A 72,089-nucleotide genomic window follows, 5' to 3' on the forward strand; every position below is an offset into this window, starting at 1 on the left:
TTGTTTTAAAAGAACTTTGAAGGTTTCCCCTAGTGAGGAAAATAATGGTCCAAAATTGCCCACACATACTCAGGGAGACTTAGTTTAACGGGTAACCTTCCTCAGTGGCAAAAACTCAAAACTACAAATGAGTTCAACATTTTCCATAATATTTTGCATAAATTATAAAAGATGGACCTGTTCACAATGGAATTCTGTAAATCATATAGATTGGGGGGGCATGAAAAATAGGATTTTTGTACTCACCGTAAAATCCATTTCTCTGAGTTCATGGACGGACACACAGCAGCCTTTGACCTTAGGGTCTTGACTCTTGTGATATAACCCTAAGGTCAAAGGCTGCTGTGTCCGTCCATGAACGGAAGAGAAACAAGTGTGATCTTAAAGCGGAGGTTCACCGGTAAAATGCTGTTTTTACCCTTAGATGGATGCTCATTTAGTCTAGGGCAGTGGTTCTCAACCTGGGGGTCGGGACCCCCTTGGGGGTCAAATGATGATTTGCCAGGGGTCACCAAATCCTGGGCTGTTCTTGAAGCCCGCACCACTCTCCCAGCCGTTTTGCGTTCTCCACTACAATTCTCAGACCAGCAGATGTCCTTGATCAAGAGCACCTAAGTTGGCAGATCAGAACTCCCCCCAGCACTGCCACTCATCCCATTCCCCCAACCAAGGAGTAAGAGAAGGAATAAAAATAGAGAATACATGGAAGAAAGAGGAAAAGAGGCAAAGGAAGAAAGAAAAAGGGAAATAAAGAATTAGAGAAAGAACAAAAAAGACAGCTAGAGAGTGGGATGGGGGGAAAAAAAAAAAGAAATTAGGATAGAGAGAGAAAAAAATGGTAAAAAAAACAGAACAAAGAGAAAGAGTGGCACATCCTAAAATGTACCATATCAGGTTTTAATACTGTACGAGTGGAGGGGACTCAGGGAACGCTAAATTTCTGTGGGTTAGGGGCGCAAATTGCTTGTCTTGCCTTAGGTGCTGACAACCCACGCTACGAATATAATTTTACTGTTAGGGGTCCCCACAACTTGGGAAATTTTATCAAGGGGTCATGGCACTAGAAAGGTTGAGAACCACTGGTCTAGGGGAATCGGCTTGTTGTTTTTAAAATCCGAGCATTACTTACCGTTGTAGAGGGCGATCTTCTCCGCCACTTCCGGGTATGGGCTGCGGGACTGGACGTTCCTTCTTGATTGACAGTCTTCCGAAAGGCTTCCGACGGTCGCATCCATCGCGTCACGATTTTCCGAAAGTAGCCGAACGTCGGGGGGGAAGGCGCAGTATAGAGCCGCACCGACGTTCGGCTACTCGTGATGCGACCGTTGGAAGCCTGTCGGAAGACTGTCAATCAAGAAGGAACGCCCAGTCCCGAAGACCCATACCCCGAAGTGGCGGAGAAGATCGCCCTCTACAACGGTAAGTAATGCTCGGATTTTAAAACAACTAGCCGATTCCCCTAGACCAGTGTTTCTCAATTCCAGTCCTCAGGCCCCCCCAACAGGTCAGGTTTTCAGGATTTCAATTATTTTGCACAGGTGATTTGATCAGTTTCACTGCCTTGGTAATCACCACAGTCTTCATCTGAGGGAAATCCTGAAAACCTGACCTGTTGGGGGGGCCCGAGGACTGGAATTGAGAAACACTGCCCTAGACTAAATGAGCATCCATCTAAGGGTAAAAACAGCATTTATGGGTGAACTCCTGCTTTAATTTGTTCGCTGTACAGGCTAGAAATTGAAAGCAAAATGTATAAATTCCTTGCTATAGACAACATCACATCTCAATATCTGTTACTTAAAAACTAACGTGGCAAGCTTGACCCGACTCAGCCTGTAGCTCTGTGTTTGCAAAGATATAGTTAAGGCAGCCAATCACATATGATCAATAAAAGGAAGCCATTTTCTTGGACTCAATTGGTAAGCATATGGGAATTGGAAACATCCCAAGTCATGGCATGATGCTTCTTTTGGTCTTATTATGGAAATTACCGTTCAGGTAATCTAGACATTTTACCCATAGACTGCACAGAACAATGCAAGATTTTCTCCAGATTCATCATAACTTTTAGGGTGCTTGCCAGCAGAGAACCACATTTTAGCATTGCAGGCATCAATAGTGCGGTAAATACGAAGAACGGTTTATAAATTAAATTTTTTGTCACGTGAAAGCTAAAATAAACCAAGATTGTTTTTTGTCCAACCCCCAATTACACACATTTTCATGCAGCGAAAAGGAGTTTAATATTCTTTTAAAGAATTATGCAAAGGACTATTTCACACCGTGGCCCAGCCATCATACTACATATTTATACATATATATATTTTTCTGTATAATCTTTTTCTCATAATAACCTCTGAGCCATCATGAATGATCCATGGGCTCAGTTACATTGGCTATTTCTGCATCTTGGCTGTCCATCTCTTCCGGATCTGTTGAGGCCGACGATTTAATTTTAGGCCTCACAGCTGATGTTGATAAGGAACCTTCCTTATTACTGTTTGACGCTACACGACTTGTGTCCACAGTCACAACTGAAGGATCGCTCACAGGCGTTGAAGAAAGACATTCTTTTTTTTGAGCGATATCGGATGACACGGTCAATGGCTCTGCATTTTGATCCCGTAAGTGCTTATCCATTGAAGCTTGGATGGAAGAAACCATTTCTTGCAATTTCTTCCGCTGAGCCTCTATTATGCTGGGATCAAGTTGCCTGCTATCTCTCATTGTAACGACACCAGGAGCTACTCGGATCAGTTCGCTGTCACTAGCTGTTGAAGTAAAAGAAGGATCGTATATTGGAGTACTGTTAAAGCTTGCTGTAGTGCTAGGCTTAGATGGAGCTCTTGTTCTCTGACCATGTTCTGGACTACCCGAGGCGGTTCCTAGTGAGTGCCCTTTGCCTTGAAAAGCTGTTACATTGTGATGCTGCTCAGACTTCTTCTTTACCACACCACCGCTGCCAAGCTTCATCAAGCCATGTGAGGGACTAGATTCTCTGCTTCTAGAAGACGCTTCGGAACGTACTTGGTTCAGTGCTTCTTTGACCAAATCTTCAACTTCAGGACCAATAGGGAAATGCCCTGCTGCATCCACACAAAGTTCCAACCTATCTTCAGCAGCGTTGTAGACAAACGTTTTATTAGGCAAGTAGGGAAATGTGCAATGCTTTCCATCCACCACTCCTAAAAAGAAAAGAAAAATAATTACAAAAGAATATAAAGAATATAAAGTGCATGCTTGCAGAAAAGAGATGAAGTATCACATTTGATTTATCTGTAGAATTACATTTTTAGTATATCTTCTACTTTTATATTTTGAAATGGTGGATGGTCAGGTAAGTTTCCTTTGATTTCATGCAGAACTACACTTATACACTAGTAGGTAGACTTTTTATTGCAGAAGAAACATGCAATGTCTCTTCTACACCTAACTGCTCACAGCAATCCCGAAATATCAACTGAGCTGTGCGTTAACAGCTTAGCTTACAGCGGCCTGATCCCTGTGTGCCAGAATGACTAGATTCCCTGCATGAGTGACATCGTCCCATGCCAGCCAATAAAGATGTCGGCACAGGACGGTTGAAAAGGCGAGTATTGATCCTTTTCATTCCAATTTAATTGCGTTGTAGGCTTCAATTATGTAGAAAATGCCCCAACATTGGCGTCAGTGGGAGGAGCAGTGCCCCATCAATGGCGTCAGTGGGAGGAGCAGTGCCCCATCAATGGCGTCAGTGGGAGGAGCAGTGCCCCATCAATGGCGTCAGTGGGAGGAGCAGTGACCCAATAGCCACATAAAGGCAAGAAAAGGGCTGCATCTGGCCCCCAGGCCGCAATTTGGAGACCACTGGTTTGGATGCCGGAATATTTTTTAGATTATCCTCAATTGTCTAAATCTTCCTCTACAGAAGGTGTGATATCAGATGGGCGAATATGTAGCCAGCAACACATCTCAATCAGCAGAATCACACAGGTAAGGGGGCTATTTACTCTGATGAAATTGCTTCCTCACTAGCCCATGAAGCTGCTGAATTTCACTCGCTAGCGAGAAAAGGACATCTTACTTCTCCAGCAAGCTAGGGAGTAAACACCCTAGGACAATCTGTTATTGATCTTGTCACTGGCAAGATGTCATCAGCAACATGAATGTACATCTGACCACAGCAGGGGAGGTCTGACCCAAAGCCTTATGTATGTAAACAGTACACAATGGACTTTCAGTAGGAATATAATTTGTTACAGCCATCTTCTACCATTTTTCAGGATATAAACTAATTACATTACCACTCAAATTATCTATAGCACATGCTCTATATCCATGACAGCTTTAGTATAATCTAATAGAACGCATGGTCTATCACCTTATGACTGTAGACTCCTGTAGAAAAAAAAAAACCATTGTTCCATTTTCCTATTATTACACAAATTTTTCCTGTTTAGAATAATTTAGGAGGAGGACCAGATACAGGCTTATTTCAGGTAACTGGATGTGTGCTTAAAGCTAGCATCAACATTTGTTAACAAGCAAACCACAAATGCTACAGCTTTAAAATAATAATTTCTCCAAGCTTCACAGATAACAGTTACACAATTGTGTACTTTAATATAAGCTGCAGAGTCTAAAGTGCTCCTGTCACCGTGGAACAGCCAATACCGTTTTTAACCATAGCTGGATGCTTGGTCCTGCAAAAATTAGTTAAACTTCTGGCGTCTAATTTCTATGCATACATAACCAAGAATGAGATCATAGGCCAAACATTTATTTCTGGTGGCCATTACTAGAAAGAGTATAAACACCCATTAATTGGACTTTGTTTTTATATGCCATTTTCGTATGAGTTTTTTCCCTCACTACAGTGTGCACATATGATGAGGTTTATTAAAATGTTTTGATTCTTATCAGAATTCTTCTCACACTTCAGCGCTACACATTTTTATTGCGTTTTGAGCTACAGGGTGGGCCATTTATATGGATACACCTTAATAAAATGGCAATGGTTGGTGATATTAACTTCCTGTTTGTGGCACATTAGTATATGTGAGGGGGGAAACTTTTCAAGATGGGTGGTGATCATGGCGGCCATTTTGAAGTCGGTCATTTTGAATCCAACTTTTGTTTTTTCAATAGGAAGAGGGTCATGTGACACATCAAACTTATTTGGAATTTTACAAGAAAAACAATGGTGTGCTTGGTTTTAACGTTACTTTATTCTTTCATTATTTCCAAGTTTCTCTTTGTTTACAGCCATTGACATGTCGCCGAGGTTAACACGTGCAGAGCGGATAGAAATTGTGTTGATGTCTGGTGAACGCAGTAACCGGGTCATTGCAGCAGATTTCAATGCAAGACAGCCTACGAGACCACCCATCTCCCATGCTACAGTTAGCAAACTGCTTGCTAAGTTTCATCAAACTGGTTCAGTGTTGGATTTGCCAAAATGTGGACGCATGAAATCTGTCACTAATGAAGAAACATCAGTGGCTGTCCTAGATTCATTCAGCAAAATCCCACAGTGTAGCACTCGCCACATGTCACTGGAGAGCACATTGAACACATTTTATAAGTGGTCAAAAACTTGTAAATAACTCATGAAATAATAAAGTTACGTTAAAACCAAGCACACCATTGTTTTTCTTGTGAAATTCCGAACTCCAGCCTGTCCCCCCCCCCCCCCCCCTCAAACACTACATCCTGGACTCATAGATCTGAAAAGTTCCAAGTCAAAGCAAAAAAAAAAAGGGGGGAGGTCAACAACTGTCCCTGCCCAGTAATATGATCCTGCACATCTTCAGCAACAAGAGCTCCAAGTGAGAATTTTGTAGACAGTTTGGCTACCCTGCATCAAAGTAGTGCAAGGCTACTGAGAGGATCTCCAGTTTTTAAAGCAGTAGTAAACCACGTCACTTTAAGAAAAAAAAGAAAAAAGAAGAAGAAAGCACACCTGTAAGACAACCGCATAACGTGCTAGCATGCATCGCATACTAGCACATTATGAAATACTTACCTTAGAACGAAGTCCCCCCAGTGGCGCACTGTTACAGCTGACAGGGCATCCATCTTTCTTCCGGGTCCGCAGGATCTGGCTTTACGAGTTTCTGGAGCCACAGTGATGTCACTCCTACACAATAGGCCAGACCTTTAGAGCATATGCGTCAGTGACATCACCAGCTGCATCCAGGTTGAATATCTCTTAAACAGAGCACAGGTTAAGCCATTTTATAAGCTTACCTGTAGGTGAAAAAAAACAAACAAACAAAAAAAAAACAGTTTCCATGGCCAAGCTCGACAGGGCAAAAAAGACTGAGGAAGGCCACATATTTATTGTCCACTGGGTCTATGAAGGCTGGCACCTCACCTTGAAATGTAAGGGATTTGTTGAGGCTGGAATCATCCAGATCCAGACAAAATAATACTTTCCACATTTTGTAGTAAGCATTCTTCACTAGGTAATGGTGCACAAACCTCCTGGGAAGCATATACAGTTTGTCTAGCCGTGACCAGTCTGTGTTTAAAACATCTTGTACTAATTCAGTGAACTTGAAAAGGATGTAGTAGGTTACTTGAATTTGGGAAGAGAGATTCCCATACTGGTGACCTTAGGTTCAGCAGATGGGAACAGATCTAGTTTTAAAACAGTAGCGCCCTTTTTCCACCAGAACCTTAATGGGTTCTTTCAGCTTAGAAGAGACCAAGGATGACTGCCCATTCTCCCAGGAGGAGTTCTCAGATCAGTTCTTTGAAGATTCAGTTTCCACTTAGTTATCTTCTTCCTTGGATTCGCTGGGCAGTCAAGTATGTTAATCAAGGGCAACCCAGCATAACAGGTAAGGGAGGTTACATTTTTTTAAAATAAACACACAAGCGAAGATTGAAGTTCCCTAGCAGTTCTTGTTTGTTCAACCATTGTCCCCAAAAAAAGTTACTGCATGTATAATTTACCATGTCAGTGCTCATCTCCTCCTGATGATCTAGCTGCCTCTGGCTTCAAAGCTGAGCTACAGTTAAACCTATAGATACCCAATATAATAGATATACAGTGGGTAACCTGTTTTACTTAGCAGGATGCGTCATTTTGTTCGGTTAGTATTGTAATCCAAAGCAACCCTGCTAGACAGCAGTCTTGGTCCTTACAGAGGATTACCCTGCTGTTAAGCAATTCAGCAAGGTCCAAGATGCACCATAGCCTGTGATTGGACACGCACAATGATGTAATTATCACTGTGGTCTTCCCACCTTTGGCATGTTCCATTTTAAAATGAAAGCACCTTACAAAGCAAAAGAGCAGGGATATGCAATAAGCGGACCTCAAGGTGTGCAGGACTACAAGTCCCATGAGGCATAGCAAGACTGACAGCCACAAGCATGACGCCCAGAGGCAGAGGCATGATGGGACTTGTAGTTTTGCAACAGCTGGAGGTCCACTAATTGCATATCCCTGCAATAGAGAATGACTGGCTTGATGTGGACACGTATGACAGAGAGGTATATATGCTAGTTCTATGGAACACAATAAAAACACATATCTGAAGTAGTTTTGTTTTTTTAAATGCCTGAAGTGCAGTTTTAATAGTTTCTTACTTAAACACCTATGCAGCATGCGAGGGCAGAGCTCCCGGTCTGTACACTTGTTCCAGGTCAGCAGTAGCTCAGGAAGCACCGACCTCGAAGGCACAGGATGACAGCAAGGCAACCAGCACTTAAAGTCTGCAATTGGACTTTGTGGTTATTTTTCACAACATACGTTTCCTTTCAGTAAAGAAAGTATTTGCCATTAATAATGAGCAGAATCCAATCACATTATTAAACCTCAGTCAATGTCCCCCCCCCCCCCCCCAATCTCAATCTAAAATGAGTAACGTAGCACACTGTAAGAAATAGCATCACTGTACCCATGTTTTTCTTCATAATATTGTAAAAGACACCTCCCTGCTGGAACAGATGTGGAAGTCCTTTAGCATAAGACCAAACATCTTCCCCTGCAAGAGAAAAAGAAATACAAAAATTAGTAACAGCACCAATACAGACCTGTTCACTCACACGCAACATCTTCCCCTGCTCAGGTATATAGAAAGTATTCTCCGGAGAGAAAGAGATAGGTACCACTACCAATATGAACTGACATTAACAATGCAGTGTCTTTCGCCAGATGTCAGTTTATTCACTAGACATGTGCACTGCCGAAAAATGTCATCCCCCCCCCCCCCCCCCCGGGTCATTTGTTCTGATCGCAATACGTAAATCCGAAAATCCAAAAATAAGTAAGAAAATCCGAAAGAATAACTAATAATTAAATTATAGGTATTGGAATTTCCTTTCAAATTTGGCTGTTAGTGAACTTACTGAATACAAATGTAACCGAAGTTACAAATTATCAGAAATAATGAATGCCAGATCTCAACAAATGGAATGGAACAAATAATAAAAAAAGTTTATTATTATTATTATTGTTTATTATTAATTTGTTACGTTCCATTCTTTTCGATATGGCATGCGTTTTTTCAGATAATTCGCAACTTCGGATAAATTCGTATTTGTTACGTCCATTAATAGCCAAATTGGAAAGGAAATTCCAATACCTATAATTTAATAGTTAGTAATAATTAAGTTATTAGTTATTTTAGATTTTCGAATGTGGCAATATTCCAAAAAATAAAATTGTTAAATGGGTTTTTATTAATTCGGATAATTGCCAATTAACAAATTTGTCAAAATCCGTTCCGAAACAAATTGCACGTCTATTTACCCGTCTAATCAGGCCATTGTGCAAAACTAGGAACACAGAATATGCCCAAGAGCCGGTTCACACTGCGGCAGCACAACTTGCCGATCAACTCAGCAAGGCACACGACTTCAGAGACGACTTGCAAAATGACCTCTGTATTGAAGTCAATGCAAGTCGCCCTAAAGTCGTCCCAAAGTCGTACAGGAATGTTTTTCTAAATCTGAGCGACTCAAGTTGCTCCTATTAGAACGGTTCCATAGTACAGAACGGAGCGCGACTAAGTCGCCTGACGAGTCACCCCTGTGTGAACCGGCTCTTAGGTAAAAAAAAAAAAAAAAAAAAAAAAAAAAAAAAAACCACATACTGTATTTGAAATATTCTCAAAATATTTTTCTTTGATGACCTGATGCAGTATTTCAGCATGCAATTATCTAGACAGCTAGTTACCGTCCAAATCACATTGATTGCCCCCAGTAATAAAGAGGACATGTCACCAGCCCAGAGTACCCGAGTACCAGTCAACCGTCCATCAGAGTGCCCATCTCCAGCCCAGAGTACGCGAGTACTCGTCTAAAGCCCATCAGAGTACCGGTCTCACCCCGCAAGCGGCCGAATAGTGCTGCAAAATTGGCAAAAATAGCGGCGCTTTACTGCCGACGCCGCCCCAGTGTGAAAGGGACCTTGACTATTTTCATAATCGATTAATCGGCCAGCCGATTAGTTGGGCTGCATGCAGAATGCATTATTTACATATCAGGAAATAAAGTGCAGCACACATACAGCTCAGTACACCGTCCATACGTGTCAGTAAGTGCCTGAGAATTTGTGAATGTAAATGTGTGAGGAGCAATGCCTCATGAGACATGTAGTCCTGGGCAGGAAGTGAGTGGTTCTTAAGGCAGGGCTCGACAAATCCCGGTCGCCCTGGCGACTAGAAATAGCATCCTGGCGAGTGGGGTCTTGGCTTGGAAGGTGGACATGGGCAAAAAAAATAAAAAATGTTTTGTTCCATAGGACCGGCTCTCCGAGGACTAGGCCGAAGCCGCGGCCTCGCCTAAAAAATCCTGGGATGTTTTAGGCGAGGCCGCGGCTTTGGCCTAGTACGCAGAGTGCCTTTTCCCCAGGATCGCGGCAGACTAGGCCGAAGCCTCGCCTAAAACATCCTGCCCGCAGCTAGCCGCGATCCTGGGAAAAGGTCGCGAGCGGCATCAGGCCGAATGCCGCTCGTGGGCCTTTTCCCAGGATCGCGGCGAGCTGCAGGCACGATGTTTTAGGCGAGGCTGCGGTGTAAATCTCACTGGCAGGGAACGGGTTAACACTAGGGGGGCGATCAAGGGGTGTGTTCCCTCAGTGTGTTCTAACTGTATGGGGATGGGATTGAATAGGAGAGGAGACATATCCCCCCCCTCCCCCAACATATCATCCTTTACAATTACTTTAAGGAGGAGCTGTCTAATCCACCTGGCAATGGTAGAATAGGAAACAGGGTGTCCTTGAAAAGACCTCTGGGCAGAGCAAAAAAGGAACTCTGACAAGTAGACTTTTACAGTCCTGACCACATCCAAATTAGGGCAAATTTCCTCATCAAATTTTGCGGTATGACAGAGTGAAGGAAGAACAACGTCTTCATTGGGGCACAAGAGCAGCGGCTCTCCCAGCTCTCTCCCTCCTTAAAAGCTACTGCTGCTGTCACAGCTAGCAAGCAAGCCTGCATGAATGCCCTATAGCAAGCAGATTTCTATGGGGGCCACTCCGCGAGGGGGCGAAGCACCAAAAGTGTTGGCGGGTACCCCAGAAATGTACCCGATTTGGATGTAAATACCCTCAAATTAAAGCTCAACGTCTGCAGTTAAAGCACATCTTGTTTGTTTCATTTAAAATCCATAGTGGTGTATAGAGCCAAAAAGATTAGAATTGTGTCGACGTCCCAATATTTATGGACCTGACTATGTCAAATGTGTACGATTGGGCTTGGAGACACTTTAAGACTCCCCATTTGTTTAACTCCAAACTGTTCCACATTATTGTTCAAATACAAAAAGACAACCAAAAAATGAGAACCGAAAGTATCACTGACAGACACAAAGATCAAAATAACAGTCAACAGGTTCAGCTTATCTGGCCTTGTAGCAGTTAGATGAGAGATGACGTTGGCCTTTACTCAATACCGCCTGCAACCATCATCTATGACAGACAGACCATTAAAGTGGATGTCACAATGTAGAGAATACGATTTCCTGTCATCTGTGCCCAGTCTTGCCACACAGAGTTAATCCAGCGCTGAGCAATCCTCTTTTTATTGTTCAGTGAAATAAAACAGACTTCCAGATAAAGACCAAAGTCCTTGCTTGAGTGACAGGTTATTTACATATCTCATGCACTAGCTTGCAGACAAGCACAGCTTCTTGTCTATGTATATTCTGATGGCTGTTTACACTGAACGGTGGATCACCCCATATTTTGAAAACATTTAATCAAAACACAGGAAAGACAGCCAATCCTGGGAGAGCTGGACGGGAGAGGAGGAGAGGGGAGGGGGATGTGAATTGTGCACTTTACAGAAGCTGTGCTTGTCTGCAAGCTAGTGCACGAGATACCCTGTTTCCCCAAAAATAAGACCTACTCTGAAAATAAGACCTAGCGTTATTTTCCAGGAGGGCTGCAATATAAGCCCTACCCTGAAAATAAGCCCTAGTTAAAAATGCTTGTAAAATCCTATAATCCACTCTATTATAGTAGTATTTAACCCTTTCACGCCGAGCGTACGCATATATGCGTCCTCGGCTTTCAGGGGTTATACCGGGATGATGCCTGCAGCCGCAGGCATCATCCCGGTACCGTTGTTTAGAGCGGGCGATCGGCTTTCCAAACATAACAACCGATGCGGCTAAAAGCCGCTCGGTTGTTATGCCGGAGGAGCGGGAGGGGACATCCCCGCCCTCCCGCCGCCTCTCGCCGCTCTGACCGGGCCTCCCGTCCCACCGGGAGACCCGATCCACGATCCGGCGCCTCCAGCGTCTCGGCGCGCTCTGAAACAAAGCCGTAAACGGCTTTGATTCAGTGTCCGCATTGAAACCACGGAAGCGGCGTCATGACGTCACTTCCGGGTTTCTCAGATGCCAATGGCGCCGGATTTAAAAAAATACACAGTATTCAGAATAGGGGTGTAACGGATCAAAAAACTCACGGATCGGATCGATCCTCGGATCAGGAGTCACGGATCGGATCATTTTCGGATCAGCGCAAAAAAAAAAAGTGTGTGTGTGTGTAATATATATATATATATATATATATATATATATATATATATATATATATATATATATATATATATATATATATATATATATATATATATATACATACATACACACACATACATTTCACGGGTGGATTAAAGAGGAAGCAGGTGAGGCTGTTTGGGACTTGTTAAAAGTACAATCTTGATGTTTTTACAGCTATATATAATTATATATATATGTATATATATATATATATATATATATATATATATATATATATATATTACATATATATATAATTATATATAGCTGTAAAAACATCAAGATTGTACTTTTAACAAGTCCCAAACAGCCTCACCTGCTTCCTCTTTAATCCACCCGTGAAATGTGCTCTACCCCCCCCCCCCCCTCCTCCTCTCACACTAGTGCTTCTCTGCTACTATTCCCTCTCCATGTCGGCTTGCCAGAGCCCAGTGCACAGCGTGACACGCCTCCCCGGGGAGGCGGGGAGGCGTGTCACGCTGGGCTCTGGCAAGCAGACTGGGTGGAGCAAGATCGCTCCGGAGCTAGGCCGAAGCCGGGGACTTTCCTAGGCCTAGGCTCCGGAGCGCTCCGCGGATCGCGGGGTGTGCCGATCCGAACGGGGTGGCCCGTTCGGATCACGGATCGGTGACGATCCGTTACACCCCTAATTCAGAATCGCCGTTTTCGCCGATCTGAATAATTTGAAGTGCAAAGGAGGGCTCGGGGGTCTTTTAGACCCCCGATCCCTCCATAAAGAGTACCTGTCACCACCTATTGCTGTCACAAGGGATGTTTACATTCCTTGTGACAGCAATAAAAGTGATCAAAATGTAAAAAAAAAAAAAAAAAAATGTAATATTAGAAAAAATAAATAAATAAATAAGAAAACAAAAAAAAAATTTTCTTCAAGCGCCCCCGCCCCCCCTCCCCGCGAGCTTGCGCAGCAAAGAAAGCGCATACGGAAGTCGCGCCCGCATATGAAAACGGTGTTCAAATAACACATGTGAGGTATCGCCGCGATCGTAAGAGCGAGAGCAATAATTATAGCACTAGGCCTACTCTGTAACTCTAACCTGGTAACCGTAAAAAAAGTTTAAAGCGTCGCCTATGGAGATTTTTAGTTACCGTAGTTTGTCGCCATTCCACGAGTGCGTGCAATTATAAAGCGTGTCATGCTTGGTATCTATTTACTCGGCATAACATCATCTTTCACATTATGCAAAAAAATTGGGCTAATTTTACTTTTTCATTTTTTTAAAATTCATGAAAGTAAATTTTTCCCAAAAAGTTGTGTTTAAAACACCGCCGCACAAATACCGTATGACATAAAATATTGCAACAATCGCCATTTTATTCTCTAGATTCTCTGCTAAAAATATATATATAATGTTTGGGGGTTCTAAGTAATTTTCTAGCCAAAAATATGGATTTTAACTTGTAAACACCAAATGTCATACATAGGCATAGGCATGAAAGGGATAATGTACAATGTGTGTGTTTCTGTAATATAATTGCGGGGGAAGAGAGCTCCGGCGGGTCACAGAAGCAGAGAGTGGCTCTATAACAAAGGTATTTGGCACAATTATATTACAGAAACACACACATTGTACATTATGTATTACTGTAATAGAGGGGATTATAGGATTTTACAAGCATTTTAACTCAGTTCACACTGGGAATTCCTGACAGGCAGGGAGGGAGAGGCAGAGAGAAGACATCACATTACATAGTAAGACCTACCCTGAAAAAAAGCCCTACTGTGTCTTTTGTTGGCATAATTAATATAAGACCCAGGCTTATTTTCGGGGAAACACGGTATGTAAATAACCCGTCCCTCAAGCAAGGACTTGGGTCTTTATCTGGAAGTCCGTTTTATTTCTCTGAACAATAAAAAAAGGATTGCTCAGTGCTGGATTAACTGTGTGGCAAGACTGGGCACAGATGATAGGAAATCTTATTCTCTACATTGCGACATCAAAAAAAAAAAAAAACACATTTTGGGTTTACATCCACTTTAAGTCAAATTGACTACTGAATAAAACCTAGGCTGCACGAAACACACATTCTGTCAATATCTTCATTCATCCCAAGTTTACAATGTCCGAGACTCGGGGTGAAAATATCTAGTGAGTGCTCGTGCGTTTGGAGTTCCAGCTATGGTTATCGCAGCATGATTCTGGGAAAAATGAGAATCACGATTCTTTTGCATAAAATGAAGATCACGATTCTCAAAAACGTATTTTAAGTTATTTTCAACACAAAACGGAGCGTATGTGTTTAAATACAGTATATGTAAATCTGACGGACTGTTTACATGTTAAATTTTAAAAGCCACAGCAAACCTGCTGACCTTACATGCATGCTAATGTGAAAGAACAGCTCGGATTTTCACATTTAACTAAATGAAAATCAGAGGTGTTCTGTCACATTAGCATGCATGTAAGGTTTGCTGTTGCTTTTAAAATTTAACAAGTAAACAGTCTGTCAGATTTACCCATATACTGTATTTAAGCACATAAGCTCCGTTTTGTGTTGAAAATAACTGAAATCTAAAACTCTGTTGGGTGTAACAAGATATTCGCTTGCCCCCTTTTCACTAACATTACTGTGCAGGAGTGTGGGGTGGAGCAAGACGGCGGCGACGAAACGTCACTTCCTAACGAGACAACCGCCGCCGAGTGTACCAAGATGGCCACTGCTCCGGAGCTAGGTCGAAGCCGGGGACTTTCCTATGGCCGCACCAGAGTAGCGGTACTGCTCGATCTGCGCCATTTGCGTTCCATGCTGGATCCAAAAATCGCGGGTCATCCAGCCTGGAGATCGCGGGGGGTGAATCGAGAACGTGATCTTTTCGCGATTAATCGTGCAGCTCTAATTTCCATACAGGAGCCCAGCAATAGATGTCCGCTGGCACCCACCGATTATCATTCTGTCAGAAGGTAAGGCAATAATCCTGTGTTCCTGCTAAGCAGGAATATGGATACATGTCTTCCCCTAGTCAGAGCGACTCCCCCAGTGAGTAAGCACAACCTAGGCACACAGTTAATGCTTTGATCGCCCCTGAAGTTAACCCCTTCCCTGTCAGTGACATTAGTACTGTGACTGTGCATATTTTTTTTAGCACTGATCACTGTATTAGTGTGACTGTTCCCCACAAAGTGTCAAATGGGTGTCTGCACAGTGGGCAGCACAGTGGTGTAGTGTTAGCACTTTCACGTAGCAGCAAAAGGGTCGCTGGTTCAAATCCAGCCCACGACACCATCTGCCTGGAGTTTGCATGTTCTCCCTGTGTCTGCGTGGGTTTCCTCCGGGTACTCCGGTTTCCTCCCACACTCCAAAGACATGCTGGTAGGTTAATTGGATCCTGTCCAAATTGGCCCAGTATATATGTATATATGACTGTGTCCCAAGTGTGTCGAGATCCTACAGAGTAAATGACCGCACCAGCCAGGAAGACACTGGCTGCAAAAAGCGCCAAGAGGTGATTCAGTTTGCATGTGTAGCGCTATACAAGTCACCCATTCATTCATTTGTCCACCACAATATCGCAAGTCTCTATATGTCACCATTCGCTGTCATTACTAGCAAAAAAAATAAAAATATTCCATAATTTGTAGACGCTATAACTTTTGCGCAAACCAACATACGCTTATTGGGATTTTTTTTTTTACCAAAAATACGTAGCAGAATACATATTGGCCAAAATTGATGAAGAAATGTAAAAAAAAATATTAAAATGTTTACTGGGTACGTTTTATAGACAAAAAAGGTAAAAAAAAAATAACGGTTTAATTTTTTTTTTTCAAAATTCACAACCCTTTTTTGTTTATAGGGCAAAAAATAAAATACCGCAGCAGAGACGATCAAATACCACCAAAAGAAAGCTCAATTTGCAAAAAAATAATAAAATGCTCTCATGATCCTCCTGTACCATGCCCTCCTGGCACGCCTTCCCGATCCCCTTTTTTCCTGCCAAATAAGCCTCCAAAGCTAAAAGTGAAACAACTGAAGTTCAATTACACAGCAATCTTATAAAGTCGGGCAGGTAATGTGGCACAATCATCAGAACTGAGCTTGTGTCTGAAATCAACTAAAAAATAAATACATAAAAATAAATAAAAAAAATGTTTTGGCTAGTTACTATTGTACGGAGATTAAAGTTTAAACAGTTGTAAAAAAATAAATAAAAATCATACAAAAGAAATATAAATCATATTGCAATCACAAATCCACAGATATGGGTATGCTAGTTTTTTGTTGTTTTTTTAATAAGAATAATAGAATATTGAAGTTATCTGGGCTTAAAGTGCATAGCCACAATTCTGCACCAAGAAAGCTAAACATTAACAAACCAACACTGTGTACAATGTGAAGAGTCAGCAGACACGTGCAAATATGCTGCACATCTTCTGTAACGTGCTGCCCTAAGAAACATAACATCTGCTAAATATACAAAAGCCAAGTACTGCAAGGATAAACACAAAGGACAGCCAGCATTTCTGCACTGTTCTCAGATTCGCTGACTCATAGCTAGAAGAGACCGACGATTCTCTCAGCAGCGGAAGGCCCGATCCAGATTACATACAGCCACACAACAGTGCAGGTGGGTACTGACCACACAGTATGAAAGCAATGTTACAAGAGCCAAATAAACATCACTATCATCAATAGAACCCTTGAACCACCATCTTTAACCACTTGCCTACTGAGCACTTATACCCCTTTCCTGCCCAGGCCAACTTTCAGCGGCATCACACTTTGAATGACAATTGCGCAGTCATGCAACACTGTACACAAACAACATTTTTATATTTTTCCCATACAAATAGAGCCTTCCTTTGGTGGTATTTAATCGCCACTTTTTTTGCTTAACAAATGAAAAAAGACTGAAATTATTTTTTTCATATTCTGTTATATGATTTTGCAAACAGGTAATTCTTCTCCTTCACTGATGTGTGCAGATGAGGCTGCTGATGTGCACTGATGAGGCAGCACTTGTGGGCACTAAGGATGAGCTCTGGCGTGTTCACATAGAACACGTGCAGAGCCCGCCAGGAAGTGAGCACGGCGCTGTGCTAATCACAGCCAGGGAGACATTGTCCTGATGCTCGGCTGCGGGGATCGTGAAATGTCTCCCTGGCTGTGATTAGCGCAGCGCCGTGCACACTTCCTGGCGGGCTCTGCACGTGTTCTATGCGAACACGCCAGAGCTCATCCTTAGTGGGCACTACTGATAAGTAACTTTGATGAGGTACCGATTAGGAGCACCAGTGGGAATTGATCGGCAAGGTTTGGACCAACGCCCCTGTAACAGAAGCCAGTTAACAGCTTTCTTTTCTCCTCACACTGTCAGTGCGAGAAAACAAACAAACAAAAAAAAAAAAAACAGATAGCTCATCATGTAAGTAAACAGAAGCCAGTTATTGGCTGACAGCTGATCACATGGTAAAGGGCCACTGTGACTGGCCCTTAACCGCAGTCTGATCAGCCAAGTCCAAAGGACTTGGCGATTACAGAGCATTGAACATTACAGAGCATGATTACAGGAGGACATCCATGGATGCCCTCCCCGCAAAGTAAGCCCGAGCTGTGGTAAAAAAAAAAAAAAAAAAAAAACTTTTTTTGTAACCTTAATGCATTCTCTGCATTAGCGCAAAAAATGACTTTCCTCCGTCTGCAGAATCGGAGGATTGCGGACACTGATGAGATCAGGTGTCGGCGGATGTTCATCTGCTGACACTCGCTATCTCATAGGGATTAATGTATGTCCCTTTTTCATCCGTAAACGGATTGATGAAAAAGCGGACATACGGTCCGCAGATGCGAAAGGGGCCTTAAAGGGAGGAGGTTTATTAGGTTTTCCCAAGCACAGGGAAATTTCGTTGGAACCATTTCTTATGTCCTCGTTGGCATTCCGCTGCCGGCACTGTTCCCTCCCCTCATATCCAGGTGCCTCATTAGCCAGTCCGGTGCTAAGGGAGCACTCATCGTTCACACGGGCTGTGTATGTTCATAGACACACACAGTGCTGGCAAGCCACACCCCTGCCCCCTCCTCACAGGAGTTTGACTGAAGGCAGCAAGAGCCTAAGACTTCTGTGAGACCAGGAAGTGAAAGGAACGGCACTGCAGCCAGGACTTCACTTGAATGGTGAGGGGAGTCTAGTAAGTGTTTAGGGATGGGGGTGGTTTGGGTCAGTAGTGAAGTTTTTTCCATCTGTCTGCAGAGCGGATCGGGTGCACACATACAGACAGTTCATGTTCATCCAATCCCCCCATAGAAGAGAGCGGAGCTCTGACAGGGCGGTCCCTGCACAGTGTGTGGGGACCGCCCTGTCTTCTGCAAGCTCAGCAGGGATCAACAGAGCGATCCCCGCTGAGCAAGCGGATACACATGTACAGATCCTTGCGGCCGATATATGATGCCGATTTGTTAGGCCGATTTAAAGAAAAAAAATTCCCCCTCATCTCATAAAATCTAACAGTTGGACCCCTTTCACACTGGGGTGTTTTTCAGGCGCTTTTGGGCTAAAAATAGCACCTGTAAAGTGCCTGCAAAATGGCTCCCCTCACACTGAGGCGGTGCGCTGGCAGGATGTTAAAAAAAAGTCTTGCAAGCAGCATCTTTGGAGCGTTGTTTACAGCACCTCCACCACTCCTGCCCATTGAAATGAATGGGCACTGCTGCCGAAGCGCCTCTGCAGCGGTGCTACACGGGCACATTTCACCTCTTCATCAGCCGCTAGCTGGGTTATAAGCGCCCCGCTAGCAGCCGAATAGCGCCTGGCCGCTCCAGTGTGAAAGCAGCGGAGTTCCGCCGGAAAAAAAATATTAAAAGTCAGCAGCTACAAATACTGCAGCTGCTGACTTTTAATATATGGTCACTTACCTGTCCTGGGCGCCTGCGATGTCGGCACCCGAAGCCGATCTCTCCCTCGGCTCTCGGGTGCTGCCCCCACCATCTTCGTTAAGAGAATCAGGAAGCAGGCACAAAAACAGGTAATCAAAACTTTTGGATGAAGAAAAAAAAAAAAAAACACAGCACACACACACACACACACACACCCCCCACAACAACAACGAGCTAACTTTACCGTTTTTTTTTTTTTTATTCATTAACCACTTCCCGCCCGGCCTATGGCCGATTTACGTCCGGGAAGTGGTTATGAAATCCTGACAGGACGTTCTAGAACGTCCTGCAGGATTTCATGCCGCGCGCGCCCGTGGGGGCGCGCATCGCGGCGATCGGTGATGCGGGGTGTCAGTCTGACACCCTGCATCTCCGATCTCGGTAAAGAGCCTCCGGCGGAGACTCTTTACCACGTGATCAGCCGTGTCCAACCACGGCTGATCACGATGTAAACAGGAAGAGCCGCCGATGGCTCTTCCTCACTCGCGTCTGACAGACGCGAGTAGAGGATAGCCGATCGGCGGCTCTCCTGACAGGGGGGGTTAGCGCTGATTGTTTATCAGCGCAGCCCCCCCTCGGATCGCCACACTGGACCACCAGGGATGCCCACCCTGGAGCACCAGGGTGGGCAAAAAAAAAAGCTAAAAAAAAAAAAAAAAACCAAAGAAAAAAGATGCCAGTCAGTGCCCACAAATGGGCACTGACTGGCAACAATCAGTGCTGCCACCCCAGTGTCCATCAGCGCCACCCCAGTGTCCATCAGCGCCACCCCAGTGTCCATCAGTGCCACCCCACAGTGCCCATCCATGCCCAGTGCCCACCTAGCAGTGCCCATCTGTGCCGCCCATGAGTGCCCATCTGTGCCGCCCATGAGTGCCCATCTGTGCCGCCTATGAGTGCCCAGTGCCGCCCATGAGTGCCCATCAGTGCCGCCTATGTGTGCCCATCAGTGCCGCCTATGTGTGCCCATCAGTGCCGCCTATGTGTGCCCATCAGTGCCGCCTATGTGTGCCCATCAGTGCCGCCTATGTGTGCCCATCAGTGCCGCCTATGTGTGCCCATCAGTGCCGCCTATGTGTGCCCATCAGTGTCGCATACCAGCGCCGCCAATCAGTGCCACCTCATCTGTGCCCGTCAGTACTACCTCATCGATGTCCATCAGTGCCATCTCATCGGTGCCCATTAGTGCCGCCATATCAGTGCCCGTAATTGAAAGAGAAAACTTATTTACAAAAAAATTAACAGAAAAAAATAAACGTAATTTTTTTTCCAAATTTTCAGCCTTTTTTTAGTTGTTGCGCAAAAAAAAAAAAAATCGCAGAGGTGATCAAATACCACCAAAAGAAAGCTCCATTTGTGGGGAAAAAAGGACGCCAATTTTGTTTGGGTACAGTGTAGCATGACCGCGCAATTGCCATTCAAAGTGCGACAGTGCTGAAAGCTGAAAATTGGCTTGGGCGGGAAGCTGCGTAAGTACCTGGTATGGAAGTGGTTAAAGTGCATTTTCCCCCAAAAATTGCGTTTGAAAAACCGCTGCGCAAATACCGTGTGACTTAAAATATTGCAACAACCGCTATTTTATTCCCTGGGGTCTCTGCTAAAAAAAAAATATATAAAAATATATAATGTTTGGGGGTTCTAAGTGATTTTCTAGCAGAAAATACAGGATTTTTAATTGTAAGCAACACGTGTCAGAAAAGATTTAGTCTTTAAATGGTTAAACTGAGAACTTTTACACAGTTCAGTTCATTGATAAGTAGAAACATTGTATTCTTTTCTCACACTTGGCAGGCTGCCCAGAGACAAGTCGCTCCACAGGAAACTTCAGGCAACTTGCAATGACTTCTGTATCATAGAAGTCAATGCAAGTCATGCTGAAGTGAATCAGCTTTTTTCTTTTTTTTTTTTTTTTTTAAACAATCGGCCGATGCCGATTAATTAAAAAGTGCCAAAAATCGGCCGATATATCAGCCAACCTCTAAGCAGCAGCAGGGATATTTTCAAATGAAGATCTGATCAACATGTACCACCTATTATTTCACCACCGCCAAATACTGGCAAGCGCTCATCAGGGGACAGCGATGCACTTAGGTATTTTTTCCATTTTGAAACTTACATGTAGTCAATTGCTCACCTCTGTTCTCTATTTTAAATTGTTTAAAGTCGCAGTCCTTGTTCAGGGCTAGGACTTCAACATCTGAAAGTGTAACTTTGGTAAGAAAAGAAAAACGCCAGATAGTAGCGTTGTCTGGAATTCTGCTGCAAGACATGAACAGGTCCAGTATCATGAGTGGAAAACTGCTAGGAAAAACAGCGAGCCAATCACATGAGCAGAAGAAGATATTGATCAAGGAGTTCTGTACACAAGTGTAAGGAACGCCCACTGGGTTGCCATGGTCACAAGGAAACAAAATAGGATTATCTGGCAATTTAGGAAAATCAGATGGCTGTGGACTGAAATAGAAAAGTGGCTTGTGAAATAATTATTTTCTATAAATTTTGTCTAAAATCTTTCACCACCTTTAAGGGGGTTGTAAAGGCAGAAGGTTTATCATCGCAATGCATACTATGCATTAAGATAAAAAACCTTGTGTGCAGTAGCCACCCCCCCCCCCCCCCAGCAATGTCCACGATCCCCTCAGCCACCCAGTACACTCCTGATTGGCTGAGAGAGCAGCGGCGCTATTGGCTCCTGCGGCTGTCAAAGTCAGTCAGCCAATCCAAGGCTATAGGGGTCAGGGATCCGTAACTGAATGGATACACGGAGCGCCGGCTCGGCTTGGGTGACAACCTGTAACAAGCTGCTGGCTGAGGGGGCACTCAAAAGGAGAGAGACTAGGAACAGGAAAGAGGGACCCGAGAAAAGGAGGTTCTGGGCTGCTCTGTGTAAAACCAACTGCACAGGAGGGATACGTATAACATGATTGTTATTTATTTTATTTATTTTTTTCACCCCCCCAAATATTATTTTCACCCCCCCAAATAACCTTAAAAACAGAATGCACCCTATTCAGTACTAATTTACGCCTGGGGACAAAAAAAAAACAAAAAAAAACAAAGGAAGAGAAGATCATCACTTTTGTTTAGTCCTCAAATAAGGCTCAGCACCCATTTTGTTGTAGCCCATGTCCTGAAAATAAGTCAGCATGTAAGAATGTAACATTGAGTATTTTGGTCAGGCTTCATGGATGACAGAAAAGTCCTGCAGCTATGGCATTTGCATTCAACAATATTTTTAAAAACAGCACAGTATGTTTTTACACGATTGGGGCCCCTCGTCTGCACAGGTCAGTTTATGTAAAAGGTGACCCTAGCCGTTAAAGCTGAAACGATTTTTCAAAGTCATATTGGTCCAGTTTGGACCAATGTAAGCAAACATGCATCATAACTGGCCAATCATCACAGAACCAGGAAGTCACTTCTACTACAGCGATTGCTGCCGTCTTCCAAGTCCTATGCCTAGTGGCTGCCCTGCTACATAGTTACCATCGGAGGTCATTTGTTTGGCACAGGCGCCATTCAGAACACTTCGCATTTTCTCAATCAATACAAAGCATTCTGATAGACAAGGTGGAGATTGTGATGTCCCCCCCTCTCCACCTAATCCAATCAGAGAACGCCTTGCAGAAGACTGGGAAAACAGCAGCATTCACTGTAGCAGCAGTGTCTACTACAGCGATTTCCAGCTTCTACCAGGATAAGCCAGTATATAGGTAGGACATGTTTTCGTACACTGGGCCAATATTACTATGCACAATTGTCTAATTTAAAGCGGAGGTTCACCCTAAAAACATTTTTCTAACATTACATTGTGCTCACTACCAACATTGACAGTATGCTGATTTTTTTTGCTGTACATACCGTCGTATAGCTATCCCCCCCCCCCCCCGGCTTCCAGGTAGTGGCTCCCGCGGGAGTGGGCGTTCCTATGCAGAGGCTAAGTGATTCACGTGATGACAAAAACTTCCCCCCGGCGCATAAGGCACTTTACGAGTTTCCGAAAGAAGCCAAACTGCGAGTCGGCGCTATACGATGCCTGCGCACCGACGTTCGGCTTCTTTCGGAAACTGGCGACGCGCCTTATGCGCCGGGGGGGAGTTTTTGTCATCACGTCAATCTCTTAGCCTCTGCATAGGAACACCCACTCCCGCGGGAGCCACTACCCGGAAGCCGGTGGGGAAAATAGCTATACGGTGGTATGTACAGCAAAAAAAAAGAAAAAAAATCAGCACACTGTCAATGTTGGAAGTGAGCACAATGTAATGTTAGAAAATGTTTTTAGGGTGAACCTCCGCTTTAAGCTTTAAAATGGACTAGAACCTGCAAATGTTTCCATACTACATTTACCTGATCCTATAAGACGAGTCCTTTAAGTGAAAATTAAAAAGTAGAACTGCATGCACGTTTTTTTTCCCTTCATTTTGGTAAGGGAGGGCAGATTTTTTTTTGTCATCTGTGCGCCATTGGGGAGATTTACCTTAACTTCCTGTCCCATAGCCAAAACAGGAAGTGAGAGCAAATCTCTGCAAATAAAAACATAAGTTCACCTTCGGTTACATTTTACACCCTTTTTAGGCTGGAACATGTAACATGCTCCTGCAGCCGCTTGGGGATCTGCTGTCTGTGTGACAACAGTACAGGGAGAAGTCCCCCATAAAGCGTAAAAGGCTTTGTCCACATGGCTGCGTCATTTATTCACAGAGTTCTGTGAATGAATGCACTACAAGTAATGACATCCTTTGCGGCTGTCAGTTTGTAGTTCTCAATGAACTACCACGGTGCTGTTGAGCACTGCGGTAGTTCAGCGATTCTTCCTGTCATGGCAAAACTGCCTGCCCATACAATGTACAGGCAGACAGCCTACGCCATGGGTGCTCAACCTGTGACCCTCCAGCTGTTGCGGAACTACAAGTCCTATGAGGCATTGTAAGCTGCTGACAGTTACAAGCATTACTCCCAAAGGCAGAGGCATGATGGGAGTTGTAGTTCTGCAATAGCTGGAGGACCACAGGTTGAGCACCCATGGCTTACATTGATATATATATTTATTTTATTGTTTCTCCACTCTATCCAATACAAAAAAAAAGTTGTATCTTTTGTAATACTTTAACCCAGGGATCGACAAATCCCGGGCGCCAGGTCGCTATGGTGACTAGAAATATGGTCCTGGCGACTTGGCTTGGAAGGTGGGAAAAAAACAAAAAAAAAACATTTTTTGTTTTTTTGTGAGCTGGTGCCATCTGGTGGTGAGCCGTTGGTATTACAAGTTATTACCACCAGATGTGAGCTGGCGCCATCTGGTGGTGGCCGTTGGTATTACAAGTTATTACCACCAGATGTGAGCTGGCGCCATCTGGTGGTGGCCGTTGGTATTACAAGTTAAGCATTACAAGTTAAACAGCAATTCTAATGTAATTTTTCACCATTTTCACTGCCATCTTCTTCCCTCTAATTAGAACCCCCAAACATTATATATATTTTTTATCCTAACACCCTAGAGAATAAAATGGCGATTGTTGCAATACTTTCTGTCACGCCGTATTTGCGCAGCGGTCTTACAAGCGCACTTTTTTGGGAAAAAATTACACTTTTTTTAATTAAAAAATAAGACAACAGTAAAGTTATCCCCATTTTTTTTAATATTATGAAAGATAATGTTACGCCGAGTAAATTCATACCCAACATGTCACGCTTCAAAATTGTGTTTGAACACCGTTTACATATGCGGGCGCTGCTCACGTATGTGTTCGCTTCTGCGCGCAAACTCGTCGGGACTGGGTGCGTTTTCTGGCTCCTAACTTTTTTAGCTGGCTCCTAGATTCCAAGCAAATTTGTCAACCCCTGCTTTAACCGCTTGCCGACCGCCCACCGTAGTTTTACGGCAGCAGGTCGGTTCGGCTGCGCAAAAACACGTGATATTACGCGATTTTGAATTTCAGCCACTAGGGTCACGCGCGTCCCCTGCTCGCCCCTGGTGCCAACGCGCGTGCCCGGTGGGCGCGATCACCGCCGAGCACCCGCGATCGCTCGTTACAGAGCGAGAACCGGGAGCTGTGTGTGTAAACACACAGCTCCCGGTCCTTTCAGGGGGAGAACTAACTGATCGCATTTTCATACAATGTATGAACAGCGATCTGTCATTTCCCCTAGTCAGTCCCACCCCCTTCAGTTAGAACACATCTAGGGAACATAATTAACCCCTTTCTCACCCCTAGTGTCAACCCCCTTCCCTGCTAGTGACATTTACAGTAATCAATGCATTTTTATAGCACTGATCACTATAAAAATGCCAATGGTCCCAAAAATGTGTCAAGTGTCCGCCATAAGGTCGCAGTACCGATAAAAAAAAAAAAAAAAAAAAAAAAAACGCAGATCGCCGTCATTACTAAAAAAAAAAAAAAAATGTTTTAATAAAAATGCCATAAAACTATCCCCTAATTTGTAGACGCTATAACTTTTGAGCAAACCAAACACTTATTGCGATTTTTTTACAAAAAATATGTAGAAGAATACGTATCGGCCTAAACTGAGGAAAAAAATCATTTATATATATATATATATATATATATATATATATATATATATATAATTTTTTTTAGGATATTACAGCAAAAAGTAAAAAATATTAATTTTCTTTCAAAATTGTCGTGCTTTACAGCGCAAAAAATAAAACCCGAGGTGATCAAATACCACCAAAAGAAAACCATTTGTGGGGAAAAAAGGATGCCAATTTAGTTTGGGAGCCACTTCGCACGACCGCGCAATTGTCAGTTAAAGCGACGCAGTGCCGAATCGCAAAAAGTGGCCCGGTCATTGATCAGCAAAATGGTCCGGGGCTGAAGTGGTTAAAAACTGTACGCATAAATCTCAAAATTATAGAAGATAAAATCTACAGAAAGCAACTTCTATAGCACAAAGAATCAAATGTGATAAACTGGAAAAAGGTTGAGGCTGCTTTTTTTCTTACCCATAAGGGTTGCCAGCAAACACAAGGAGTACATCTCTTTGTCAATTTGGTCTTGAAGCTCCTTTGAAATGGCTTTTGTAGCTACTGCAGAATCCTCATCGGAAACGGCGTGAGCGGAGTGCGATGTCATCTGTTGTACTGGTTTGTCTTTGGCTTTCAAAATCTCAACTGTAACTCTGTCCCCATGTTGTAACGGCACAGGCTCATTTTCAAAGCCGTCCTTGGGTGGCAGAAGCTCTTTTGGGGGAAACCCATAACGAATGCACTGTAAATAAGGAGGAATATCTAACTCTTTGGCTATTCCCTCTTGAAGCTCCAAAAACGTAGTTGAAAACTTTAAGGTGAGCATTGCCTGGCGCCCATCATTGGTTGTAATGCGGATTTTCTTCTCTTTAGAGGAGGTCGGGGAGTAAGGGGTTTTGGTGGGAGTTGAAGGGCCAGATGATGGGCTGTCTTTCATAGCCCCAGGGGAGGAGGATCGAACTTGTCCTTTCTGTTCTTGTTTTATCTGGTCCGATTTGCGTTTCTGCATGACCGATGCCTGTTCTGTAATGTTTTGCTGAAGCTTCCTTTCCGTTTTACTCATATTTAATTCCTCTTTGTGCAAAGTTTTGGCTTTCTGGCCAGTGAGAATGATTTTTGTTGGCAAGTGTGAATCAGAGTCCTGCTCCAGTTTAAGATCGTCCACTCTCTGTACATGAGCTCCATCTATGGCGACTGGAGTGTAGTCATCGGGGTTCTTTTTGGCAGTCTGATGCAATATGGTGTTTACAACTTTCTGCACAAGAATTTCACTGCCGAATTCTCCAGGAAAATGCTTGGTCACCAATTTAATTGCAACGTCATACACGTTGCTGTTGAAAGCTCCATCGCTTTCATACTGAAACCAGTAGACCGTTTCTCTTACGACTCTTCCACCCCACTCCAAAGTAATAGGAAATGCTTCGGGTAAGTTATCGTATTCCTTACCATCCCAGTAATGCTTAAAGCCGCAGCCGCATTTGCCTCCATAAGACCTGGTGTTAGTTCTGTCGCCATCCAAATAAACTATGGAGGCGTCGCTTCTCACCCTGCGGACTGAATTGCCGCGGCACCAATTGCAACTGGTTAAGTTGCTCAAGTTAAAATCAGGGACTAACACATCGTTTACCGCGTCGTAAGAACAAACTATGTTATTAAGTGGGAAGCTGTAGTTTTTATCGGGCTTCAGATGGCCATGGGTAGATTTGGCCAAGTTATACAACTTCCCCCCTGGGGCCAGCCACTCTGGAGCAACCAAGAGTTCTGACAAAGCACCACACACAAGGCATTTGTGAAGGCGATTTTCACACACAGCCTTCTTGGCAGCAGCAGTCACTTCTTCAGGCTGAATTCCTATAACTCCAGTTCGTCTATAAAAGTACTGATGGACATCCGCTACTAAGCTGGGGTGGATACCATGTTTATCCATGAACACCTCCTCCATTGCAGCCACCAGCCTCAGCAAGTATTTGTCTTGCAGGCTTCGATCTCCTCCAATGACACAGCCGCCATCGTCTTCTAATGTGATGTACTTTCTTATTAAATCCTGCGGGACACCCCAGGCCTTGGGAAGCAATTTTAAGGGCAGTTTGGGTAGGGAAGAGCCTTTGATGCCCACCAACGGTATGTAATGATTGCGACCTGAGCTACTCCAGGCTATGCATATTGGCTTGTTGAACTGTCCATCTTTGCCTTTGCAGGTCTCCACTGGTATCAAACCTGGAAGAAACGTGGCCGAGTAATCCCCGGAACTTCTCATTCCGCTTAAGGAATCCAGCAAAATGATAGGTCGGTGAAGGACATTGGCGAGCCCGAAGATGTGGATGTTCCTCAGACCCAGGGGTACGCCTTCAGGAGGCACAAACAAAGGGTCGCACTCGTTGATAATGTCCTCCCATTCCGCCGAATCGATGAAGTCGTGGAAGAGGGCTTTGTACCTGTCCAAGTTCTCCTTCAGGTGCTTCTTGAGGTTCTCCCGTAAGGCGTGCCAGAAGAGTTCTCTTCCCACCAGGGCCCGGGACACGGCGTGCACCAGGCAGTGGCCATCTCCATCCACGTGGATGGGGATCAGCGACTCCTGGTTGTTGTTGGCCTTCTTGATGTCTTCTAGGGTGTCGTGTAGGTAGAGGAGGCTGCCGGAGCGATCTTTGCCGTAGCCCACGGTGTCGATATGTTCGGGTTCGATGAGGAAGGCCCGGTCCCCCAACAAGGAGCAGTCAAAGACCTCCCCCTGGTTCATCTCCCTCAGCAGCTTGGCCTTGCCAGTCTGCTTGTCCATGCCATAGCGGGCCAGGATGGGGGAGAGCAGCTTGCAGTGGTAGTTGGAGAGCCCCATGACTTTCACCATGTCTGAGGTAGTGTTCCTGCGTGGGGGCCCGGCCACACCGAGCAGGGCGTTCCTCAGCAGGTTGTGCAGCACCACGTCCGGTTCGGTTACCTCTTCCACCTCCAGCAACTGCCTCTGCTCGTGTCTCTGGCCGCAGTCCGTGCATTCGATGCTGGCCGAGCCCTGAGCCGGGAAGAAGAGCCGGGCCCGGCACTGGGGGTCCGGGCAAGTGCCGGAGAAGATGCGCCGATCCCCCCTCCTCCTCTGCTGCGCCTGGGCTGGGGACTGGGGAGGCTGAGACATGGCGCCCGCACTCACCGTCCTCTCATCCTCACTCACCGCCACAACAATAACAACAACAGCCGCAGCAACGCTCGCCGCAGCCGGTCTCCAATGCGGAAGCACAACCCCCGTTCGCCGCCAGCAGCAGCTCCGCCCCTCCTCCTCGCCTACAGCCGCGTTACCGCCCCTTTCTGAGAAAACACACCCTTTTCCGGATCGGGGGTCGACGGGTAATGTAGTTCTCGCGGCGCGCCGTTACACCTTTCGCAGGCTGTTGGAAAACTATATGTCCCGTCATGCACCGCGAGGCACATCCGGAAGTAGAAGGTCGCGTTGCCCAGAGAAGTCTAAGCAATGCGGCGCTGCTGATAGGCTGGCAGGGCTGGATGACAGCTGGGGGAGGAGCTGAGCGCTTCCTGTTTTCTGCTGGGTTAGGCTGTGTCATCTACAGGTGCCTTGTGTAAGGAGCAATGACTAGGAGGTTTGTGTGCACAGTGTTCAGTGTATACAGAGGGGGCAGTCATGCGCAGGAAGGAGCACACAACCTGATATTACAAAACCACACATCTCAGCATCTGTGCAGCATACCTGGGGTCTGCAGGTATAAGGCTGCCTATGTATATCACCATGGGATTGTACAATCTACCATCTGTGGTCAAAGGAGAAAAAAACAAGCTTACATAGTCAGCTCCGTGCTCCAACATCGGTTGTGATGCTGCAGCTGTCCCAGAGAACTGAGCAATCGCATTGTCCCTGATCACTTAATTCTCGTTTGCTTCAAGTGGAGAGCAGTGACTGTCAGTCGCCACTCTCTGCTCTGCCCCTTACAGTGCTCACTGGAGCAATAGGCTGGAGAGGAGGTGGGGGCAGCTGGCTTCAGCCATCAGACGGCTGGATGGATCCTGACGATATTGTCTGGATCCTTCCAGGGCCTGAAAGTGTTACTAAACCCACAACAGTAAAGTCTGTATATACAGCCAAGCTTGTGTATGCAGTGAAGCCCACTGTGGGTTAAAGGGGTTGTAAAGGAAAATTATTTTTTTCATAATAAGCATCCTTTACCTGCAGACATTCCTCTTTTCACTTCCTCATTGTTTGTTTTTGCTCAGAAGTTGCTCTATTTCTTCTCTGTTCACTTCCTGCTTGTCTGATTTGTACTGACCACCGTGAAGGGATGCTTTACTGCGGTGGTCAGTAACGTGCTCGCCCCCTCCTGGGAACTACATCTGTGCGGCAGGACGCTCTCTACGTGTCAGAGACTTCAAGGAGGTGTGAATTACTGGGCGTGCCGCAATGCATACTGGGAAATGTAGTTCTTACATGAACGAGCGCCGCAAACCAGGAAGTGAATGAGAGAACAGAAACTAGAATGTCGGAGGTGATATAGATGAAGGAATTTAATAGGAATTTACTCATTTTTTAACAGAATCATTACACTATTCTGTCTGTCTACCTTGCAGACATTAATTTTAGGCAAAAATGTTTTTTCCTTTAGTGACCCTTTAATCTTCTGCATTGTGTAAAAAGGCTGTTTGATCCTGTCTTCTCTGATCCTCTCCTTCCACAGTGCCCAATCTATCTGCTGATAGAACAGATACTATCGTAATACAAAGCTCAAAGCAGGCACAGCACTATACAAGAATAGATATTTATTTATTTTTTTATTCGTTTGTTTTTGTTTTCAGATTTTGTTTCATATATTCGGATTCCGTTCGTGTTTTTGGTATTTTCGAATCAATTCGAATTATGGAAGACGGCTATATTTACTCCTATTCTATGCAATTCAATTTTTTTTTCTATTCCTATTATTTTCTATTCTATTTTATTCTATTCTATTTAAATCAATTATATTCAAAATTCTTCTATTTTTCTTATTCAATTTTTTTCTATTCCTTTGTTTTAAATGTTATTCTATTAAATTATTTTCTGTTCTATTTTATTATATTTGTTTATTCTATTCTGTTTTATTTATTTTATATTCTGTTTTTGTATTTTCTGTCCTATTCTGTTTTATTCTATTCTATTTTGTTTTATTCAGTTTTTTTTATTTGCTGTTCTATTCTATTTTGTTTTATTCCATTCCGTTTTGATCTATTCCATTTTTTTCTATTCTATTCTTTTATTACTTACCTTCATCTGGTTGTGTCCCTTGTGCTTCTGATTTCTAGTTCAGTTGAAATTCCTCTTCCAATGCCCCCCCCCCCCCCCCCCATACTCATGACAGCTTATCAGTTCTAATAAGCCAAGTCTAACTGAAAGAATACGGCAGGGGCTAATAAAACCAATAAGCTGTCACAGGCTCTCATCAAAAGTGTCTGACTATTTCCGCCCAGCTTCTCCATTCATGGAAGCGGTACAACAACTTTTATGAATGAAACCTGATGTATGAATGGAGGTGGCGGATCTAACAAACATCTGCCCATCCTCCATTCTTACATCGGGCCAGATCCACAAAGACGTTACGTTGGCGTATCTATTGATACGCCGCGTAACTTCTAGGATGCGCCGGCGTATCTTTGTTTTGTATCCACAAAACAAGATACGCCTGAATGTGGTCTAGATCCGACTGACGTACGTCTTAGTACGCCGTCGGATCTTAGGTGCATATTTACGCTGGCCGCTAGGTGGCAATTCCGTTGATTTCCGCGTAGAGTATGCAAATTAGCTAGATACGCCAATTCTCAGAACGTACGTCCGCCCGGCGCATTTTTTTATGTCGTTTACATAAGGCTTTTTTCGGCGTAACGTTACCCCTGCTCTATGAGGCGTACGCAATGTTAAGTATGGACGTTGGGCCAGCGTCTAATTTGTTACGTCGTTTGCGTAAAACGTTCGCGAATAGGGCTTTGCGTAAATTACGTTCACGTCGTCTAGGCATTGAGCGGGTGTAATTTAATTTGAAAATTCGACGTGATACTGAGCATGCGCGCGCATGAGCCGTTCGAAAAAAGCGTCATTTACGTGGGGTCATGCTTAGTTTACATAAAACACGCCCCCCTGTTCCTCATTTGATTTAGGCACGCTTACGCCGGCACATTTACGCTACGCCGCCGTAACTTTAGACGCAAGTGCTTTGTGAATACAGCACTTGCCTCTCAAAGTTGCGGCGGCGTAGCGTAACTACGGTACGCTACATCCGCATTAATTTACGCCTATACGTGGATCTGGCCCATCATGTTTTATTCATAGAAGCTGTAGTAACAGCTGTGTAACACCTGGGGATCTATTTGTGAAGAAATTCACTTTGCAGAACCCTGCGGCGCATCTGTGCATGCACTGAGATGTGTGCGCACATGTGCATAAAAAGACATTCCGGGCCTCCTAGACGGCGTCATTCTTATGCACACGGAAACACGCGTGTGTGCAGAGGTGCCAAAAGTCTATGCCAGAGCCCTTCAGCACATCTGAGTACACATGGGCACTGCCATTAGGGTTGCCACCTGTCTGGGATTCACCCGGACAGTTTGGGTTTGGAATCATGCGTCCGGGTTTCATTTTGTTGTCTAAGCCGAGAGTGCCTGTTACTTTCTTTCACACTACCCAAAGTTAGCACTAACCTAACAATTCCCCCCACCCCTCTGTGTCTGCCCACACTTCAATCTCTGGTGCTTTTCCTCAGAAAAGGAAAGTGGGGCCAGAAATTTAAATCCAGCAGCCTCGGATACAGCTGGATTAGAGATGCTAACTGCCAAGGGGTGAGTTATCTCACCAGTCATCCCTGTCTGTGACTGAAGTTTTACCCCTTCTCTCTACTGCCTCTGAGTGAGTACACTAAGGTAAATCAGGGTTCTCAGAGCACCCCTTACATCAGAGTTCCCCTTTACACCAGAGGCCCCAGTGTTCCCCCTTCAATCAGAGTCCTCTCCGTACATCAAAGTTCTCAGCGTTCCCCCTTCAATCAGAGTCCTCTTCGTACAACAGAGTTTTTAGTGTTCCCTCTTGAAAGAGGGTTTCTCAGAGCATCCCTTATGTTAGAGCAGGGCTGTCTTTTCCATTGGGCACGCTGGGCAGTTGCCCGGGGGCCCCCATCGGCTGCCCAGCAACCCCAGTAAAAAATGGTGGAGAGCAGCGGGTCAGAACTGTAGAACTGTATCGCGTCTACAGTCTCTGAGGAAGAGTCTGAAGAGGAGTCAAGAGTGGGAGCGCCTCCGGGATGGGGGTCACAGGAGAAGTCCGACATGAGGAGACTGTAGGATAAAACCAGAGCAGCCAAGCTGGAGCCATCTGACTGAGCCGTGCATGTTGCACCTGAGAGGAGGTCAGTAATAGCGCCGCCAGGCCAGTCTAAGGGGCAGGTGGTTGCTGATGTAAGGGGGGAGTGAATACAAAAATATTAGTGACCCCCCCCCTTACCTTAGTGTATTTACTCTACGGAAGGTGGTCTCTGGTCACCAGAGTGCCCCACACATCAGAGTTCCTGGTGTTCCCCTTTACATCAGAGTCTGCAGGATTCCCCCTTACAGTGCAAGGACCCTGATGTAAGTGGGAACTCTGGTGTAAAGAGAAAGCAGTGAACTCTGATATAAGGTAGTCTCTGGTCACCAGAGTCCCCCTCCACATCAGAGTTCCCCCTTACATCATGATCTGCAGCGTTCCCCTTTACATAAGAGTCCCCTTTCACTGTAAGGGGGAATCCTGTAGACTCTGATGTAAGAGGAAACACTGAGAAGGCTGGGTTATAGTAACCTAACCTTCATTACAATGAAGAAATTTGTAAAACTGTAACTTTAGGTACTTTTTTTTGCAGTGCCAGTAAAATAAATGTGGTTCTGCCAGTAAATTTCATGATTTTTGTCAGTAAATTCTTGTGCACGATTGTGTAGACAGGGCCCCAGTGCACTGTATTGCCCGGGGGCCTATAATGCTCTTAAGATGCCACTGTGTTAGAGTCCCCAGAGGTTCTCCCCTACATCAGAGTCTGCAGAGTGTCTCCTTAGAGTAAAGGGGAACTCTGTGGACTCTGATCAGGGCTTTTTTTCTCAGACAATAGGTGCAGGAACTCCCCTTTTCCGAGTCACTTGTTTTCTCAGCCCCTACTCACCTCCGAGCAACGTCCCTTGGTCCCATTCCCTACCCACCTCCCAGTTCCGCCCCTTTTAGACAATACAGTACCAAGAATAATTTTGGTGTGCTAAGTCAATTGTATGTAATTTGGTTTCTCCTTCTGCCAGCAACAATAGATCCCCCTAACATCGTACCACCCACAACAAAATTCCCCCCAGCAACAGTAGACTCCCGGCAGCATCAACAGATCTCCACACAGCCAACATTAATAGACTCTCTAGCAGCCATCAACAATAGACCCCTCCCCCAACAGTAGATCTCCTTCAGAAACAATTGACCCCCGAGCAACAATAGGTCCCCCACCAGCAACACCAGACCTCCTCAGCAACAATAGACCCCCTGCAAAAATAGATGCCCTCCAGCTAGAAAAGATCCACCAGCAGTGAGCACCAATACCCTGCAGCACACCCCAGCACCCCTTGTCATTACATGCAGTCAGTCCAGGAGATGCCGGATCTGCGCTCCCCGCGTTCCCGCTGAAAAAAAGCCCTGACTCTGAGTTGGACTCTTGTTATTAACTTCATATGATTAGAAATGTTATTTAAAGCAGATGTCCGCTGAAAAAAAAAAATATTAAAAGCCAGCAGCTACAAATATACTGCAGCTGCTGACTTTTAATATTAGGACACTTACCTGTACTGGAGTCCAGCGCCGTCCGCAGCAGAGGACGAGCGATCGCTCGTCACTCTGCTGCCCCCCCCCCGCCATCCTCAGTGAGGGAACCAGGAAGTGAAGTGCTCTGACTTCACTGCCCGCTTCCCTACGGCGCATGTGCGAGTCGCGCTGCGCCATCTGACTGTCTCCCACTGTGTTCTGGGAGCCGGGTGTTCTCAGAACACAACGGGGGGGACGGGGGATGGGAACTGACGTTCTGCCTGACGTTCTAGACTGTGTGGCCGGAAGTGGGTGCAAATACCTGTCTTTAGACAGGTATCTGCACTCCCCTCCCTCCTGAAAGGTGTCAAATGTGACACCGGAGGGGGGGAGGACCCCGATCAGCGGGAGTTCCACTTTAGGGTGGAGCTCCGCTTTAATAAGAAAACATATGTATAGTTTATTTCATACTATTAAAAAAATAAAATTGTGCACCACTAAAGTGTTGGGGTTTGACTTGAGGAAAAGGTGGCAACCCTAAGGCCCCTTTCAGAATGGGGCGGGAGCCGCGGTGGCGGTATAACGCCGCTAAAAATAGCGGCGCTGTACCGCCGGGATTGCCGCGGGAATCAGCCACTAGCGGTGCGGTATTAACCCCCGCTAGTGGCCGATAAAGGGTTAATACCGCCCGCAATGCGCCTCTATAGAGGCGCATTGCGGGCGGTATTGCCGCGGTTTCCCATTGGCCCAGATTCAGATAGAATTTGCCCCTTTCTTACGGAGGCACAGGGCAGCGTTTTTGCCCTGCTCCCCCGCAAATTTACTGCGCTACCCGCGATTCACGGAGCAGTAGCTCCGTAAATTGCGGGGGCGCTGTGTAAACTTGCCCTGCGTAAGGGCGCCTAATGTAAATGATCCCGTAGGGGGCGGGAATCATTTAAATTAGGCGCGCTCCCGCGCCGAGCGTAGAGCGCATGCTCCGTCGGGAAACTTTCCCGACGTGCATTGCGGCAAATGACGTCGCAAGGACGTCATTTGCTTCAAAGTGAACGTGAATGGCGTCCAGCGCCATTCACGAATCACTTACGCAAATCACGTAAATTTCGAACGTCGCGACGCGGGAACGACAGGTATCCTATAGCATTGCCTGCGCCTGCTATTAGGATGTGCAACCTTACGCGAAACCCGACGTACGCAAACTACGTAATTTGCGTACGCAGGGCTCGCGCAACGATGTGAATCGGTGTTAGTATGCAATTTGCATACTATACACTGATCACAATGGGAGCGCCCCCTAGCTGTCATCGCTAGAATGCAGCCTAAGATATGCGTGGCATAAGAGCCTTATGCCACGCAGATTTTAGGCTGCAGTCGGCGTAACGAGCTCTCTGAATCAGGAGAACTCGTTACGCCTGGGCAACTAAGCAATTGCGCTGCGTAACTATGGTTACGCAGGCGCAATTGCTCTCTGAATCTGGCCCATTGTTTTCAATGTGAAGGAGCGGTATACAAGCCGCTCCTCTCACCGCTCCAAAGATGCTGCTGACAGAAGATTTTTTTGTCTCCCGCCAGCGCATTGCCTCAGTGTGAAAGCCCTCCGGCTTTCACATTGAGGTAGCTGGGCAGGAGTTTTTCAGGCGGTATAGCAGCGCTATTTTTAGCGCTGTACCGCCTGAAAAACTCCTCAATGTGAAAGGGGCCTAACTGCCATTCTCACCTAGGCAAGAAAAGAGGAATTGTCTTATGGAGTGAGCTTTAAACTAGTTTCCATAAGTGAGCTCCGGTAAAGGCAGATTTCTGCATGAGATTCTATTACAAAGAAGTAACCTGCATGTCACTGAGAAAACAACCCCTTGTTTGGTCATCCAGAAAGCAAACAGTACATGAGACATAAAAGCACACAGGAGGTATTGATTGCCATCTTGTCTAGACATTTTACACACAATTATGGCATCCTATTAACTTTGGTTTGTGTCCATATGACATCAGTACAGGGGCAAGGTCCTCCAGCACTAAAATGCCCCCAACCTCTTCCCCAGTTCCAGGACATTTATTTCCTGGCATGCTCCATTTTCTGCCATCACTTTGCATTTTTTAGCAGGTGGGGTGGACTTATTAATAGAGAGGAAATGTTCCCCTTTTTTTTTGATTGAAATGAAGTTCTTCTGCCTTACATCATCCAATCATGTGCAAGCAAAAATACAGGGCCAGATCCAGGTAGCGCGGCGTATTTTTAAGCAGGCGTAGCGTATCGTTTTTACGCTACGCCGCCGCTACTTTGAGAGGCAAGTGCTGTATTCACAAAGCACTTGCCTCTAAAGTTACGGCGGCGTATCGTAAATCTGCCGGCGTAAGGGCGCGGAATTCAAATGATAAAGATATGGGCATGTTTTATGTTAATTCTACTTGACCCCACGTAAATGACGTTTTTTTTGAACGGCCGTCCGTGGGGGTATCCCAGTGCGCATGCTCGAAATCGCGCAGCAAATAGTCAATGCTTTCGACGTGAACGTAATTTACGCAAAGCCCTATTCGCGAACGTTTTACGCAAACGACGTACACGATGGAAAATTAGACGCTGGCCCGACGTCCATACTTAACATTGCATACGCCTCATAGAGCAGGGGTAACGTTACGCTGAAAAAAGCCTTACGTAAACGACGTAAAAAAATGCGCCGGCCGGACGTACGTTTGTTGATTGGCGTATCTAGCTAATTTGCATACTCAACGCGGAAATCAACGGAAGCGCCACCTAGCGGCCAGTGTAAATATGCACCTTAGATCCGACGGCGTACTAAGACGTACGCCAGTCGGATCTTAGCACAATTCCGGCGTATCTTGTTTTGTGGATTCAAAACAAAGATACGCCGGAGCATCCTAGAAGTTACGCGGAGTATCAATAGATACGCCGACGTAACTTCTTTGTGGATCTGGCCCACAGTTTTCATTATTTCCTCTCACATGATTGGGCATTCTTTGCAAAATCGATTTTCCACACATTCACTGACCTAAGGGAAACTTTCATTGTGAAGTAAAGAGAAAAGTAAAGTTTCAAGGCAGCGGAGATTGAAAATGGAGTAGTAAAAAAAATTTTTTATTGATGGAACTCACAAGGGTTGAACATTTAAAGGTTAAGATATGAGCTCTGGTACATGGTTTTAACATCTAAGTACAAAAAGTGTAAACATTATGCATCAAAAAACATCGCTAGGGTATTACGTCGATGAATGCATATATCTTGACGCGTTTCGACCACTCTGGGTCTTCTTCAGAAGATATGTTAACTGTGAGGAAATTACATTTTAATGAATAATTATAGGCCCAGATTCACAAAGACTTACGACGGCGTATCTCCAGATATGCCGTCGTAAGTCTGAATGGCCGCCGTCGTATCTTTGCGCCTGATTCATAGAATCGGTTACGCATAGATTTGGCCAAGATACGAGTGGCGTAAGTCTCCTACGCCGTCGTATCTTGGGGTGCAATAATTACGCTGGCTGCTAGGTGGCGCTTCCTTGATTTCTGCGTTGAATATGTAAATGAGCAAGATACGCCGATTCACGGGCCGTCGCAATTAGTTACGCCGTTTACGTAAGACATACACCGGCGTAAAGATAAAGCAGGTCTCTAGGTGGCGCAGCCCATGCAAAGTATGGACGTCGGAACAAGCGTATCTTTTTACGTCGTTTGCGTAAGTCGTACGCGAATAGGGCTGTGTGTAAGTTACGTTCACAACACAGGCATTGAGCCGGCGTATCTTTGGACGTAAATGCCACGTGATACTGAACATGCGCGCGCATGCGCCGTTCATTCGGCCATGCATCTACATGGGGCCAAGCCTCATTTAAATACAACACGCCCCCTACCAGCCTACTTTGAATTACGCGCGCTTACGCCGGCCCATTTACGCTACACCATCGTAACTTAGGACGCAAGTGCTTTGTGAATACAGCACTTGCCTCTCTAAGTTGCGGCGGTGTAGCGTAAATACGATACGCTACGCCTGCGCAACGTAAAACAGCCCTACGTGAATCTGGGCCATAGAGTTTTTTAAGAAAACATGTTACTGACAATATCAGGTATGCCAAAGCATATTTACCAAACACACTTGTAGCACTAACCCCCGAAGGAGCTGCTGGATATTTTTGGCGGCATGTTTTCTTCATCTTCTCGCTGTCCAGGGTAATAGAAGAGAGTTGAGAAAGGATTCAGCACCCGGATCTCTCCAAATTAACTTTTGTAGAACTTAGATCCGACAGGCGATCACCTTCAAGCCTCTCGGTGTATGGTGCATCCTTCGATGAAGTTTCCAGGCCTTCTCCCAAGATACCAGCCTCTTGCATGGTCCTCTCCAGGATAGGTCCTCCCCTGGCTCCCTTCATCATGCGGCTTCCTCCCTCAAGGCAGACAGCACAGGATCACTTCGACTACTGGGCCTACTAAGCTACACCACAACCCCCGAACCAGCATGGTCCCGGAGCCAGGAATCAAGAACATGCACCCCAGGCCAGGCAGGCCACGAGGCGCATGGGACAACAGCCACCGACCACGACCCCACCCCAATGACGTCGGTTCCCTTAAAGGGTCACTAAAGGATTTTTTTTTTTAGCTAAATAGCTTCCTTTACCTTACTGCAGTCCTGGTTTCATGTCCTCATTGTTCGTTTTTGCTTTGATGTTGCTGTAATTCCTCTCTGTTCTGGACACTTCCTGGTTGTCTGTTTCCTGATCACCACAGTACTGGGAGATTTCTCACTGTGGTGACTAATCAAGGAGGTGTGTCTAAAACTTCTCAGCACCAATCCAGTTTCGTTTTACAAAGCATCACTGCCCTCTATTGGCTCTTTGTCTCTGTACATCAGAGAACCAGGAAACAACAGCAAAAACGAAACTAAACTGTAGGTACATTATATGATTGTTTTTTATCTATTTTAATCATTTTTTAAAGGAATCAGTTAACTATTATGTCTCTATACCCTGTAAACAGTCATTTCAGCAAAAAAAATATTTACTTTAGTGATCCTTTAAGTACCCCTCCCCAGCATGCACAGCAGAACGATCAGTCCCACTGTTTCGCTGCCGAGGGGGACACCCAACACACCCTGACTCTGCTGCTGCCACCCTTGGCCTGGGAGGGTAATAACACCCCCAGACAAACAATGGTGGTTACTAACAGCACAGCCATGGCTGGAACAGAGGCGAAATTGCCCATAATTACACCTGTCTGAGTCAAATAACGACTCAGACCCCCTCTAAATTTAGAGCAGCGCCTGTTCAACAGAAGCAGGCCGCTACAGACTATATTGCACACGATCACATGACTAGAGATTCTCTAAAAGAGTCTTCATAAGATCCCAAAACCAGATCCGCCGGCCGGCCAATGATCCACAAGGAGGGGTCACCTTGTCGGGCCGTAACTAGCTTACAAGGAGTCACAGCAGTAGGAGCAAGCACCATTTTCTTTTCTCCCTCAAGTGTCCCCTTTTAATCTAAACTTTCAGTGTGAAGTAAAGATTACCTCCAAAGCATGCACGACTGACGCTATGCGATCCCACTGGTCCCTGCTGTCTTCTGGGACCTGTGTGTCTCCCAGAAGCAGTGGGGATGATGGAGAAGGCGCTGGAAGTGGCATAGATACACGCGGGTGACTCAGATATCTATGCCCGGAAGTGGGAGAAAAATACCTGGATTAGACAGGTATCTGCTCCCCCTCCCCCTGAAAGGTACTAAATGTGACACCCGGGGGGGGGATTCCGAAAGCGGAAGTTCAATTTTTGGAAGCTTATGTACAGTACTTTTTCAAGCTATAGGCACTCGTTCATGTAAGAACTCCATTTTCCAGTATGCATTGCGGCACGCCCAGTAATTCACACCTCCTTGAAGTCTCTAACACGTAGAGAGCGTCCTGCCGCACAGATGTAGTTCCCAGGAGGGGGCGAGCACGTCACTGACCACCGCAGTAAAGCCTCCCTTCACGGTGGTGAGTAACAATCAGACAAGCAGGAAGTGAACAGAACAGAGAAGAAATAGAGCAACTTCTGAGCAAAAAACGAACAATGAAGAAGTGAAAAGAGAAATGTCTGCAGGTAAAGGATGCTTATTATGAAAACATTTTTTTTCCTTTACAACCCCTTTAAGTGACAAATTACTCAAGTGTGAAAAGTGCTAGCCTAAACTAAACCAGACAATTGAGTAACTACCACAGGAAATTAGTGTGGGGATCCACTGCCTTCTACTGTCAGCTGCTAGTATCACACTAGTGATAAATTATAACTATGTATGTCACTTCCTAACTCTGGGTTGTTGGGAGAAGGAGAACCTGCCTTAGCCACATGTCCTGTCCATGCTACTAATACCAAATCAGAAGAGACAATTATGAAAGTATTTCTATGTTCTAAGTTTACCTGCAGCTGCCCATAGCCAGTGGTGTATTTAGGTTTTGTGCTGCCCTAGGCCTGACTAAACTTGTGCAACCTCTAATTTAAATATGACCCACCCCTTTTGGTCAAGGCCACACCCCTTGCTGCTTAAGACACACCCTGAAATTTTTGAATGGGGACACTAGTTCTGAGGGCCTGAGGGGGCAATGTATTCTCTTAATTTACATAGATTTCCTCTCACTTCCTGTTTGGCTATGGGACAGGAAGTAAAGGGAAATCTCTGCAATGGGACAGGGATGGTAAAAAAATAAACTGACAGGGGCTATAACCCTCCCTTACTCTATCCAAAATGAAAAAAAAAAGTGTTGTCTATAGTTCTACTTTATGCACAGATTTCTGATAATTTTATGGCGAGGACTAAGAAGATATAACCATGCCAATGGTGCAGCAGAAGACATATAGCACAGTGAGGAAGGTTTGTTATCCAGGATGATAGGACAAGCAAAATTAGAAGCAGCGCCCCCCCCCCTCCCCACACAGTTGCGGAATGCCGGCCCCCCACATACCAAAATCAGTGCATCCGCTTTATGGGGGGGGGGCGCTAGACTAATTTGCCTCTCAGCCCAGTGCGGCCCATAAGACTGGCGATACACTAACAGTGTAGCGCAATCCGACAGGGACTCTTTTCGTGCTGCCCCCCTGCAAAGTGCTGCCCTAGGCCTGGGCCTTGTTGGCCTAGGCCAGGATATAGCACTGCCCATAGCTTCTTGAGTGTTTTGCTGAATCCTCGTGACAAACAGAGTATCTCTGTCCTATTACCATCTCACATGCACAGTGCCAAATAATTAAGGCTGCATTTCAGGCTATTTGGGTAACAATTGGAAGGTCTCCTCACCACCGCAGATCTTGGGCCAGATCCACGAAGCGCGGCGCTTCTCTCCGTCCGGCGTAGTATATCTCAGATACACTACGCCGCCGTAACTTACTTTTTTTTTTGTATCCTCAAAGAATTCCCGCCGTAAGTTACGGCGGCGTAGTGTAACTTAGGCGGCGTAAGGGCGCGCAATTCAAATGTATGTGATGGGGGCGTGTTTTATGTTAATACATCGTGACCCAAGGTAAATGACGTTTTTTTTTAACGGCGCATGCGCCGTCCGTGGGGGTATCCCAGTGCGCATGCTCGAAATTAAACCGGAACAAGCCAATGCTTACGACGGTGACGTCATTCTACGCAAAGCCCTATTCAGTATATGTGCACAATTCCACCAGGACTCCTTCTGACTTCTCCCAAAAGATAATAACAATTGCGATTGGGTACCGCAGAGCCTGTACCCCACTCACCAGCATAGTCCAACATACCACATCACTCTCCCAGCAACACTATGAGACTTCTCCCTGACATACACAGAGGCTCTCACCCTCTCTCCTCTAGCCTTCTGTGACCTCCAGGCTGGAAACATAGCATACCATGTGCCATGATACCGAGTGTACTGTGTGTGTACTGTAAATGGGGCACCAGTCACTTGGGGTAGGATTAAGCTGGGCCTTCCATCAGCCGAGCCAAGTCACCACCACTTCCTGCTGGCTGGCTGCTTTAGCTCCTGATATCACTCTGGTTACCCTTATCAATAGCAATATAGTTTTTTCCACTCCACTGTAGGCTAGACCTTTTGTAATGTGTACACATCAACTCCTCTTCACCCCCATCCAAAGCCCTGTTCTTTTGTTATATTCTATGCATGCATCCCTTTCTAAGAAACGTCAGGACAGGCACTTTCTTGGAACTTTAGAACTTCTACCTAAAAACTCTTATAAATATAGAACGATATAAAACAGTCTCTTGCAGATTTCTCCATAACCAACTCTTGTTAGTCCTAGTTTTAGTCTGCCTAGTTCATACCTCATAAATAATGTAAAGTTATTTTAGTACAGTCCATGATCTGTCTTTTGTACTCCGATTGGGTACCCACCAAGGGGAAGCCCCCCAAGAGTAGACTAGAGTTACATGTGGCTGCAGTCTTCTTTGTACTTTGCCACCCAAGGACCAAGCTAGGTTGGCTCCCCTTGTATTTATAGCCCGTCACAAGGGGGCAGAGCCATGGACACCCAGAACCAGTACGTTAACACCTTCCTGACTTCTCGGCACCCAAATAGACAAGAACTTAGTAAAACATATTTGAATGAATCAAATGACAGTATGCAAAAGTAACTATGTGAGGTAGAACATGCTGAAGTGTGTACCTCCACATAGGCAACTGCCTACATACAGTACAGACCAAAAGTTTGGAGACACCTTCTCATTCAAAGAGTTTTCTTTATTTTCATGACTATGAAAATTGTAGATTCAAACTGAAGGCATGAAAACTATGAATTAACACATGTGGAATTATACATAACAAAAAAGTGTGAAACAACTGAAAATATATTTCATATTCTAGGTTCTTCCACCTTTTGCAGCAGACACATCTCTAGAACTGTTAAGAGGAGACTGTGAATCAGGCCTTCATGGTAGAATATCTGCTAGGAAACCACTGCTAAAGAAAGGCAACAAGCAGAAGAGACTTGTTTGGGCTAAAGAACACAAGGAATGGACATTAGACCAGTGGAAATCTGTGCTTTGGTCTGATGAGTCCAAACTTGAGATCTTTGGTTCCAACCCCCGTGTCTTTGTGCGACGCAGAAAAGGTGAACGGATGGGACTCTACATGCCTGGTTCCCACCGTGAAGCATGGAGGAGGAGGTGTGATGGTGGGGGGTGCTTTGCTAGTGACACTGTTGGGGATTTATTCAAAATTGAAGGCATACTGAACCAGCATGGCTACCACAGCATCTTGCAGCGGCATGCTATTCTATCCGGTTTGCGTTTAGTTGGACCATCATTTATTTTTCAACAGGACAATGACCCCAAACACACCTCCAGGCTGTGTAAGGGCTATTTGACCAAGAAGGAGAGTGATGGGGTGCTGCGCCAGGTGACTACCTCTTGAAGAGAATGCCAAGAGTGTGCCAAGAGTGTGCCAAGCAGTAATCAAAGCAAAAGGTGGCTACTTTGAAGAACCTAGAATATGAAATATATTTTCAGTTGTTTTACACTTTTTTGTTATGTATAATTCCACATGTATTAATTCATAGTTTTGATGCCTTCAGTGTGAATCTACAATTTTCATAGTCATGAAAATAAAGAAAACTCTTTGAATGAGAAGGTGTGCCCAAACTTTTGGTCTGTACTGTATGTACTATTATTAATCTTTTCTTATATAAAGTTTGAATTATTTCCATACTGGTATGCATCAATATGCTTATGGTTAATGTTATTATATGCCGGTTGCAATAGTTCTTCGACTTCTAAATACTTTGATTAGACTACTGGTTTATTTCCCAAGAAGAGAATCCCCTGTGTTCACAGACGCCCTGTCCTGGGTGCAGGCACTGCCAACTTCATTATCAAATCCACTCTTCTGCCGCGTACACACGATCGGAATTTGTGACAACAAATGTTCCATGTGAGCTTTTGGTCGGATATTCTGACCGTGTAGTAGGCTCCATCGGACATTTCCTGTCGGAATTTCCAACAACAAATGTTTGAGAGCTGTTTCTCAATTTTTCGACAACAAAAGTTCTTGTCGGGAAATTCCGATCGTGTGTATGCAATTCCGACGCACAAAAATCCACGCATGCTCGGAATCAAGCAGAAGAGCGTCATTCCGCATGAAAAAAATCCACGTTTTGTTGTCGGAATGTCCGATCGCACGTACGCGGCATTCCACTTCTCTTATTTACCTACAGGTTTAGCACAATATCATGTTTGGGGAGGGCCATTTCTCATAACCCCCACACCAAAAGAGGGATGCATTAGCAATTTCTGATACTCTGGTCAATTGCCGCTGTGTTTGAACAATGTGGGCATGATGATACAGAAGGGTCAAGCAGTGTAAGTTCAGGTGCTCAAAACAGCAGGGCAGTGGACTGGGAGAGCAGACACGTGCTTATACATGGAACAGACCATGTAATAGTATAGCCAGCCATGAAGCACAACAGAGTGAAGAAACTCAATATGGGATACAGACTGCTATATTATTTGGTGGGTGGTCAGGTTACAATATCAGGTACTAACTGCATAATGAAGGCTACTGATTATAAGTTTTGGACTCTCAGCAGCATAGGTTGCAGGTCCAACCAGTTTTGTTTCCCAGCCTGCTAAAGCACACAAGGTGGCTGCATGTTCTGCCTCCCCATCAACCCTCTATATTACACAAACATAATACACAAACATAATACACAAACATATTACACAAACATAATACACAAACATAATACACAAACATAATACACAAACATAATACACAAACATAATACACAAATATAATACACAAACATAATACACAAACATAATACACAAACATTCGCTGGCTATTTTAGTCTTTATGGTTTAAGCGTATAAAGGCTCACTAAGAAATACTTTCAGATTAAAATTGAAATCTTCTTATACATTAATCATTCATTTTATGCAGATACAGTAAGTGCTGAGCAACCATTCATATATTCCTTTGGAAAAATCATATTAAATATTAAATAGGGCGCTACCTGAAAATTTGCTTAGGGCCATGTTTTATAGTGCGTGGGCCTGCTAATCAGATTTGTTTTTGGCCTTTAGATGAAAAGAAAAGTTTAGTATAGAAATTGCAATTCTGTGCCCCGAGTATTAATGTTGTAAAGATCTCGTGGCCAGGGGCGGACTGACCATTGAGGCACCCGGGCACTGCCCAAGGGCCCCATGCCACTAGGGGGCCCCATCAGGCTCAGTTAAACCAGGGACAGTATGTAAAAACCTGTGTTTTTTTTACATCTGTCCCTGATATGTCCAAAACCGACATGCTTTTGTTGTGAAAATCTCGAGATTTTAGCTGCCCAGCCTCTGCACTGCCTCCTGGCATGGTGGCCATCTGTAAGCCCGGGGGGCCCATAATCTTCTATTGTCCGGGGGCCCCATGAGTTGTCAGTCCGCCCTTGCTCGCGGCTGCCAACTACCTTCAACTGGTACTTGCTGGTCCCAAATCCCTCTGTACATCTTTCCTCCTCAGTTGTCCCTCTTTTTGGTCTGATATACAAATACCTATAAAAATGTGCTATTTAGCTACTAAAAGCGTTATTCTGCACTAAACCTCCATCCTCTCTCTTTATTATCTTATTGTTTTTTCCAACAAGTCAGTATAAAGGAAAAGTCATAATGGGAAAAAAAAATATTTGGGGTATAACCAGATATTTTTGGCATATACATTCTTATTGGTCTGCAAAACTGTGTGCATGGCAGGGGTGAGTCCATCGCCTAAATACATTGTGCTAAAAGGTGATCCTCCTTCTCACCTTAGAAAATTGGGAGGTATAGGATAGTACCTGCTTTTAGGGTGGCTTAGCGGTTATCACTTATGCCTTGCAGCACTGGGCTTTTGGCCAGGACACTATCTGCATGGAGTTTGTATGCTTGTGTGGGTTTCCTCCCACACTCCAAAGACATGCTGGTAGTTAAATTGGCTCCTGTCGGAATTGGCCTTAGTATGTGTGTACAAATTGGCTATGTGCATGTACACATTATGCACGACAGTCCCATGCTGAGCAATTGGAAAGGGTTGGGGAAAGACCTAGCAACCTACCTTGTAAAAATGAATGTGAGAAAAACTGAAGTGAAAAAGTAAATTCAAATATTGCGTGCAATAACATGTTTAACCACTTAAGGACCCGCTCACGTACATATACGTTGGTACTTTAAAGATGGATATCTCTGTAACGGCAGCAGCTGCTGCCTCAACCGAGATATCCATCTTTTCTTTGAGCGGTCCTGTAAACGACGGTGGTCTCCACGGCGGATTCGGCGCAAGATCACCGTTATCGGCGGCGAGAGAGGCCGCTCTCCCGCGCCCTCTGCCGCTTACCGGAGCAGTCGTCAGCGGCGGAGGCGATCGGGTCCTTTCCTCTCCTCAGAATTTTTTCAAATGAAATTTTTTTTGGCATTTAAGTCTAAATATGGGATCTGAGGTCTTTTTGACCCCAGATCTCATATTTAAGAGGACCTGTCATGCTTTTTTTCTATTACAAGGGATGCTTATATTCCTTGTAATAGGAATAAAAGTGACCCATTTTTTTTTTTGTGTGTGTAAAAATTAATAAAATAAATCAAAATAAATAAGAAAACAAAACTTTTTTTTTTTAAAGCGCCCCGTCTTGACGAGCTCGCACGCAGAAGCGAACGCATACGTGAGTAGCGCCCGCATTGTAAAACGGTGTTCAAACCACACAAGTGAGGTATCACCGCGATCGTTAGAGCGAGAGCAATAATTCTAGCCCTAGGCCTACTCTGTAACTCAAAAAATGCAACCTATAGAATTTTTTAAACGTCGTCTATGGTGACTTTTATGGTTAAAAGTTTGACGCCATTCCACGAGCGGGCGCAATTTTGAAGCGTGACATGTTGGGTATAATTTTACTCGGCGTAACATTATGTTTCACAATATAAAAAAAATTGGACTAACTTTACTGTTGTCTTATTTTTTAATTCAAAAAAGTAAATTTTTTCCAAAAAAAGTGCGCTTGTAAGACCGCTGCGCAAATACGGTGTGACAAAAAGTATTGCAATAACCGCCATTTTATTCTCTAGGGTGTTAGAAAAAAAATATATAATGTTTGGGGGTTTTAAGTAATTTTCTAGCAAGAAAAAACTATTTTAATGTTGTAAACACCAAATCTGAAAAACAGCCAAGGTCCTTAAGTGGTTAAAGGAATTACCAACAAATGTAGAAGGCTCTGGTCTTAAAGTCCGACTCCAGAAAACATAAATGTTATCCCCTGCAGTCAGACCATTTCAGCTTTGGAAGATTTACCCCCCTTCAGACACAGAGCTACGAAACCGGGCCCCGCCCCCACTCTCTCCTAATTGGCTGACTCACATTGATTGACAGCAGCGTGAGCCAAAGGTGCCACTGCTTTTTCTCAGCCAATCAGGAGGGAGAATCACTCATGGACATCGCAGGATAGAGAGGGTGATCAGGTAAGTATTAGGGTGGCTTAGGGGGACTGCTGCACACAGAAGACTTTTTATCCTAAAGTGTTACTTATCCTAAAAATGTTTTTTATCTTAATGCATTGCTTGCATTAAGGTAAAAAACTTTTTTAGTTTCTCTGTGCCCCCCCTTCCCTGTGTGAAGGGGAAGAGAGGGGAGAAGAGATGTGCAGGGCTCTCCTCTTTACACTGAATTCGGGCAGCAGCAGGAGCCATTGACTCTTGCTGCTGTCAATCAGAGGAAGTGGGGGCTGGCCTAAGTCACACTGTGTAAGTCTATGGAGCGTCGCTCCATAGACACACGGCTCAGGAGCGTGGGCACTACCTCTCTCAGTGATGTGTTTTGACCTAGGCCAACAAGGCCCAGGCCTAGGGCGGCATTCGCGCCCTCCTCCTGACTCCTGCACGCCAGGCCACCATCAGAGGAGTACAGCTGAAGAGGGCAGTGGTGTCGCGGGTGCAAAGGGGGCCAGGAAGCAGTTTTAGTAGGTGCCGCCCCCCTAAAGCTGTGACTCTCTTTATCTGATTGGCTCTCTACTGTGGCCAATCATGGGGAGGGAAACAGTGGGCAGGAAGCTGGGTGGCGGCGTACTGAACCCAATTAGAGCAATCTCTTCGGCTGACAGGAGGAAGGAGAGGGGTGGCGAGCGGGGGAGATACACAGACAGCCCACAGCTTTCCTCTCCCTGTCACAGCGCTGCTACAGAGTTCTCTGACAAATGGAGCAGCAGCACTGTGACAGGAAGAGGAGAGCTGCAGGCTGTTTGTGTATCTCCCCCGCTTGCCCCTCCTCCCCTTTCTGTCAGCCGAAGAGAGAGAGAGCGTCTCGAATTGGGTTCGCCGCTCCGCCATGATTGGCCACAGCAGAGGGCCAATCAGAAGACACTTGGGTGCATCATGGGTAATATAGTCCCTAAAGATTGGCAGCCCCAGTGTGTCCACAGACACCATGCTATAGCCCCCAGCATGCATGCACTTTGCTGGGGGGTGGGGGTGTCTGGAGCCCGCAACCTGGAAAAAAGCAGAGGAATTGAGTGTTACAGGAGGAGAAAATAAGAGTACTTTGCTGGGGGAAGCCAGAGAGTGAGCCACGCTGTACCCGCACCCCAGAGTGCCATGATGTACCCACACCACCAGAGAGCCACGCTGTACCCACACCACCAGAGAGCCACGCTGTACCCGCACCACCAGAGAGTCACACTGTACCCGCACCACCAGAGAGCCACGCTGTACCCGCACCACCAGAGAGCCACGCTGTACCCGCACCACCAGAGAGCCACGCTGTACCCGCACCACCAGAGAGTCACACTGTACCCGCACCACCAGAGAGCCACGCTGTACCCACACCACCAGAGAGAGAGCCACGCTGTACCCGCACCACCAGAGAGTCACGCTGTACCCGCACCACCAAAGAGCCACGCTGTACCCACACCACCAGAGAGCCACGCTGTACCCACACCACCAGAGAGCCACGCTGTACCCACACCACCAGAGAGCCACGCTGTACCCACACCACCAGAGAGTCACGCTGTACCCGCACCACCAGAGAGCAACGCTGTAAAAAAAAATTATGAAACACACAGTGCCTTGAAAAAGTATTCATACCCCTTGAAATTTTCCACATTTTGTCTGTGTTACAACCAAAAACATAAATTTATTTTATTGGGATTTTATGTGATAGACCAACACAAAGTGGCACATAATTGTAAAGTGGAAGGAAAATGATAAATAGTTTTCAATTTTTTTTTACAAATAAATATCTGAAAAGTGTGGTGTGTATTTGTTTTCAGCCCCCTTTACTCTGATACCCCTAACTAAAATCTAGAAAAAACACCCGAAAAACTAAAAACCAATTGCCTTTAGAAGTCTGCTAATTCGTAAATGGAGTCCACCTGTGTGTAATTTAATCTAAGTATAAATACGCTGTTCTGTGAAGCCCTAAGATGTTGTTAGAGAACATTAGTGAACAAACAGCATCATGAAGGTCAAGGAACACAGCAGACAGGTCAGGGATAAAGAGGTGGAGAAGTTTAAAGCAGGGTTAGGTTATTTAAAAATAATAAATAAATAAAAATACCAAGCTTTGGATAACATGAGTAGCGACTGAAGCTGCATTGGATAACATGAGTAGCGACTGAAGCTGCATTGGATAACATTAGTAGCGACTGAAGCTGCATTGGATAACATGAGTTGCGACTGAAGCTGCATTGGATAACATGAGTAGCGACTGAAGCTGCATTGGATAACATTAGTAGCGACTGAAGCTGCATTGGATAACATGAGTAGCGACTGAAGCTGCATTGGATAACATGAGTAGCGACTGAAGCTGCATTGGATAACATGAGTAGCGACTGAAGCTGCATTGGATAACATGAGTAGCGACTGAAGCTGCATTGGATAACATGAGTAGCGACTGAAGCTGCATTGGATAACATGAGTAGCGACTGAAGCTGCATTGGATAACATGAGTAGCGACTGAATCTGCATTGGATAACATGAGTAGCGACTGAAGCTGCATTGGATAACATGAGTAGCGACTGAAGCTGCATTGGATAACATGAGTAGCGACTGAAGCTGCATTGGATAACATGAGTAGCGACTGAAGCTGCATTGGATAACATGAGTAGTGACTGAAGCTGCATTGGATAACATGAGTAGCGACTGAAGCTGCAATGGATAACATGAGTAGCGACTGAAGCTGCATTGGATAACATGAGTAGCGACTGAAGCTGCATTGGATAACATGAGTAGCGACTGAAGCTGCAATGGATAACATGAGTAGCGACTGAAGCTGCATTGGATAACATGAGTAGCGACTGAAGCTGGCAATACTTTCGTGGAGACTCTTCTTATTACCACTCACCTCTTCCCATAATACAGTAAAATCTTGGTTTGAGAGTAACTTGGTTTGAGAGCGTTTTGCAAGACAAGCAACATTTTTTAACAAAGTTTGACTTGATATACGAGTAGCGTCATGTCACAACTGAGTACAAAAGAGAAGAGGCGCCTCTAAGGCTATAGTTACATTTAATGAAGGTACAACATTTAGAAACCCACATGGTTGATGATTAAGAGGCACATCTAAGTATGAAAACATCTGGGGTAAAGCTGTCCACATAGACCGTCCTCAGCACCGCCGGCTCTCAATGCGGTCAGTCTGCAATCGTGACCAGGAGGACTACCCTGCAGTAGGACGATTTGAAACTGTGGCTTGAAGCGCTCGTGGAACGGATGACGTTGATGGTGGTGTGGAGAATGGGTCTATGTGGACAACTTTAACCCGGATGCCTGCATGCTTAGATGTGCCTGTTTTAATAATCAACCATGTGAGTTGGTAAATGTTGTACCTTCATTAAATATAACCACATTGCTAGTGCCCCAGGCGACGTCATTTGTGTGACGAAACGCGCATCGGAGGAGGAGACGTGCTGACGTTTTCCGTGACAGTCCGAGTGGACGGGCGTTCGTTAAGCCGGCCGGCTTTATTTTATGCTTCTATGTGATCGATCTTTTGATCCATTTCCACTGGTGTGTGCTGCAGTCCATGACTAAAGGCCCGGGCTGGGGTTTACAGCCGCAAGCCATCTTTGCTTGCCATCTGGTAAGCCTGCATTTCTTGTGGTGTCTTCACTTTTGGTGGTGGATTTTTTCAACATTTTGAATTATAATTTGAACCACTGAAGAATTTACTTCAATTGTGTTTTATCTTTGGACTTCACTGAACACATGATTAACACAGCTGTCATTGCTTTATTCAATATTTTTTGTCACTTGATTAGTTTATTTAGTTTTTTAATTTATCATAGCGCAACTACATTTTTTCTATTGACTGTTTGATGTGTATATCACTTTTTAGTTGCAGCTTCATATTAGCGTGGTAATTTCTTTTCTACAACCATATTGCTACACTTAGAGGCGCCTCTCGTTTTCTATACTCTGTATCTCCTGCTGGATTTTGCTTTTAATCCCCTTGTGGAGGCTTCCATTTGTGGATGAACATTTTATGGTTACACAACCTATTACATTGCTATGATCTTTTTATATAGACTATAAACTGAAGGACTTATGAATAAATGGTTGTGGAACGAATACATACAAGTGCTTTGGATTACAAGCATGCTTCTGGAACGAATTATGCTTACAATCCAAGGTTTTACTGTACTTGCAAAGATATATGGGGGGGGGGGGTAGCCTGCTGTTAACCCAGGCACAAAAGTACAGTCATTCCTCACAATCTCACACGTTTTATACATTTCAACAATGTTTTACAATAGCTTCGATTCACAAGGGTTTTGAACACAAGGGATACGGTTCTATAAATTTGCTGGTGTGTTAGCTTTGTGAGTTGTCCAGTTTAGTCATTGTACACTAGATGGTGCTGTTGTAAATGTTTGGGGAATATGTGTAGCCAGTTGTCTTGTTAGTTGTGTTATGATGACATAGGGCTAGATTCAGATAGAATGGTCTATCTATCCGCCCGGTGTAACGTATCTCAGATACTTTACGCCGCCGTAATTTAGGGCGCAAGTTCTGTATTCAGAAACAACTTGCGCCCTTAGTTACGGCGGCGTAACGTATCTGTGTCGGCGTAAACCCGCCTAATTCAAATGTGGATGATGTGGGCGCGTTTTATGTATTTTAACTGTGACCCCGCGTAGTTGAAGTTTTTTTACGAACAGCGCATGCGCCGTTCGTGACAAAATCCCAGTGCGCATGCTCGAAATTCTGCCGCAAATCGTCATTGCTTTCGACGTGAACGTAAATTACGTCCAGCCCTATTCGCGATCGACTTACGCAAACGACGTAAAATTTTCAAAACTCGATGCGGGAACGACGGCCATACTTAACATAGGATACGCCTCATATAGCAGGGGTAACTATACGCCGAAAACAGCCTAACGTAAACGACGTAAAAAAATGCGCCGGCTGGACGTACGTTTCTGAATCGGCGTATCTAGCTCATTTGCATATTCCTTGCATAAATATACGGAAGCGCCACCTAGCGGCCAGCGTAAATATGCAGCCTAAGATACGACGGTGTAAAACACTTACGCCGGTCGGATCTTAGGGAAATCTATGCGTAACTGATTCTATGAATCAGGCGCATAGATACGACCCCGCACACTCAGAGATACGACGGCATATCTGGAGATACGCCGTTGTATCTTCTATGTGAATCTACCCCATTGTATCTACTTGGAGAGAAAGTAACTGATCAGTACTACTTACATTTGTGGAAAATACTTATTGTATCGTTTTTTTTGATGACTTGTAGCCTGAGAGAGCACTGTGGCAAGTGTGAAATCATCATTAGTCCAACAGTGCAAGACCCCCTATTCTATTTTATATATTTATATATATATATATATATATATATATATATATATATATATATATATACAGTATATATATACACACAGCAGGTAAAATAGGTATTAAAAATGTCACAATTTTTCTAGGTAAATATATTTCTATATGCAGTAAAGCATGCTTGTTAGGCCTGATGTACATAGGGCATTAGAAAAAATGAGCTGCAAAGCCACTTCCAACGCCAGAAAAAAGCCTAGGTAAAAACGTGCTTTTAGTAGCTTTTTGCATTGATGTTTATGCACATTTAGGCGCGTTAGCTTTTTTGCAGCATTTCTCTGCCTCTATTCAAAATCAATGGTTCCCTGTGAGAGCCGTCTTAACTGATCTGAGTTTCAGCCCATTGATTTAAAATAGAATTTGCATCAAAGTCGGATCATCATGATTTGACTTGTGGTGCGACTTGTGCTCTGAGGATCTTAAAGGGTAACCCCATGCCAAAATAAACAAAAATAGCGGGGGCCCCCCCCCCCCCCCCACAAGATCCATACCAGGCCCTTTGAGTCTTGTATGGATCTTAAAAGGGAACCCCACCTCAAAATGAAAAAAAAATTGCGTGCCCCCCAAGACCATACCAGACCCTTTGGTATGTCACATGGGGCGGGGTCTCATGGTGATGTGATGTCACAAGATGTAGGGTCTCATTGTGACATCACCAGATGGCCACGCCCCATGGCTATATAAGAATTGGCAGAGAGAGGAGCTGGCACAATGATGGGAGACAGTGTTGGAGGAAGATCGGGTCAGCGGCGGAGAAGACAGCAGCAGAGAAGTAGACTGGAGGAAGAACACCACAGGGAGAAGAATGGAGGAAGATTTTTAACAAAGGACTTGTCAAAACCGTCTTTTGTTTTTATAATTACTGCACTGCCTTTTTTGGGGGTGAATGGGTAGGAGGCATACTTATTACATGGGGGGCCGGGATGCCCACAGACCCCCACACAGTGGTGTATTTAGGTTTTGTGCTGCCCTAGGCCTGACCAAACTCGTGCACCCTCTAATTTAAATATGACCCACCCCCTTCCTGTCAAGGCCACACCCTTTCTGTTTAAGACCCACCCTGAAATTTTCGAGTGGGGACACTAGTTCTCAATGCCTGGGTGGGGGGAATGGATTCCCTTAGATATCGCAATTGTCAGTTAAAGCGGCGCAGTGCCGTATCGCAAAAAATGGCCTGGTCAGGAAGTGGGTAAATCCTTCCAATCTGTAAGTGGTTAAACAGTAGTATAACATAATAAATTGACTTGGTTCCTATTAGGTTGTGTGTGGCCCAAGTAAAGGTAAATTATGTTTATAAAGTCGGGCCCTTCTGGTTGTCATAATTTATTGATGTTTACTCGGGAACTTGATGACAGAAAGTCCCTGAGTTAGAAAAAAAAAAAAGAGAGGCCAGGGAGAAGTGAAGCAGTGGTGTTCCAAGACGCTGAACACCAGAAAGGTAAGACATTTAGCACTATGCTTTGCTCTACAAGTGACCTTGTGAGGATAGGGTTCACTTTAACCCAGAAAGACTGGTCGCCTCCCTGCCCAGAGCCTATGATTGGACAGTGAAGAAGCAGTGAGTAAATTGCCCAGTGTATTTTTAAATTTAAAAAAAACATTTTTCACTGCACTGCTTAACTACTGCCCAAAAAAAACTACTGCCCAATGCAGACTTAGGCACCCTGGGCTAGATTCAGATAGATTAGCGGATCTTTAGATCCGCGTAATCTATCTGATTTTTCGATCCGCCGGCGCAAATTTGAGAGGCTAGTGCAGTATTCAGAAAGCACTTACCTCGAAACTTGCGCCGGCGGATCGTAACTCCCCCGGCGGAATTCAAATTCCGCGGCTAGGGGGAGTGTAGTATTTAAATCAGGCGCATCCCCACGCCGATTTAAATGTGCATGCGCCGTCTGTGAATTTTCCCGGCGTGCATTGCTCCCAATGACGTCGCTAGGACGTCATTGGTTTCGGCGTGAACGTAAATTACGTCCATCCGTATTCGCGACCGACTTACGCAAACGACGTAAAAATTCAAAACTCGGCGCGGTAACGACGGCCATACTTAACATTGGATACACCGCATATAGCAGGGGTAGGTATACGCCGGAAAAAGCCGAACGCAAACGACGTAAAAAAAAGCGACGGGCGGGCGTTCGTTTCTGAATCGGCGGAAATCGGAATTTGCATATTCGTCGCATAAAAAACAGAAGCGCCACCTAGCGGCCGGCGGGAGATTGCAGCCTAAGATCCGACGGTGTAAGTCACTTACACCTGTCGGATCTAAGGGAGATCTATGCGTAACTGATTCTTATGAATCAGTCGCATAGATCCGACCGTCGGATCTCAGCGATACGACGGCGTATCAGGAGATACGCCGTCGTATCTCTATCTGAATCTCCCCCCCTATACATTCCAAATTTTTTTTTTTTCAACCAGCAGGGGGAAGCCTTTCGCTGTGCTATTGTGTTCTGACATCAGTGAGCCTTCCTTGCCATCAGAATACAACGATCGGTGCGGCCGGCTATAATCGGCAGCACTGATCGATCAGGAAACACACAACAGTCTAGCTGTACAGATGTCAATCAGTAAAATCACTAGAAAAAACACTTACATTGCATATGGTTTTCCACACACTGAAAACAGATAAAGATCCTACCCTAAGAAAAACTTAAAGCGGGGGTTCACCCTAAAAACAAATTTCTAACAATAGAGCCAGCATACGAAGGACATTTACTGTATGCAGGCCTTTTTTCTTTTTTCTCCGTACATATCGTTATATTCTGATTTTGTCCAGGGCTTCCGGGTTCTGATGACTGCGGGACTGGGCGTTCCTATCCCTGCCTCAGGGTTCTGATGACTGCGGGACTGGGCGTTCCTATCCCTGCCTCAGGGTTCTGATGACTGCGGGACTGGGCGTTCCTATCCCTGCCTCAGGGTTCTGATGACTGCGGGACTGGGCGTTTCTAACCTTGGGTTAGATGATTGACGTCTTGTGAAACAGTTCCCCTGTCGCACAACGCGCATCACCAGATTTCCGGAAATAGCCGAGCTGCGAGTCGGCACTATACGGCGCCTGCGCAGTCAGCTCTACACGGCGGGCGCAGACGCCGTATAGTGCCAACTCGCAGCTCGGCTATTTCCGGAAATCTGGTGACGCGCGTTGTGCGACAGGTCACCTGTTTCACAAGCCGTCAATCATGTAATCCAAGGATAGGAACGCCCAGTCCCACAGTCATCAGAACCCGGAAGCCCTGGACAAAATGACAATATAACGGTATGTACGGAGATAAAAAAATGACCTGCATGCAGTAAATGTCCTTAGTATGCTGGATGTAATGTTAAAAATTTGTTTTTGGGTGAACCCCCGCTTTAATTAAAACTATTCAGGGACTGCTTAGCAACCAGCAAGTGTTGAGATAATGAACACTTTGGTGGTGAGATCTATATAATGTATAATATAGTGTATGTATTGTGGAAGTCTGTAAGGCAGAGTGCAGAGGCCAGGGGCCCCTCATACCATCACAGTAGGCGGGGGGTTCCTCTCCCTGCACCTGCTGTCACTTTTCAAAAATGGCATGGCTGTGCGGGGCTTCATCTGCACAGCCGTGTCATTTATTCACAGTGATTGAGGGAACTACAAGTCCCGTCTTCCATTGCGGTAGACGGATTTTAACAGCGGTGTAACTGGAACCTTCAAGGGCCCCGACCAGGGCTCTTCACTCCCATTGTGAGAACCTTAATGGACCACATTCTTGCTGTCTTGTGCCCAGTCACATGTGCCAGTGTGCCAGGTGTCAGTAGTTTTTTTATTTTTGTTGTGTTATTTTTTTATTATTTTTTTACCATTTTTTGTGTACAATTTTATTTTTTTACGTGTTTTTTAGGACCCCCAATGGGGGGCTTTGGTGAAATATCAGGGGTCTAAACAGACCCCCTGATTTCTCACTTTTGGGACAGAGAAAGGGGTTTAGGATTCATCAGTCCCTTTCCATGAAGCTTCAGCTGCACAGAATGAATGAACACCAGCGGCAGCTGGTACATAAGGGGCGCCAGACGCATGGATGTCTGATTTTTGTTGTTGTGAAGCACATGATTAGAGCCTGAGGCTCTAATTGGCCTTAAACAGTTTAGGCTTGGGGTGCAGAGCACTGTGCCCCCGAGCCCACGCACTTACGACATTAAAGCGGAGTTCCGGCCACAATTTCACTTTTTAAATATAAATACCCCTGTAATACACAAGCTTAATGTATTCTAGTAAAGTTAGTCTGTAAACTAAGGTCCGTTTTGTTAGGTTGTTACAGCATTTAGACACTTTATAAAATAGAAATTGACTGGGGCCATCTTAAGTGTGGGCATCATGAAGCCAGACTGTATGACTTCCTGGATTTCAGCCTTGCAGATCTCGCACATGCTCAGTGCTGCACAAGCAGTGTAATAGGTTTCAGATCAGGTTTCAGCACCTGTACTGTCCAAGTCACATGATTCTTCGAGACTGGGGAGTGCACAGACTCCTGGAAAGTTACACCCACTACATTCCCAGGAGTCTGTGCGGTGTAGGTTAGGAAGCATTAAGCACCTAGGTGCAGGAAGAGGGAAGATTAACTATTCTGCCTAGCAACAACACTTTGAAGGCATCTAAAAAAAAAAAAAAATTCTTAAAGGACTAATGACATTTTTTTAAAACTACTGATGTAATGTTATATTTATGGGTGGAACTCCACTTTAACAAATGTTGATTCGCTATTGTCTTCCTGTCTTCCCTCAGAGACCTGGATGGGGAAAGTGCAGGGCAGTCGAGTAAGCCGGGGGGTGGGGGGTTTGTTTGCTGCCAAAAAATGGAGCACCAGTCACCAGTTATGAAAAGGAATACTCTTTAGAGAGCTTCCTATTCATTAAAGAGGGAGTTTTTTTTTAACATTAGATTGAGGCTCATTTTGTCAAGGGGAATCGGGTAGTTTTTTTAAATCGAAGCCGTACTTACCGTTTTAGAGAGCGATCTTCTCCGCCGCTTCCGGGTATGGTCTTCGGGACTGGACGTTCCTATTTGATTGACAGGCTTCCGACGGTCGCATACATCGCATCACGAGTAGCCGAAAGAAGCCGAACGTCGGTGTGGCTCTATACGGCGCCTGCGCACCGACGTTCGTCTACTTTCGGAAAATCATGACGCGATAGATGCGACCGTCGGAAGCCTGTCAATCAAATAGGAACGCCCAGTTCCGCAGCCCATACCCGGAAGCGGCGGAGAAGATGCATCTCTAAAACGGTAAGTACTGCTTTGATTTTAAAAAAAACTACCCGATTCCCCTTCACAAAATGAGCCTCAATCTAATGTTAAAAATTAACATTTCCGGGTGAACCTCCACTTTAATAAACAGAGGGATAGTATACACAGTTTACTATGCCCCAGCTGTGATCAGTACTATTCATTAGGACAAGGAAGGGGTCAGGAAATGACACATTTACCAACCCCCTTCCCTGCTCTTTATACTGACAGGCCAGCACACAAGGGCCCGGGGCAGCAGGACAGCGATAGGGAGGCGGCAGGTGGAGGAACCGATGCCCTCCATTTTTCTGCTGTGGCCACTGAAGGGAGAGGTGGAGAAGCGGGCATTCAGCGGCTACATGCAGATATCGGTTCCTCTACATGCTGCCACCCTATCACGGTCCTGCTGGGGGGGGGGGCAAAATAAGGGCATTTATCATTTTTTCCCAAAAGGTGAACTTTAAACCCCACACAATTGTGCTGCAACCTTGTGCATTGCAAGGGTTGTAAAGGGGAGCAGTTGGGGGGACTGTAATGTGTATCAGTCGTGTTTTTACTGCCTATCAAACACAAGTGTAAATGAGGCCTAACAGGGACAGAGACTGCAGTAAATACCTGGCAGGGGTTCTCTCTCCAATCCATACAAAAACTGAAACTGGCCATAGATGGTTTGTTTTTTGGGCTATTGGAGAGAAATGAGAAGTCTGTGAACAGCTGAATAGAAATCTTTTACTTATACTTTCGTGAATTCATAACTGCATTGACTTTATCAGCTGTCTGTGACTTTCCCTCAATAGATGTGTAAATAATAAAGCTTTCTATGAGAAAGGTGAAGTGTGGTGACTAGTGGGGAGGCCGCATGGTATGATGGTACATGTGAGAGCTGTGTGGCGGGGGAATGGGAGAATTCTAATAGCTGGAAACTTCCTGCCCCGGGACAGAGCTGACAGGAAACGTGCAGTGTGCAGAGAGCGGAGTGCACAGCGCCCTCTCCTCTCCTCTCCTGTCATGGCTGAGCCTGCAGGCAGGAGGAGCTGTGCTGACACGTCAGAATACAGGAGACACTTGTAAACACACAGCTCTGACCGGCCGGGGAGGAGGAAGAGGAGCCCTCCAACTTCATACAGGGCGGCTGCTGCTGCCGGAGCCCGGCTTCTGGTATGTACCCTTCCCTCTGTCTGCCTGGAGCAGGGGTTCCATCACAGGAGGGGACAGGGGTTCCATCACAGGAGGGGACAGGGGTTCCATCACAGGAGGGGACAGGGGTTCCATCACAGGAGGGGACAGGGGGCTCCATCACAGGAGGGGACAGGGGGCTCCATCACAGGAGGGGACAGGGGTTTCCATCGCAGGAGGGGGACAGGGGTTCCATCGCAGGAGGGGGACAGGGGCTCCATCGCAGGAGGGGACAGGGGTTCCATCGCAGGAGGGGACAGGGGCTCCATCGCAGGAGGGGGACAGGGGCTCCATCGCAGGAGGGGGACAGGGGCTCCATCGCAGGAGGGGGACAGGGGCTCCATCGCAGGAGGGGGACAGGGGCTCCATCGCAGGAGGGGGACAGGGGCTCCATCGCAGGAGGGGGACAGGGGCTCCATCGCAGGAGGGGGACAGGGGCTCCATCGCAGGAGGGGGACAGGGGCTCCATCACAGGAGGGGACAGGGGCTCCATCGCAGGAGGGGGACAGGGGCTCCATCGCAGGAGGGGACAGGGGTTTCCATCACAGGGGGGACAGGGGTTTCCATCACAGGAGGGGACAGGGGTTTCCATCACAGGAGGGGACAGGGGTTTCCATCACAGGAGGGGACAGGGGTTCCATCACAGGAGGGGACAGGGGTTCCATCACAGGAGGGGACAGGGGTTTCCATCACAGGAGGGGACAGGGGTTCCATCACAGGAGGGGACAGGGGTTTCCATCACAGGAGGGGACAGGGGTTTCCATCACAGGAGGGGACAGGGGTTTCCATCACAGGAGGGGACAGGGGCTCCATCACAGGAGGGGACAGGGGTTTCCATCACAGGAGGGGACAGGGGTGGAGGGATTAGGAAAAGTACTAATGAAAGTGTTAGAGTGACTGTAATAGATGGATGTCAACGGAGGAGATAGTTCAGCATTATACAGGGACTTTCCTAATATTATTATTATTATATACTGTATAGAGGACTTCCCTATTATTATTATTATTATTATTATTATTATTTACAGAGGACCCCATTAACCCTCTTATACAGAGGACCCCCCCCTACTATTATATAGAGATGTCCCCCCTATTATTATTATTATTATTATTATTATTATATACAGAGGACCCCCTATTATTATTCTTATATACAGAGGACCCCCTTAACCCTCTAATACAGAGGACCCCCCCTATTATTATATAAAGAGGACCCCCCCTATTATTATATAGAGATGTCCCCCTATTATTATTCGTATATACAGAGGACCCCCTTATTATTATTCTTATATACAGAGGAACCCCCCTGTTCTTCTTGTATACAGAGCACCCCCCTATTGTTGTTCTTGTATACAGAGGACCCCCCTATTGTTGTTCTTGTATACAGAGGACCCCCCTAGTGTTGTTCTTGTATACAGAGGACCCCCCTAGTGTTGTTCTTGTATACAGAGGACCCCCCTAGTGTTGTTCTTGTATACAGAGGACCCCCCTAGTGTTGTTCTTGTATACAGAGGACCCCCCCAGTGTTGTTCTTGTATACAGAGGACCCCCCCCATTCTTGTATACAGAGGACCCCCCTATGTGTCTAATATACAGAGGACCCCCCTATTCTTTGGGTTTTTTTCATATATATATATATATATATATATATATATATATATGAGAGAGAGCGGACCCCCCTATTCCTATTTACAGAGGACCCCCCTATAATTATTATTATATACAGAGATTTCCCCTTTTAATATTATAATATACAGAGGCTTTCCCTTTTCTTATTCTATATAAGGGACTCCTTTATTTATTATTATTATTATTATAATAATATATAGAGGACTCCCCTACTGTTATTATATATAGAGGATTTCCCATGCTATTATTATTATATATAGAGGATTTCCCTGCTTATATATGACTCCTCTATTAATAATAATATTTATAGAACAATCCCCTCTTCTTACTATTATATATAGATGTCTCCCCTATTATTATATATAGAGGACTTTATTATTAAAACAAATATATATATATATATATATATATATAATATATATGACACTATTATTATTATTATTATTATTATTATTATTATTACAATATCTAAAGGACTCCCCTCTTCTGTGACATGTCTGCACTCTCTGATTTCTGACTTTTACTTTCTCATGATGTTCTCAGTGGTTCCAGTTTCTCGTTGATGTTGAAGTTTCTCTGTATTGGGTGGGTGACATTTTGTTGGACACTTTAAGTTTTTTATATGAATTTGCTTTAAGGTCTTCACTCTATGGATAAATGTAGAATAAAATGAATTTCTATGAGCCCTGTCCTCGCCACAGATGGGTATGCGTTGTGTGAAGGTTCAGTCAAATGTTCAGTATTCTCTGAGGTGCAATCTACGTTCAGATCGCTCTTCAGTGAGCATGTGGCAGGCAGTGAGGAGGCATTGTATTGCCTCGTGATCTCTGCAGTAATGTACCATATCCATAGCATTTGCAGAGCAGCGCTAATCACTAGAATGGGTCATGATCTGCAGGCGATGGCACCCACCAAAAGTAACAAGGGGTATAATTTCTGCCCGGCGTGCATAAATCCCCAGCTGCTGCCTCTGCTGGTATAGTAGGTAGGGAGGGCTGTAAAAATGCAGCTCAGCCAATAGGGTTTTACCTCACTTTTGAATGACCTTAAAGATGCGGACACAGTGCAAGTCGCCACACTGTGCAGTACATAGACCTGTATTAAGTGTCAATTTGTGTCACTTCTAGAAAGTAATAAAAAAAAAAAAAAAGTAAACAATGTTGCTAAAACTAGGGATGATCTCAGGCATGTCCATATCCTAGTCTGGACCCATCTGAGCGATCCCACCAGAAAGCTGTCACTGTACTGGGCCATTCATTCAGGCATTTCCCACCCCATTACGTACCTCTTATACACGTGTGGCTGCAGGGAGAGGAAAGCCTTGGGACTTATGATGAGCTCAGTACATATGGCAGATTCCTAGGGCCTTTTCACCCGGATTCATTTTTGATGTGATGTGTTTCTGGGGAAAAAAACAAGTGGAAGAAAAAAGCATTAATAATGTATCCCTTTAAATCCTATAAAAATCTTCACACCGGTGCTGTGCATTTTTACAAGTCCTGCATGCGGCATCTTTGGTGCGCTTTTCAAAACAATGAGGCATCGGGGGTGGGTGCTGCTTTAGTAACCCTGTATATGGGTGTAAAATGTCACTAAAAGGTGGACTTATCCTTTAAGTCAATTTAAACAGGGATTGTGCAATCAGATTGGAATGTGTGTGTTTAGAGTTGTAAAGCTGGACTTTGGAGATGTGGGGTATTCCTTGTCTCTTTGCTCTATCTCCTCTGTGCTTCCTGTCAGCATGTTGCCATGAACAGAATGTTGATGTAGTGAAGTCACCTTCCTCTGACCTGTTTACATAGCAATTTAGCCATTTTCACATTGTTCTCAAACAGGCCCCTTCCACACAGGGTGGGCTTCATTGGAGTCCGTCTGCTCAGTGGGGAATCTGTCCGCTGATCCCCACTGAGCAGGCGGATGGCTGATCTGTGTCCACTCCGTTTATGCATTGCGGACACAGACACAACCCACTCTTCTCTATAGGCGGTAAGACTGCCTGTCTGTTTACACCCTGTGACCCACAGTTTGTTTAGTGTGCCGCTCAGGCTCGATCACTATGGGGAGTAGTGTGGGTGATGCTGCAACCACTGCAGGAGTGCCAGCAAGGGATGGAGCTTGTCCCAGCTCCTGTAGTCACTGGATGGAAGAGAGAAAAGAGCCCCGCTGCCGCACATCTACGGAGTCGCACGGCAGCATGAGCGCGATAACCTCAGGCCAGGCTCCCACCAGGCCACGCCCCCAACAAATTTTACCCCGCTTCTGGGAACTTAGTGGAAGGATTACCGCTCCAAACCTTAAACACCTGTGGTTTCGCTCCCGCCCTGTTACACTGACAAGTGCTGGCTCTGCACTAGAGCTGCACGATTTTGGCCAAAATGAGAATCACAATTTTTTTGCTTAGAATGAAGATCACGATTCTCACGGCGTAAAAAGTTTTTTTTTTAATTCATTAAAGTAATTTTTTCCAAAAAAATTGCATTTTAAAAAGACTGCTGCGCAAATACAGTGCAACATAAAATATTGCAACAACCGCCATTTTATTCTCTAAGGTCTCTACTAATAAAATATTTAATGTTTGGGGGTTCTAAGTATTTTTCTAGCAAAAAATAAATAAATGATTTTAACTTGAAAAGAGCTGTCAGAAAAAGGTTTGGTGTTTAAGTGGTTAAACGTTCCCTAATTTATATACAGAAGTTTATTCCTTTGAAGTGATACAATGTTTAGACTTAACTTTCCACTGATAAAGAATGTTTTTAAAACTTGGCAGGCTGCCCAGACTGACTTTTGGCTGAGAGCAGAGAGGAAATTATTTTCATGTCAAAGATCGTGAAACCCTGTGTCAAGAATTGCAACGGAAAAAAGATCGCGATAACGATTCTTGACGATTAATCGTGCAGCTCTACTCTGCACTAATCCGAAAAAAAAAAAAAAAATGTTTATTAAAAAAAAAAAATAGCAAAGAATAAAATCCAAAAAAATGGCAAAATAATGCAAAGATCATGCAAAATACAGTAAAAACAAAAAGTGAACATACAGGGGCAAATTACTAACGCGTTTCACATCAAGGTTAGATGCTTACTAGCTGCTTACTTACTGCTATGAGTAAGCATCTAACCTTGATGTGAAACGCGTTAGCCATTTGCCCCTGTATGTGTCCACTTTTTGTTTTTTTACTGTGTTTTGCATGATCTTTGCATTATTTTGTCATTTTTTGGATTTTATTCATTGCTATTTTTTTTAAATAAAATTTGCCTATCGGTGTGCCGCAGTCCAGGACGTCTCCTTTTTCCCCGGGAACTTAGTCATGGGGATCTCCATGACTAAGCTCCAGGGGGCGGAGAGAAATGCATTGGGAGTGTGGCCTGGTGAGAGCCTGGACTGAGGTTGTCGCTCTCATGCTGTCATGGGACTCTGTGGCTGTGCGGCAGCGGGGCTCTTTACGCTCTTCCTTTCAGTGTCCGTTTACACCCAAATGCAATCCGATTCACCAGATGGATGGAAAACAGATCCCCATTCGTCCTTATATTTATTTTTTAGAATGTTTTTTTAAAGGTATTTATTTAGTTTTCACAGTATTCGATACAAAGAAGAAAAAAAAAAATTCTGGCACTTGAGGGCATACAAAGTCAGGTATCCACTAATATTCAATAAACGGGAGCACCATGCTGAAAAGCCCAACTAACATTCATTCACACACACACACACACACACACACACACACACATATTCATATTCATACAAGCACCCCATACGACCCTCTATCAATGTCACAATCCCAGAGTTCCCTTCTTTGTCAGAAAGTTCTGTGCAAAACAATACCTGGCCAATTTGTTGCTGTCCGACGGACTTGTATTCTTAAGCTACATTAGTGGGAAAAAAACTATCAAGTAAGCTGCAATAATAGGACATACCCCCCCCCCCCCCCAGAAAACCTCAGAGACATATATCAACTTAGATTTGGGAAGAACCCCATGAACAATACGAAAGAAAGCATGGGCCGAAAGGAGGCCTCCCTTCCAATGCAATAAAATAGTGTTGCGTGCATAAAATGACATTATACGTAACAGTCCTAGCATGTGTACGAGGAACATAATCATTGAGAACACCTAAAAGTCCAACTTCCAGAGTGTCCGGCATTGGCAGATCAAGTTTGTGTTTGAAAAAGACAAATAAATCCTTCCAGAAGGACAAGAGTCCAGGGCGGTTCCAAAACATATGATTTTTTTTTTTTGAAGAAATCCAGTCACATCTAGAACAAGCAATATCCGAGCCCAATCCCATGCGAACCAGCCTGGCTGGGGTGTAGTGTAATGATGCACTAAAAGGAATCCACTCATCAGCAGTGCTGATTATATCTTGAAAGCATATCTCAGTAGCCTCTTCCCAGTCCTCCTCAGTAGTGATAAGCTCCGGCGTGTTCGCACAGTGCACGTGCAGAGGCCACCAGGAAGTCTGCACGGCGCTGCGCTAATCACAGGCAGGGACACATATTCCCGATGCTCGGTTGCAGAGATCGGGAAATGTCTCCCTGCCTGTGGTTAGCGCAGCGCCGTGCAGACTTCCCGGCGGGCTCTGCACGTGCACTGTGCGCACACGCTGGAGCTCATCCCTACTCCTCAGAAAGCTCAGGCATCAGCAACAGCCATTTGCGATGAGAGTTCTGGAAAGGATCAGCCCCCATCAACTGGAGGCGAACATAGAACGTTGTCACCAGTTTGTAGATTTCTGGAAACGACAAGAGATCCTCGATAGAAGATTCCGCCATTCGTCTGTATTTAGCAGATGATATCGGATGTTGGCAGGTGTCAACAGACACATGTCCCTTGACTTCCGCCACTTCATGGAGGCAGAAGGTCAGGTCCACCTAAAAAACTGACAGATGGAGCCGATCAGTCTGCTACTGTCAAAGGGGCCTAAGGGAGCTTTTTTTATTTTACCAATTCTAATTGGAAAGATATTTCAATCTTGGATGAGTTGTGTGAAAACATTTATAAATGGACCCCCTAGCGCACCACAATGCGCAGATGCAAAGCGCTGTGCAATGCATTGTTATGCGCAGCGTTGATAAAAATGCTGGTAAACCTGTTTTGTGCTGCAACAAAAGTTAATGCACCACAGAACAGTGAATGGGCCCTGCACAGGAGCCAAGGACTGCACAGGACACAGTGATTTGAATGCAGGACAGCCAAGTGGCCTCCCAGAAGTTAAATTATGCAATTTTTGTTCCTTTCACCACGGGTGGAAGAAAATATAACTGCTTGATTCTCCCATCGACACATTCGGGGGGTTATTTACGAACAGCAAATCCACTTTGCATTACAAGTGCAAACTACAAGTGCAGTCGCTGTAAATCTGAGGGGTAGATCTGAAATGAGGGGAAGCTCTGCTGATTTTATCATCCAAGCTAAAATGCTGTTTTTTATTTTCCTTGCATGTCCCCCTCGGATCTACAGCGACTGCACTTCAAAGTGCACTTTCAGTACAATTTCAACTTGCACTTGTAGTGCAAAGTGGATTTGCCTTTAGTAAATAACCCCCTTAGTGTTGATGGAGGAATCCCTCCCTTGGCGCTATTGTGTTCTGCCAGCGGGGATCGCAGAAAGCCTTCCCTGCTGGCAGAACACAACGATTAAGCCCCGTGTCAGGCGACATTGGCTGGTTCAATAAAAACTGGCATTCTGCCCGTGTGTAAAGCAGCCGGTCTAAATGGCTGGCTTCTGTCGGATGAGCATTTGGTTTTGTGTATTTGCATAAGCATCTGTGGTGTATATGTTCCCCGAACACAAAAAATCTCCAATTGGAAGACTACAGCAGTGCATGTGCATGTTTACGTTGATGCACAAAAGTGTCAGCATTTACTCAAGTATGCCCACCTACAGTCATATATATATATATATATATATAAAAAATGCCTGTAAACGAAAAGCAGCTAAACGCGAGTTACCGCGTTTAGACACGCTTGAAATACCTGTAAACTCAGTTTCTGAATACATTTTTTTGCGTTAAAAAAAATTAGCCAGATTCAGGTAGAGATACGCCGGCGTATCAGTAGATACGCCGTCGTAACTCCGAATCTGCCCCGTCGTATATTTAAGCGTATTCTCAAATTGAGATACGCTTAAATGTTGTCGTATCTTAGCTGTCTATTTACGCTGGCCACTAGGGGCGTGTACGCTGATTTACGTCTAGAAAACGTAAATCAGCGAGATACGCCTATTTACGAACGTACGTTTGCCCGTCGCAGTAAAGATACGCCGTTTACGTAAGGCGTATTCAGGCGTAAAGATAATCCACCAAAAAGATGGCACAGCCAATGTTAAGTATGGACGTCGGAACCGCGTCAAAGTTTTCCAATTTTACGTTGTTTGCGTAATTCGTCCGTGAATGGGGCTGGCCGTAATTTACGTTCACGAAACCAATGAGTCTTTTTGGCGTAATTTGGAGCATGCGCACTGGGTTACGTCCACGGACGGCGCATGCGCCGTTCGTTCAAAACGTCATTTACGTGGGGTTATGCTTAATTTACATAAAACACGCCCACCTCTTCCACATTTGAATTAGGCGCACTTACGCCGGGACATTTACACTACGCCACCGTAACTTAGGACGCAAGTTGTTTGTGAATACTGTACTTGCCTCTCTAACTTACGGCGGCGTAGCGTATATGAGATACGATACGCCTGCCTAAAGTTAGGCACGTCTACCTGAATCTGGCTAAATGTCTCTAAACTCAACTGCCTAAAAAAATGACTATAAATGACCCTCTGTACATGGGACAGATAAGATAACATAGAGGAGAGTTCAGGGGCAGCTGAAAAAAAAGCTCAACTGCTCCGAAGTGTCCGTTTACCAGAAGTGTACATGAGGCCTTACAACACAGAAAAGAAAGCGAAAGAGAAAGCAAGTCATATAGTTATTATATAATACTTTGGTGTTGCTTAACTGAAGAACACTTAACACGTTGTATGTGTACCTGGTATAACAAGTTACTGCCAACTTTTGGCAATCAGGTTGGCAACAATTCAAGAGCTATTTGTTGTCTTGTTATTGGAGGAGGTACCTTGACAACCAGTAGAGGCAGCAATTCATTGGGCTTGGATGGATTCAATCTTTAAAGCCCAAGTTTAGTTCATTTAAAAAAAAATCAGCACAATGAATGGTACTTAAATTTAAAGTGGTATTACCCCAAACATTTCATATATTGCAGCTTACCAATCATTAGATGTGGTGGCTACATTCGTTTTCTTTTTGTAGGCTTTTCTCCCCTCTGTTTTCACCTGGTGATCTGGCCAGTAACGCCTCTCATTAGAGTGCCCCCACTCTGGATGTATGGGCAGAGAGACACCTATGGACCGCACCATTGTCGGTCTGGAGGGAGGGGAATGTTCTATGCACTGGCATAGAAAAGCAGCTAAACATGGATTAAATATGGACCAGCTGAATTTCAATCCATGCAATATTCTTAAAGTAGGGCTAAAACCAAAACATTTAGTTTAATTTTGGATGGAGTAAGGAATGGCGAACACCTCAGTCGGGTCTGCCCCACTGGGCACTGATAGGTGGCACTGGATAGGCAGCACTGATGAGGAGCTACTGACAGGCATTAGTGAGTGGCACTTTGATGGGGCACTGACAGGCATTACTGATGGAGCACTGTTGTGGGCACTGATTAGTACTGGCATCCATTTATTATGGGGACAGGCTTGCAGATGTTGGGTACTGATGGGCACCTTTTGATGGGGGCTGTGCGGATAATCCATGTGCTGACATGGAGAGACGCCGATCGGCGAGAAACATTGTCAGGAGAAACATTGTTTATCATAAACCAGTGTGCCTAAAATGTAAATTTCTATATCAGAAAAGGCCTTCAATTGCTCTTTTTCAGGAAGTTTTGGGTTTGCCAAACTGGTCACCCCTGCAGACTTCCTGCCAGTCACATGGTTGTAGCTGGAAGCACGAGTATCAGGACAAGTATTTCTCAATGATCTGTGGCTTGTTGCCTGTTGTACCGTGACTCAGCAGCAGCACATCAAGCCCATTTGTACAGCTGTGTTTCTCTATGTCGCAGGGCGGTTGCTAAAACAGAGCTGGCCTGGAACGCATTACATTAGCTAAGCGTATGGAGTCGGTTGTGCATGGTCAGGGAATTGCCATATAACTTTGTTCTATTTTTAGTATAGAACATTTTAGTAAATGTTCTAACATTTAGTATTACAATGCCTGAACAGTGAAGTATTTTCTAAGCTGCTCTATTTGAGGGAGTCCCATGTGCTGTTTTATATTTGCTGTTCCCCGGCGACTCTGAAAAGCAAATACATGAATCTATGACAACACTGCTAATAAAAGCGAAACCTTTGTTATCTATTTTGGATAGAATGAGCAAAATTTAAGGCTCGCGCAGATGCTTAGGCTGCATTCACACCTAGGCGTTTTGTCGCCTGAAGCGCGACGCTACAATACGCTGGAGGGGAAAAATAACATTTTTGTGTATGGAGATGGTTCACATCTCCACGCCGAACGCCTGAACCTGAAACAATTCCCGGACCCTTTTTTGTTGCGCTTATCGGGCGGCTTCGTTTTTTACCATAGCCGACAATGACCTATACAAAACCGTGGTTAAAAACTACGCGTTTTGACGCGGCAAATCGCGGTACAAAATGCCGCAATTTGTCGCAGCAAATCTTGGTACAAAACGCCGCAAATCGCCTATGCAAAGGTGTGAATGCAGCCTTATGCCGCATGATACACATGACCGTTTTTCTTGACGAGAAAAATGCTAATTTTGTAATTGGCTGTGAAAAACCGTCATGGATGCTCCAGAGCATTTTTCTCGACGAGAAAAATGCCCGAATTTTTTCTTTTAGAGCCTGCTCTATTTTTTTCTCGTAGTTTTTCACGTCGTGTGTACGCTTTAACGGGGGGGGGGTGGGGGACATGCATGCTCAGAAGCAAGTTGAGACGGGGAAATTAGCAAAAGCAGCCCAAAGGGTGGCGCCATTCGGATGGAACTTCCCCTTTATAGTGCTGTCATATGTATTGTACGTCATCGCGCTATGCGCGAGCATTTTTTTTTTCTCAAACGTTGCTTTTTTTTTATATGACATGAATACCGGTCGTGTGTACGCTGCATAAGAAGCTTTGGTGTGCTGAGGTATAAAATTGACGGCGCTTTGTGGCACCCAAAAAGCCACATGTGCTGCATACAGCAAAAAAGTGGACGATTAGACACCCCAAACATGAAAGCAGCACAGCCAATTACATCCATTCACTTTTATTGGTGATTGTACACATCACATACAGCTGCTCGGGCACCAGGGATTTTACATCTTGGCACACAGGAGTTGCTAAATGTCCGTGGGAACAAGGCCTTAAAGGAACACTAAAGTAAAAAAAAATTTTTTTTGTAAAATAACAAACATGTTAGACTTACCTCCACTGTGCAGCTCGTTTTGCACAGAGTGTCCCTGAATCTGGTCTTCTGGGGTCCCTCGGCGGCTGTCTCGGCTCCTCCTCGCAAGAGCTTTCCACCTGCATGGTCGGTGCGGCTCTATACTGCGCCTGCGCACAGACGTTCGGCTTCTTTCGGAAAATCGTGACGCGATGGATGTGACCGTCGGGAGCCTCTCGGAAGACTATCAATCAAAATAGGAACGCGCAGCCCATACCCGGAAGCGACGGAGAAGATGCATCTCGTAAACGGTAAGTACAGCTCATATTTTAAAACAACTAGCCGATTCCCCTAGACAAAACGAGCATCCATCTAGGGGGAAAAAGTTTTATGTACGGGTGAACCCCCGCTTTAAGGTGAAAAAACATTTACCTTTACAACCCCTTTAAGGTTCAGTTCATAGTTAGTAAGGTTGAAAAAAAGACACAAGTCAATCCAGTTCAACGGGTTCACACTACTGCAACCTTACTGTTGTAAAACTCTACATTGTGACTTGCTTTTGACTTGATATGACTTCAATGCCACTTCAATGCGACATTGTTTGCAACTTTCACAAAGATAAGAGAAACAAATGACATCCTTGCATCTTTTTGTGTTTTTAACGTTGCAGTCTATGGCACTCGTGTCACAAGGAAGATGCAGAAAGGTAGTGCAGGAACTCATTTTTTGTTGCTGCAACTTGAATTGCAGCAATTAAGACAGCACCCATTAAAATGAATGTGTTTTGACTTGTCATGTGGCTTTCTGTGTCACAGCAAGTCACATGAGAAGTCACAGCAGTGTGAACCAGGGCTAAAACCTCTATCATGCTTTTACTGACATTTTCTCCTTTTGGGGGGATTTCTTTTCATGATACTGCAGGAAGAAAAGGGAAATCGTCCTAGCAGGGACACAGTGATAAGAAACAACTGAGTTGCATAGTTAGTCAGGTTGAAAAAAGACACTCTCAGGCCGCGTACTCACGGTCGGTCAAAACTGATGAGAATGGACCGAAGTTCAGTTTCATCGGTCCAAACCGACCGTGTGTACGGCCCATCGGTCTTTTGTCCTTTGGACCAAAATTTTAAAACTTGCTTTAAAATCGAACCGATGGACCGCTGACCTATCGGTCCAAACCGATGGTTAGTGCACAAAAGCATTGGTTCAAAACCCGCGCATGCTCAGAATCAAGTCGACGCATGCTTGGAACTTTGTTTTTTTCAGCATGTCGTTGTGTTTAACGTCACTGTGTTCTGACCCGATCGGATTTTGAACTGATGGTGTGTACACACATCAGACCATCAGGCCACTTCAGCGGTGGACCGATGAAAACGGTCCGTCAGACCATTCTCATCGGATGAACCGGTCGTGTGTACGCGGCCTCAAAGTCAATCTAGTTCAACCCTAAAAAAAAAAACATACAATCCCATATACACAATCCTTCACCCACAGTTGATCCAGAGAAAGGCGAAAACCCCCAACAAAGCATGATCCAATTTGCTCCAGCAGGGGAAAAAATTCCTTCCTGATCCCCAGAGAAGCAATCTGATATTCCCTGGATCAACTTTACCTATAAATATCAGTACCCAGTTATTTTATGTACATTAAGGCTTCATGTACACGGGACGTTGTTCAACCTCTCCTGAACGATTTAA

The 72,089-nt window shown here is 44.9% G+C and overlaps 1 protein-coding gene across 1 annotated transcript; it reads right to left on the reverse strand.

Annotated features, from left to right (window-relative positions):
* Positions 1-2,224: 2,224 nt before the first annotated feature.
* VCPIP1 (valosin containing protein interacting protein 1) lies at positions 2,225-28,514 on the reverse strand. Its single transcript, XM_040354350.1, has 3 exons — positions 25,865-28,514; positions 7,890-7,976; positions 2,225-3,185 (listed from the first exon to the last, which is right to left on the reverse strand). Exons 1-3 carry the CDS (start codon positions 28,512-28,514, stop codon positions 2,365-2,367), a joined length of 3,558 nt encoding a protein of 1,185 aa, XP_040210284.1. The 3' UTR covers positions 2,225-2,364.
* Between the last annotated feature and the right edge of the window lie 43,575 nt (positions 28,515-72,089).

Source organism: Rana temporaria, chromosome 5, assembly GCF_905171775.1.
Source record: "Rana temporaria chromosome 5, aRanTem1.1, whole genome shotgun sequence".
In the NCBI taxonomy this organism is placed as follows: Eukaryota; Metazoa; Chordata; class Amphibia; order Anura; family Ranidae; genus Rana; species Rana temporaria.

What these genes read in the sequence shown, in the direction of transcription:
- VCPIP1 (XM_040354350.1), bottom strand. Translation starts at nt 28,514, where the DNA reads ATGTCTCAGCCTCCCCAGTCCCCAGCCCAGGCGCAGCAGAGGAGGAGG. An exon ending in TTTGCTGGCAACCCTTATGG is followed by an intron (nt 7,977 to 25,864) that starts GTAAGAAAAAAA and finishes TTTCTCTTGCAG; the next exon opens with GGGAAGATGTTTGGTCTTAT. An exon ending in TATTATGAAGAAAAACATGG is followed by an intron (nt 3,186 to 7,889) that starts GTACAGTGATGC and finishes TTTTCTTTTTAG; the next exon opens with GAGTGGTGGATGGAAAGCAT.